This window comes from Leptosomus discolor, chromosome 8, assembly GCF_034619465.1.
Source record: "Leptosomus discolor isolate bLepDis1 chromosome 8, bLepDis1.hap2, whole genome shotgun sequence".
Lineage (NCBI taxonomy): Eukaryota > Metazoa > Chordata > Aves > Leptosomiformes > Leptosomidae > Leptosomus > Leptosomus discolor.
Window position 1 is genome coordinate 59,263,000 of NC_141398.1, and position 60,948 is coordinate 59,323,947.

At 53.3% G+C, this 60,948-nt stretch overlaps 2 protein-coding genes and 1 non-coding gene across 7 annotated transcripts; 1 reads left to right on the forward strand and 2 right to left on the reverse strand.

The window, feature by feature from the left end:
* Positions 1-12,316: 12,316 nt before the first annotated feature.
* FBXO31 (F-box protein 31) lies at positions 12,317-41,063 on the reverse strand. Of its 5 annotated transcripts, none has more exons than XM_086469613.1 (11): positions 41,055-41,063; positions 32,534-32,605; positions 30,006-30,092; positions 25,292-25,368; positions 23,800-23,967; positions 22,995-23,069; positions 21,165-21,274; positions 20,282-20,435; positions 19,325-19,689; positions 16,727-18,142; positions 12,317-16,587 (listed from the first exon to the last, which is right to left on the reverse strand). In XM_086469613.1, the coding sequence occupies exons 3-10, from the start codon at positions 30,058-30,060 to the stop codon at positions 17,920-17,922; spliced, it is 1,227 nt and encodes a 408-aa protein (XP_086325739.1). In that variant the 5' UTR covers positions 30,061-30,092; positions 32,534-32,605; positions 41,055-41,063; the 3' UTR covers positions 12,317-16,587; positions 16,727-17,919. The 5 variants fall into 5 exon arrangements, with proteins under 5 accessions (XP_086325739.1, XP_086325735.1, XP_086325738.1 ...); XM_086469609.1 differs by lacking the exon at positions 41,055-41,063 and adding an exon at positions 39,954-40,335; XM_086469612.1 differs by lacking the exon at positions 41,055-41,063 and adding an exon at positions 34,384-34,428.
* TRNAM-CAU (transfer RNA methionine (anticodon CAU)) lies at positions 40,753-40,825 on the reverse strand. The gene has a single exon. It is a non-coding gene; the product is annotated as a tRNA-Met (tRNA).
* Positions 41,064-50,436: 9,373 nt separating the features above from the next.
* Positions 50,437-58,678, forward strand: MAP1LC3B (microtubule associated protein 1 light chain 3 beta). The gene is made up of 4 exons (XM_086468989.1): positions 50,437-50,511; positions 53,369-53,424; positions 55,830-55,936; positions 57,773-58,678. The coding sequence occupies exons 1-4, from the start codon at positions 50,472-50,474 to the stop codon at positions 57,945-57,947; spliced, it is 378 nt and encodes a 125-aa protein (XP_086325115.1). The 5' UTR covers positions 50,437-50,471; the 3' UTR covers positions 57,948-58,678.
* The last annotated feature ends 2,270 nt before the right edge of the window (positions 58,679-60,948 follow it).

A 60,948-nucleotide genomic window follows, 5' to 3' on the forward strand; every position in this document is an offset into this window, starting at 1 on the left:
TGCCTCATGCGGATACCTGCAGCGCTTGCCCAGCACAGGCCCCGTGTTTCGTGTCCCCTCGCCCTTTTGCGTCTTGGTTGCTAGAAAGGGTGACAAGCCACAGCTGAGCGTCACCTCCAGCCGTGCCATCTTACCCAGGCAGAGCGTGGTCCCCCATGGCCACCCCACACACCGCCCAGAGGAGCCCATGGCAGCCCCACGGTCTCCATTTGGACATCAGCAGCTGAGGATGAGTGTGGGGGATGCTCAGGAGATGCTGGTGGCTCGTGGGAAGGTCACCGGCAAGACGGTGGAGACGACGCGAGCCCGGCAACACGGGTGCTGAGGGCACGACGTGCTGGCAGAGGACCGAGTGTTATTTTCCTGCTTTTATTTCCAAATCCTGATCAAGACATGGATTGCCAAGCAGGCCACCTCGCCCGTCCTCTCCTGAGCACCCCGCTTGGGTGTAACCTCCCTGCAGGCCTCCCCTGCCAAAGCTCTGCTGATTCAACCTCAACATCGCCGGCATCCTCTGCAATCCTCGCCGTGCCGCCCGGAGCATCGGGCACCACCGCTGACCTTCCCCACCAGCAGCACGCAGTGCCCAGCAGCGAGCAGAGAGGGACAGGGAGGACAAAAGATCCGTTGCATTGCCAGGCAGGAAATCTCTCCATCCCCAGGGAACCCCGTCCCTAATTGTTTTGCACTATGAGCTTCCAAATTCGTGAGCACGATAACCAAGGAGGAGAGAAAAGCAATTAAATTAACTCCAGGAGCCATGTAAGGCAGCTTTGCTTCACGGCCTTGCAGCTCTCTGAGATGCGGCGTGCTCCTTGGAATGGGATGGGATGGGATGGGATGGGATGGGGTGGGATGGGATGGGATGGGATGGGATGGGATGGGATGGGATGGGATGGGATGGGATGGGATGGGATGGGATGGGATGCCAGCCAGCCGGTGCCAGTTGCCCCCAGGTGACTCTTCCCTTAACACACCCCAAATCTATGCCATCCAAACTCATTTTACAGGCACCCACCAAAGCTCCTTCCCTGGCAAATCCCATCACGCTCTCTTGAAGCGCTCTGTGCAATACAATTTCCTTTCCAGTTACCCCAGCCAGCAGTGACTCCCGGCTCTCTGTTTGTGTAAAGCTCTATCACATGCCGGATAACAGCCCAACAAGGAATTTATAAATATAGTCTTTTGAGGCAGTAATTGTCACTCCAGCCATCTGTTAAAATGGAGAGCTAGGCAGCGGCGCAGCGGAGGTAAAAATACCAGGGAAAGCGTCGCAGCGGTGCCGTGGAGGAGCCTCCGAGGGGGAGCAGGGGGCACGCCGTGATCTGGGATCTCATGGGAGCTGCGCTTGGATCACGGCCATGGATCCCAGGGCTCACCCTGCTCACTGTCCAAAAAAACCGCCCCATTTCCCAACTACATCCAATTGGCCAACTTTTGCCCTTCCACACCTTCTTGTTGCCACACAGGGTGCAGGCCAGCACCCGATATTTTCTCCCAGCGGATTCCTGGCGGGATTAGCTGTGCCGCAGACGGACACTCACCCCCAGGAGCCCCGGGGGGGGGGCGCTGCTCCGGCCCCAGCACGCTCCCTCGGGGGACCCACAGCACCAGTTTGCTGTTTACCTTCAACCCATGGGCGCTGGCTCCCCGGGGCTGCTCCTTCCAGCGGGCGAGAAGCGTCTGGCAGCAGGCGATGCCCTGCGCGCCCCGTTGAGCTCGGTCCCGGGGCGGACACAGCCTGGTGTTACTGGGACGGTTTTGCAAGCGTTTACTGGTGCGCGATGGCTAATTAAAGCTACGACTGTCAAAATAAAAAAAATAAGCAAGGCGAGCTGGTGACGCACCCGGTGCTTTTCCCTCTGCCCCGGGTGCCGACGTGCCCCGAGAGCCACGACGGGAGCTCCCAAAGGGGTTACGTGCCGAAAAGTGGCCCCGGGGCAGCGCCGGGGCAGGACTGGAAAGACCTGTTGGAGCCACGAGGGCACGGGGTTGGGAGGAGAGGTGTGGCGGAGGCCAGCGAAGCGCCGGCGACACCGCCTCTCCGCGCCGTCACCGACACCCTCGCGCTCGGCAAAGGGTGGGAGCGACGCCAGCAGCCGGCGGCGGAGGCGGGCCGGAGGCATCCCGCAGCCCAAACCCGCGCGGCCGCCTGCGAGGGAAGGGAATACCCCCCCCCCCCCGGGTTCGTCCGGCCCTTGCGCAAGGTCCTGGGTCTGCAGGTCCCCAAGCGCTGTTGGAGGAACCACCTCCCCCATCCCGAACGCAGAATCGATGGGATGCCCCAAGGCAGCCGCTCCCGTGGCCCCGTCCCCACCTCCCGCTGCTCCGACTGCGGCACGAAGCGCCTACGAACCAGTCCAGCCAAGGGAAAAGAAAAAAAAAAAAAAGCCGGCTTTATTTCTCCCTGACATTTAATAACCTTTATTGTCCTCCGAGCGGCGGTTTCTCATCCCAAGAGCCAGCAGCACGGCTGAGCTTCCTCCGGGCTGGAAACGCTCTAATGCCCGGCAGCCACCCTGTGTCCCCCCACCCTCCACCAACAATGAGAAACCCCAAAAGGTTCAAAAGGCACAAAACAGAAGGAAACGCTGCGGGAAGCAGCAGCCTTGGATGCCAAGGCCAGGCTGGCTCCTTCGGAGCTCGCTCCGATCCTGCATCCCTGCCGCCTCCTGCGGCTCCCGGCTTCGCCCCCGCAGCGTTTCCCGGGCTGCTCCGGCTGTTTTTCACCGCTGAGCTCGTACAAAAGGTGCTGGGGTGGCAGCCGAGCATCCGACCCGTTGGATGTGGTAGTTACTCGGCGAGGGGGAGAGCCGCCGACAACTCGCAGGAGGCCAAACGAGAAATTAATGGTGCTGCAATTCCCACTGCCTCCGTCATTAGGAAAAGAAAATGCAGTTGAGCATCCTCACTCGAATGCACAGTGTAATTTGTTTCAAGTTTAATATCATCCTCCTTGCCGGAGATGGGCTGAAGCTGGGAAAAGTCTCTGGTTTTATCGGCCACGCTTCAGGGCAGATGCAAGGGAAAGGGCGGGGGGGGAGATTTGCAGAGACTTGTATAAAAGGGAGGAAAAAAAAATCATCTGAACCTGCACAGTGTTGGTGCTGCAGGAAGCAATCAGCCACTAAACTGTTACAGACGTTATCACCCCGAGCTGCTTGCTAATAAAATAGCTAATTAGCTCACCCTTCAACTTAAGTCCTTTACGAAGGGCAGTAAAGTCTTCTCCTACCCACCGAACGCTGCACCACTAAAACTGCCTGGCACGCTCCTGCACGAGGGCAGTGGCATCGCCTCCCCTAAAAGCACGAGTTTTAGGGCAGGAGAAAGATGGGAGAATCCCGCTTTGAGCTGGGATTTAATCCTCTCCTCGAGCCCTGGGCTTTGCACAAGGCGGGGTTGGGATTTTCCCCAGCCCGGGCTCGCAGTTTCCTCCTCGGGGCCTCTTGTTTGCGCAGGCGGCCGCAAACGTTTCCTCCTCCCGGCGCCACGAAAACGGCGGCTCCGGGTGTCGGCACCCACCCCTCCCCAACCCCCCCAAACGCCACGAATTAAAGCATCGGATCTGCTCGGCTCATCCCTCCCCCCCGAAAGCCGCAGAGCTCCCCTGCACCTTCTGCTTTTGAATCCGAAAGCCCGGCCGTGCCGTCAGCCACGTCGCGCTACGTAATTCAAGTCAGGTCTCCAGGTGCTGCCGGAATAGAGGAATAATAAAATACAGACCTGGTGGTCCCACGGCAGCAAAATCACTGGGCTTTTTCTCCAGGGCTGGAACAAGGAAGAGATAAAACACGCTTGCTCCAGAGCACAGGCAAACAACCGCTTATCACCACGCCAGCAGCCTCAAGGCTATTGCACGGCTCCAGGAAAAGTATTATTCCTCTCCCCTCGCGGTAAAGTTTCTATTTTGGGCCCCTCCGTCACACCGAGCTGCTGCCTTCACCCGCACTGGGCTGGGAAAGCAGCCAGCCCCGCAGCCCCGAGGGATCCCTGCAAAGCCCGTTTCCTCCACCGCTGCCAAATTCACCGGCAAATGGCTAAACTTTCGGTAAAACGCAGGTAGTTGTTGTTAAAGCTGCAGATTCCTCACAGTTCGTCTTGCTTTGAGATATAGAGAGATAGATATATTATATTTTTCCCCCTTGAAAAGGCTTATTTCCTGCGGAGGGAGTTAAATCGAGGTGGCTGAAATGCGTCTGCCTGCAGATGCCCCGAAGGGCATCGGCCCCGGGGGGGATGCTGTGAGCCTGGGCTGGCTGCGGTACGGAGGCTGCTGTGCCCCCGGCGTGCTGCTGGGGAGGCTGTCCCAGGGGAGCGGGCACCAGTTTGGGGATGTTTCGCTGCTGGGAAGGGTCCAGCCAGGGCTACCAGCGGGTTTGGGGTTGCCTTTGGCGTCTCAGGGGATGCTCGCCTGGCTCGGGGCGGGGGAGATACCCAAAGGGCAGCTGCGAAAGGGCAGAGCCAGGCTTTATGCTGGACTTTGCAACGACTCTTTGGAGGGGCTCAGGGTGGAAAACGGTGGATTCTCTGTCCTCGGGGGAGGACAGAAGAAGCTGCAGCTGATCAACCCGGTGCTGGCACAGCCCTGCATGGTGGGCGAGAGACCGCCAGGACCTTCTGCCAACACATCTGTGACGTTCTCCTCCCTGCACCGCGTTTTCCTTGGCCAGAGAGAACAGCCACATCCATTTCATCTCTCTGCTGGTTCCACTTTCCCCATCTCATCAGCTAGCCTTAGTCGCAGAGCCGCCACCGCGCCCCTGCAATGCCCAAATCCGAACACCAAATCCATTGAAAAAGAACATTTTTTGATAATTACGTTCTGTAGAACTGTGGGACCTGTAATTGAGGGTGAAATTATGTCCAGGGTGCATTTCGGTACTGAAAATAGCATGATAAATTAGCTCAGCTTTTTCCTGGTTGACTCAGCTAATCCTTCAGACGCCAACAGACAGATTTGATTGTATCGTCTCTCCTTGAGCTCAGTAAATACCAAGGCCAAGTCGTGGCAGCTGCAGAAGATATATACAGAGCCGCTGCCTGCAATATATAATCTGCCCTTGTTTCTGAATGCACCACGGCTCGGCAGCGGAGCTGAACAGAGGTCGCTCGCGCTCCTGTTTTGATTTATGGATATGGATTTTGTTGGTTAAGCCATTAGGAGCGGTGATGAAGCAATTCGGCGTACATCCGGAACTGCAGCTTGCCTCATTGGAAGCCCGCTCCGCAGAACGTTCTCCGTGTCTTCCCCCTGCAACGCCGCTCATGCAGGGAAGATTATATTAAGGCTCTGTCTGTAACGCTGTAATTCCACCTTGCCTCCCTGAGCCCTCTCAGATGTGACACAACCCAGCCGCAGGCGAGGAAACGGTTGCAAAAGGAGATTGCAGAGGGCTCGCGCCCACGCCCGGCGGGAGAAGCTGATATCCCGCCCAAGAGGCCGCAAGAAAAGCATCCGACCTGCCGAGACCCCAGCGGGGGACCCTGCTCTGGCTGTTTGCGGTGCTGCCCCAACGCCTCCATCCACGCCGGGGGACTCGGGGATGTCCCCGGGCTGGGGTAGCTGGGGTGAGGGTGACCCGTCCCGCTCTGCGCCGTGGGCAGCGCTCCCCTACACCCCCTCCCCAGGGCAAAGCACCCGAGGAGCGAGTCACCATCACGGCCACGGCTCGCTGAGCGGCCGAGCATCGCTCCCCGGCAAAGCCCAAACCGGTTAGATCCCTCTTCCAAGGTCATATTCCCCGTTCCCGGGTCAGCACGTCCCAGCCCCGTTCCACGGGGCTTTGTACCAGCGCCGGGGTAAGAATCAGGCCGTGCCCGGGAGGCCTCGCTGTGCAATTAGAGAAAACAAAGAGGGAGAAGGGAATTGTCCCTACGGCACGGCGTGGGCCGGGGTACAGCCTCTGCCGCTTGGCTCCCAGCTGGCTGCCGGCTCTAAGCCGTGTTTTCCCCCCATCGCTGCCGTAGCTGCTTGTTTTGGAGAGGAGAAGGCTCCCCCCCCCCGGCTGGCGGTTGCCTCCAGCTGCCCCCGTGTCAGGCGCCGCGCGCGGTAGAGGGGCCAATTTGGCACCTTCTCCCCAACGAAGCGCCACGAGCCAAGATGCGGTGGTGGATGAAACGAACGCGTTCTCCGCGTCGGAGCGTTTTGGGAAGGGTCCCAGCGAGGGCAGGTTTCCCCTTTACGTCAAGCAAGATGCTCCGAAAGGAGCACAAATCACATCCGAGATCTCTCCCTTTCCAGAGGGGCAGAAAATTAAATTTCCACGTTATTTATTTATTCGAGCAACTCGCAGAACTCCTCAAAGGAGCGGATCGGTCGCGGCCATCCAGCGCATCGCTCGCCAGCCGTCCCCTCCTCGTTTGTTTTTCATTAGCAGCAACATGCAGGGGGCCGAGCCGAGCAGCGCTCAGCGCTGCTGATACACTGGCAGATAACGGAGCCGGGATGATGGGACGTCAGGCAGCTGGCGGCAAATCAGCCCCCCTAATACGCTGGGAGCAAGGGCGGGATAAACGCACTGGAGCAGGTAACAAGGTCACTGCCAAAAGGACACTTGCTCGTGGGTATTACGGTGAGGAAGGTTGGGGGACAAATGAGGCTGCACGCACCAGGGCGAGCTGCAAGACCTGGAGGTGAGGGGAGGGATGAGAAAGGGAGAAAAAGCCCCAAGGAGAAGCCAGCCACGGGGAGAAACACTTCGAAGAGAGGCGAGCCCCAAAGGCTGAAAGGGAGAGAAGGGAGGGGGGTGAATTTACACCCAAATTTAAAGCAGTTGCACCCTCCCTGGTTCAGGGGCAGCGTAAAATGTTCGCGATGGCTGAGGAGGGTTGGGGTTGTCCCCTGGGTACCCGAGTGACAGACTGAGGCAGCTGATGGGGACCAGTGGAGACGGGAGGGTGGCGCGACGGCACGTCGGTGGGCGAGCGGCGAAGATGCTCCAGCTTGCCCTTCTCCCCGTGCGACCCCAGAGCAGCCCATGAGCCCCGACGGGAGACCCAGCCCCAGCAGGAACAGCGTCGTCGTCCCCCCCCCAAGCCTGGACCGTGTCTGCACCAGGGGGAGGGTGTGCGAGGGCCCACCAAAAGCCCGGACTGACGGACGGCGAGACAGAGCGGGAAGGAACTGTGTCGGGTCGGCTAATGAGCTGCTTATTGAATAATTCAGAGGGAACTGGTAGCTGCGGCCTCCCGTCGCCCGCTCTGCCCTTGGCAGCAGGGGTTTGTTTCACTTCGTTCCCAGCGAGGTCAGAGCTTCGTTACCCTTCTCAGCCCTTCCCGCTCATTTTTAGGGGCAGAGAGCACTGTCTCCCCAGGCCAGGCATCTTCCAGCTGTGGCTGCTGGCAAACCCACATGCCACCGGGGTCCCCGGGTCCCCCTGGTAGCCTCCCCACGCACCGTGGCGCTGCCTGGACAGAGGGTGCCCAAAGCTGCCCGTCAGCAGGCCAGGGCTGATGTGGAGGGCAGCGGTAGAGCGTCCTGGGGGTGCCTGGCTTCCAGGGGGGCTGCCACCCAGTCCCCTGGGGTGCCCAGGTCCCATGGGGTGCTCAGTCTCGTAGGGTGCCCAGATGCCGTAGGGTGCCCAGTCCTGTGGGGAGCCCAGGTCCCGTGGGGTGCTCACTCCCCTGGGACATCCAGGTGCCATAGGGTGCTCGGTCCCACGGGGTGCTTAGTCATAGAATCATAAGGTTGGAATAGACCTCTGAGATCATCAAGGCCAACTGTTGACCCAACACCACCATGCCCACTAAACCATGTCTCAAAGTGCCACATCTACAAGTTTTTTGAACACCCCCAGGGACGGTGACTCCACCACCTCCCTGGGCAGCCTGTTCCAGCGTTTGACCACTCTTTCAGTAAAGAAATTTTTCCTGATGCCCAATCTAAACCTCCCCTGGCACAACTTGAGGCCGTTTCCTCTTGTCCTATCACTTGTTACTTGGGAGAAGAGACCGACCCCACCTCATCACAACCTTTCAGGCAGCTGTAGAGAGCGATAGGGTCTCCCCTCACCCTCCTCTTCTCCAGGCTGAACAACTCCAGTTCCCTCAGCCGCTCCTCACCAGACCTGTTCTCCAGCTGCTTCACCAGCTCCGTTGCCCTTCTCTGGACACGCTCCAGCACCTCAATGTCCTTCTGGCAGTGAGGGGCCCAAAACTGCACCCACCATTCGAGGTGCAGCCTCACCAGTGCCCAGGACAGGGGCACGATCGCCTCCCTGCTCCTGCTGGCCACACCATGGCTGATACAGGCCAGGATGGTGTTGGCCTTCTTGGCCACCTGGGCACACTGCTGGCTCATGTCCAGCCGGCTGCCAACCAGCACCCCCAGGTCCTTTTCCACCAGGCACCTTTCCAGCCCCTCATCCCCAGCCTGTAGCGCTGCTGGGGTTGGTGTGACCTGAGTGCAGGACCTGGCACTTGGCCTTGTTGAACCTCATGGCCTCGGCCCATCAATCCAACCTGCCCAGGTCCCTCTGCAGAGCCTTCCTACCCTCCAGCAGATCAACATTCCCACCCAACTTGGTGTCACCTGCAAACTTACTGAGGGAGCACTCGATCCCCTCATCCAGATCATCGATAAAGATGTTAAACAAGATCCATCCAAATGCTGAGCCCTGGGGGACAGGGGTCCCTGGTCCCTTGGGATGCTCAGTCTTGTGGGGTGCCCAAGTCCCGTGGGGTGCTCATGTCCCGTGGGGTGCTCACGTCCCGTGGGGTGCTAACTCACTTGGGGTGCTCATGTCCTGTGGGGTGCTCAGTCCCGTGAGATGCTCAGGTCCCCTGGGGTGCTCAGGTCCTGCAGGGTGCTCATGCCCTGCAAGGTGCCCAGGTCCCGTGGGGTGCTCACTCCTCTGGGGTGCCCAGGTCCCATGGGGTGCTCATGTCCCGTGGGGTGCTCACTCCCCTGACATGCTCATGTCCTGTGGGGTGCTCACTCACCTGGGGTGCTCAGTCCTGCAGGGTGCTCATGTCCCGTGGGGTGCCCAGGTCCCATGGGGTGCTCATGTCCCGTGGGGTACCCAGTCCTGCAGGGTGCCCAGGTCCCATAGGGTGCTCACTCCTCTGGGGTGCCCAAGGCCCATGGGGTGCTCGTGTCCTGTGGGGTGCTCACTCACTTGAGGTGCTCATGTCCCGTGGGGTGCCCAGGTCCCGTGGGGTGCCCAGGTCCCATGGGGTGCTCATGTCCCGTGGGGTGCCCAGTCCTGCAGGGTGCTCATGTCCCGTGGGGTGCCCCTCAGTCCCATAGGTGCCCGGCCCCAGAGGTCTCAGGGTGCAGCGGTCCCACGAGTGTCCGTGTCCGCAGGGGGGTGACGGGTCCACGAGTGTCCGTGTCCGGTCTCTGGGCGCCCCCTGGCGGGCACGACGCTTCCCAGCACCGCCCCCCCCCCCGGTCCCGTGGAGACGGGGGGACCCTGGCTCCGGAGAGGGTGACTCCCAAGGCTGGGGGAGGAGGGTGCTTAAAAGGGACGTTGTGACATTAAACGTCGCATCCCAAAGGCCCCACGCACTGGGGAGCCGGGAACAGAGACGGCCACGCAGGTCCGGTACTGACCGCAGGAAGGTGTCAGGGGGGACGCCAAAGGGTGACAACTCCGTGGGACCACGGAAAGAGCCCACGCGTCTTTTAATCACCCACGTCGAGCTGGCCACTAATGAACCTTTTGGGCTGGGGAAGAAGGAGGAAGGAAACCAAAGCCCTGCTGGGAAGGAGCACGGAGCAAATCGCTCGTCCTCCTCCCAGCCCACGCGCCGGGGAGGGATGCGAAGAGGAGAGGGGCAGCCCCCAGTTTGGTCCTCCCGTGGAGGTGCCTTCAACAGCTGGGAAACTGGGAAACACCAGCCCTCGGAGCAAGGTGGGTAAGGTTCCTCCCTCTTCCCCTGGTCCCCAAACTCAACACGGGGACTCCCAGCTTCTCCCACAGCCTCTGGGAGTGAGTGGGGGGGGGTTTGGCGCCCTCCGTCCCCTCCTGCACCAGGAGGGAAGGCAGATGATGTTTCCCTCTCGCAGGAGGGGAAGAGCTCAGGGTAAAAGAGCTGGCTGATAAGCAGAAAACAGTGACAAATCGCAACCCTCCCAAGCAGCACTGAATAAAAGCCTCTATTCCCAAAGGAAGAGGGAGATCAGGACCGAGACAGAGCGCAGGATGGTGTTTCACACAGCTCAAGGGTGCTGATGCTCTGGATAAGCTTACACAAACATCTGGACCAAACTCAGTTTGCCTTGCCAGGCTGCGTAGGAGACTCCAGACTTGCCCAGCAGCACGCATTTCCCACCAGCCAAAAAAAACCAAAATAAGGCAAAAAAGGCAGAAGTGTCACGTTGAGAGGGAACGGCAAACCCTGGCGTTGCTTCCGCCGCCCATCCTTACCCCAGGGTAAGGTCTCCAGCTGCTGCCAGGAGTTGGGCTCGCCCAGGGAACTGATTTTCAGCCACCTCCTCGCAGCGTTAAGCGGGGAGATCCACCTTCCTTCCTAGCTGGAACCAACAGAGCTCCGACTCCGCGTTCAGCCACCAAAGCCTCGTGGTTTTTAGAAACAAGCCAAGCGGGAAGAAAGCAGCGTCACAGCAAACGGCAGCAGCCGCCTCTTTGGCGGAGCAGAAACGCAGCCCTGAGAGGGGACCGAGGCCCAGCTGCAAACACAGTCCCCACGCCAGCGTGGGATGTGCCTGCTCACAGCAACCGTCTTCCCAGAGAGAGAAAAATTTACCCTCGCACGGCTTCGGTTTCGAAGCTGACAACTACAGGGACAACCCTCTGCCTGTTCCACAGCCGACAGCCCGTAACTGGCCGTGATACTCGGGACTTTACCCCCAGCAGATGGAAAAAGCAGTTCACCCCTCACCCCGCCGCGAAGAGGAACATCTCAGCCAGGTCACAGGTACCTCCCCACTCCTCGGCCAGGGGGGCTGGGGTAAAGGAGACGAGCGAGGCTTAGCCCTGCGCTGCCCCGCTCCTCTCCAGGAGGTGTTAAGCTGCCCAGCACTGAACCTTCCCACCTCTGAGTTTCTTGGGAAGGAGAGGGAGGGTGGCAAGCCAGCGCTTGGGAGGTGTAACACTGCCACTTGAGAAACTACACCCGTGCTCCTTGGAGGCCAAGCACGTGTTTATTAGACAAGTTTTACTGTTTTCCCTTGCTGAGGCTCAGAGGGCTGTGTGATGGTATATAGAATATATACCACACATATAGTCCTTCACGTAAATGAGTGGGGTCAGATGTGCCTTTAGCACCAGAAACTTAATGCATGGGGTTAGGGGAAGGCATCGGTGGTAAAAAAGAAGCAAAAAGGGGGAAAAAAAGAAAGGAGGAGGAAAAAAAAGGGGGGGAGGGGGGGAATGGAAGCAGTCACAGTGCACTTGAGGAGCTGTAACTGCACTCTGGCCTCGAGTAACTACCGGGATGAAGGCAGAGCCATTTCCAGATTTAAAAGTTCATTGTGAACTTCGGTAGCTGAGTGCTCCGTGGCCAAGGTTTGTTCTCAAAAAATAATAATCTGCCAAGAAATGTACGGGCAGAACAGGGCTGCGGAACTCAAAGCACAACATCCACTCCAGTAAAGGCAGGACTGGGGCTGTTCACTCCCAACTGGGGACTCCATCGAACATCCTGGCACAAAACCAGACACAAGACCTGCGGCAGGAGGATGAGCGACTCCGTGGTGGCAGCGGAGCTCACGCTGCAAATTCTCCCATTTCCACATAACCCCTCTCTTGGAAAAGCAGTGAAAGCCGTTCAGACCTGAGGTGGGTGTGAACTGGAAGTAGGGGGGAGGAAACACGAAGAAAAGTGTAAGAAATACAGGCGACTCTCAGCCCGATTCCATAAAGAAGGGGGCTTACACGAGGGATGAGGAGCGGGAGGCGGCGCGGTGGTGCTCGTTTTGTGCCAGCTCACCTCTTTCACACCGAGTGGAAGGAAGAATAAAAAAGAAATCTCAGGATTCTCACGTTTCCTTTCAGAAAGCTGTGGCTGGGAGGGCAGAAAGGCTTCGTCAGGGCTCAGGTCGTTAGTTCTGCCGGCCCCAGTATCTGCTGCAGGAGGGAGCCGGGTATCCCGGGGTAGACACAGCGGGAAAGAACAGCAAACAAGGGACGAGTTGGGATTTTGCAGCGTGAGGTGTGGGGGTGTGTGCATCTTCAGGACACCAGTTTAACTGCTCACCGAAGGAGGGAAAAGTAATTCCTACCACGCGGTGGAAGACGGGCTGCTGCACCTCACAAGGGTTGAACTCACCCGCCGCTTTCCTTCGGAACAACAACAACAAAAAAAACCCAACAACGAACAACCAAAGAAAAAAAGAAGCAAACAGAAGTGAGTTCACAAAACTTCCTTTTTTATTATTTGAAACTGGAAAAGGCTCCTTGGGTAACAATGATCTGGTGTAAAAGTAACATAAGCGTTTCGCTCAGCTTTCCGCTACCTGGGGTGAAGTAGGCCAAGTGTTGCAAAGTCCCATCTGGCTTTTATACAGCCCGTTCCTCTCAAACCCACGACCAACAGGACAGGCAAACCCCCATCCCTCCGACAGGCCAGCAGACCGGGCGGGCGAGCTGTTTCAACTACAGTATCATGTCCCACGTGGGTGTTTGTGGCACGAAAGCGAGGCGTTCGATGTCAAATGGCGTTTTAGGAAGAAAAGCTCACCTTTTCCCCCCGGGGCTGCCCCCGGTACGAAGCAGGGATCTGGTGTTTCACCTCCATTTTCAACAAGCACCACGGGGGACTTCACAGAGGCTTATTTGCACTCAGAGCCTGCTGCAGACGCCCAGATTAATCCAGCGGTGTCACGCTGAAGCGGTGAGTGCAAAATACACACGGAAGCAGGGCACACCTGCTCAGGGGAAGCAGGAGTATTAATCAATGGAAAAAAAAAAAAAGTGCAGATTGCTTTAATTAAGCTAACGAACACAGTCAATCCGAGTGCTCTTTTCCTCAAAAATTAAAAAGACTGCAGTCCAAACAAAGCCCAGGATCGTACATTTTCATTTAGCGCACACACACACACCAAAAAAAAACCTCAGTGGCGCTCACAGTCCGGTCACTTCTCTTCCACTGCACCGCCTGACCACACCTCTCCAGCATTCCACTGCCCAACTGGGAAGTTGTGCTGGCTGGCTGGTCAGCACACAATCCTTTGGCAGCTGAACACAAGATTATTGGCCACGTGAGCAACCAGCTACAAGACAGAGTTAATATATTATCATTTCCTAAACTAGCAAGTCGAGATTATACAACCCGTTTCCACGCAACACCCGACACTCCCGTTAAGTTCCACTCGTTTTAAATTCATGAAAAGCAATGAAAAGTCATCCTTGTAAAGTAAACATCGAGCCAGCTGCATTTTGTTTTTATTTCCCTGGTAGCTTACACCTCCAAGCACGCTTGCCCACGAATTTGCTCTCTCCCCACCACAAGTTTCCCAACTAATTGCCATCCCACCTCTGCTGTCCCATTCCAGAGCGGCCGTGGCAGTACTGCAACTGGTTACTCCAGAGGGAAGCTGTTGGCCAAAGTTACAAGTCAGTCTGCCCTTTCTCCTCCTCCTCCATCAAAAAAAAGAGAAGCCTGACAAGTCCACATGGACCGTAGCATGTCTCCTACAACCGCAACGCCTGATCACAGCGTATTTATAGCTAGGAAATCAGGCCCAAGGCAAACAAACCGGCTGGATGAGGATCTTGGATGCTTCTGTTTTCCAGCTGGCCAATCCCATGTGTTTTGACAAGGCAGAAAGCAGGATCTAGGAGCACGAGACAGCCCGAGCACGTCAGCCAGCCACTTGCTTATTGCTCCTGAGCTAGAATGAAGCCCTAGGTCTTGCTGGGGCTACCGGGGCAACGCTGCTCCGCAACCTCATTGCAAGCGCTTTGTTTATTCCAAAAGGCTTCTGCCGAGAGAGTATTCCTACCCCTGACAAGTCGCTTTCCATCTTCCCCCAGTACTTTCCAACCCATCTGGGATCAAGAAATAAAGCCAGTTGTCCCCAAGATTTTCCACAGAGCGAACAGGACGAGGACACGTCAGCACCAGGAATTTATCACCATCTGCAAGGCACCACCACACGTTATCCCTGTCAACAGCTCACAGAAATATCCCTACAAGCTGGACAACGAGGGTTTGGGAAAGAAGCGGGATATGCACGGAGACACGCTGGGCAGGGGGGGTGGTTCACGTACCAAACCAAACCAGTACAGCAAAATACCGCGCTGGCGGCGCTGGTTCCCGCGGGTAGCGCAGCACCGGGGCCGCGGTCGCACCCCCCTCGGCCACGAGCGACGCTCGGATCCAAACTGCCTGTCACTACATCTGGCTGCGCCCCTCTTCGGTCCCCCTCTCCCCCAGCTTTGAGAGCTGCGGGTTGTAACCCCTCACGGTCTCATCCTGCTCTTCCCTGAAAGCACCGGTGTAGCCGCGCACAAAGGAACCAGCAAAGGCACTGGAGCACCCAGGGGATTTATGCCAGACTCTCCAAATTCACCCTCGTGACAGCTTTCTTCACCCTAAGCCAAACCAGAGCGAGTTTTCTTCCGAAATGCCGCAAAAGCCTGCCAAGCTTTGAGGAGCAGAAGGTGAGAAGAGAAGGCAGAGGAGAAGTATTAATACAAAATTTGCTATTTTCATCGCCTTTGCTCCAGACAGAATAAAGCCACGGCGTTATCAGCAGCGTTGCCTTTCATCAGGGCTAGCGCCTCCTGACATTTTGAGGCCAATCAGGTACGCTATAAATAAAACGATGCTCCTACAGGGGCAAAGCTGCGCTGTGAAAAGTTCCTGCAGGGCATCAAGCCTCTGCCAAGCCCTTCTCTCCAGCCAGCCCAGCAGGTCTCGCCTTCCGAAGGGAGATCCCTAACGCCGCCGCCGAAAAGGTTGGGAAGGGACAAGCTACGAGCAGAAGAACCGTCGCAGCCTGGGGAACGGCAGAGGGGCAGCCTGTGCCAACGGCCGGCCGGCAGGTCCTCGCCCCAGCGACAAAGCTGACGTGTCTTCAGCACCCAGCAAAGCGCTCCCGCCAGCCGCCACCAAGGGGTGTGCACTCCCCAGCAGATTCCCGATACCAGGGGGAATTTAAGCGGCAGGTAACGACGACTCAAAGCATTTCATCAACTACACAGCCTTTACACACTCGGCCAACCCAGCGCAGCGGGTTACTGGGAGGAGACCAGTTACAGCGTCTGTCCTTCGGAGACAGCAACTCGGGTCTCAGGCCAAGTGCTTGTAGCGCATTCAATACAGTCTGGCTTTTCAATCCGACTTTAAAAACAAAAAGCAAAACCTAGCAGGGCATTTAGGTAAAAACTTCAAGGTTTTTATATTTTTCCAGTGGGCGGGGATATTGAAGGAAGGAGGAATCCACAAACAGAGCTACGGATTCCTTTGCAGCCAAAGCAGAGCTGGTTTTAGGGACAAGCGATTGAAACACCCGCCCAAGGGGACACCTCTCTCATCCCTTTAGGCCGTTAGGGGGAACGCAAAGCAGCCAACACACCGGCTGCACCGGCCTAACAGCAAGCTCCAAGATCAACTGGCCACCCAGGCGCCGACCAGACTCGTAACTGCCTTTAGGCATCCCAGAAATCTGCACCGTCACGCCGAAAACCTCCGCGAGATTAAGCTGCGCCCTCCTGCCCACAGCTCGGCAGCTGCGGCAAAAGGCCCAGATCCCCAATTTTAGCTTCAGCCTCGCCTCTCTGCCCACACCCCAAGGCTCAGAGAACTGCCACCCTTCCTTCCTCCCAGCCCTGCGTGACGGGGTGAGATCCGAGCCAACTCTTCCCTCCGCTGATGCCGACAGGAACACCTCTACCAGGCTGCTCGGAAACAACCTACTTTTTTTTTTACAGCTCGCTCCCTAGAACGGTGACAGCACTTCAGATCCTCACCTCTAACACCGAGGCAGCGTCTCCACTACTGACAAAGCACTGCGAAACAAAGAAAAAACTGCCCCAAATCACCTTCGGATTCCCAGAGATCCGTAAAACTATATCCAAAGAGGCAGGAATTAATCTGTGAGCGACGTGACCTTCTGCTCAAAGCCTCTGCTGGAGACTTGGTTCTCACGCAGCTTGAGGGAACGCTCAAGAGCCAGAAATGGCAAAAAGCCCTTGTGAGAGGGAGGAAAAAAAAAAAAGCTGCTCGCAGGCAGTGAAACTAGGCAGCGACTGAAACGTCTCCCCAGAAGGGGCCCGAATCCTCTCGACACACCGCGTGCACGGACGCGTTGACCAACCAAAGCCGGCAGCAGATGGAAAGGCAGAGTTTTGTTAGATGCTGCTCCGGCTGGTAGCGGGAAGAGAAGAAACCTGGAGCTTATCATCACAGCCAGAGAGCAACTGCCACAGAGGATGCATTCTGCTTGGAACCAAGAGCTTCCTCACAAACGGCTCTTTTCTCTCCACACAAGGATCCCCATCATCTCTCCCCGTCATCTCTTCCCACACAGAGTTAATAACACGCGCTGATGCCAACGTTGATGGTTTATAGCCCAACTCTTCAGTCTGTAGATTAGGACTTTCCCACATAGGACAGTCTCTGGGGAATCTGGCTCCCTCACCTGCAGCCCACGCTTCCCAGCGGAGCTCCGATCTGCCACACAGAATGCAGAGTAACAGGGAAACAAAGGAAGCCCAGGAGCTTCCTGCGGAAAGCAGCGATCGTCTGGGACGAAACAAATGCGACCAGAAAGGGAACAGAAGGGTCCTGCGAGCGGAGCAGCAGCACCCACCTGTCAGCACCAACCGTAAAAGGCGCCAGAACAAGCCACAGCAATATTAGGAGAATCCCTCGCCGCTCCTTCAAGGCTGCGCAGGGCAACCTGATACAGGGACGATTCGTAACTGGGGTCACCTCAGTCCCAGCGACACGCGGCACCTTCTGCTGCCCATCACAGCCAGGAGTCAGCAGGCTGCAGACGGGCTGGTTCCACATTCAGTTTTCTTTTTTGTCCTTCCTTTACATTTTCAGACCCACTTTAAAAGACCTGAGGTGAACCTTTCAGGTACCAAAACCAATTTGAACGCACCGGTTTACACTCATTTCAAGTTTCATACCTGGCTCCTGTAAGAAAAAAAAAAAAAAGAATCATCTGCTCTACGCTCAGGGAGACACCCAGACCTGCAGCCCCAAGGACAGCCCATCCATCAAGCTCCAGAAACCAGGGCAACGCTACACACACTGTCATTTACGGTGGGAATCCTCCCCTGGCTGCCCAGCTGAGGGAATTTCTCAAAAGGAAAGCACCCGCTCCAGTGACTAAGCCTCTCTGGACAACGCTGCCCCCGCAGAAAGGTTTCTGGAGAGGAGGACGTGCTCTGACACTGCTGACACAATTCATCACTCAGCAGCCAGCCAGTCTGCAGTGGGGGACCATACTGGTTTTCAGGAGGGCCAAGCAAGTCTCCCAGGAGGACAGATCAGCCTGGAGCGCAGCAAAGGCTTAAACGAGTCCCTTCCCTGAAGACAGGCTCTTTCCACGGGAGACCACTAATGGTCAGAGCAGAGGGTTTGTGTCCAACCAGTCAACGAGATGTCCTTCTGATCCAGCTCTGACCTGTTTCTCAAAGAATTGTTTAGGTTGGAAAAGACCTTTAAGATCATCGAGTCCAACCGTTTCGTTCCAATACATTCTTTTTGCCATAAGAAAGGTCTGTTTCCTCCTCTGCAGGATCCCTTCAGCTCTACAAAGCTATGTTACAGACTGGGTAACAAGGACTGCTAGGGAGCAGTGTGGAGTGGCAGGGAGGAAAGGGCAGTCACGGATATTTTAACTGGGATGTGTACATTTGGGGTAAAAAGGCTTTATTAAAAGTGCATGCTTTTATTCAGAGGTACCGAGAGCAAGGCATCCCCCACCCCAGCCCTGGCTGGGGAGCGCAGCAGCCTTTGCAACCCCTAGCCCTGTCCATCACACATCACCCATCAAGTAGCCAGCGACTGAATGTTCTTCAGCATTTCATCAAAAGCCTCCCGGGAAGGCGCTTCGGCGTTCTGGAAGGAGACCTTGATCCGGCTGTAGAGGCTGAAGGACTTCAGCTCCAGCCAGATGAATCCAAAGCGATCGTCGTCAAAGAGAACAAAAACACCCGGGGTTCGCTCGGGGCTGGTGAAGCCGTGGCCAGCAATAAGCCCCGTCCCATAAAAACTGCAAGGAGAAAGCAGCAAAAGAGATGTGAGAACGGCCATAACCACCCAACACTTCATAAATAAAAATTAAAAAAAAACCCCACAAAACGATGATCAAGCCATAGTCAAACGCACTGCCAAGGTGCTACAGGACAGGGAGTTTTACCCTCAGCTCTCACAGCACAGCACAAGACACTGGTGAGACTATTTGAAGAAAAGAAACTCTCCGTTGCTATTTGGAGGTTGCTGCTTTTGGCTATTCTAATTAGCACCTGCACAGCAAGGCAGAATTCTTCTGTAGTTCAGCCCAGTAATCCATTTGAGATTTACTTCTGCAACTCAAGGATCAACTGAGGCCCAGACAATCCTCACAGAAAAAAAGGCAGGCCATGTTGAGAGGGTGACCAGAGAGAAAGAAAAGTCTTAACAGAAAAAAAAAAAAAAGGAAAAATCTAACTGGAGCTGGGGAGGACTAAAGGTCAGCCTAACCTCCAAGCAAGCAGCAGGTGGAGCTGGGTTTTATTCAAACACAACTGGGTTGTGACAGCAGGGGCCTCCTGGGATTAAGCAGCTATTGGTAGGTTTTTCCATCAGCACAGATGTTTGGCTGAAGGTCACCTGGCTAAGCCTCAGCTTTTGGGCTCTTTTTCCACACTTCGTTGAGTACGCTGCTTCACTGACTCCAGGTCCCATTCCACAAGGCTCTCTGCATACTTGCCCCTACTAATTAGGGGTGCTCAGCACCTTCCAGAGCTGGCCCTAAGGCACCACAGGCCAGGGAGGGGTGGGAGAGAGCACTGTGTTCCCACAGCCAAGGAACACAAACGACACACGCACAAAGAGGAAGCGGCTGGACCAGATCGCCGAATACATGAGCTCTGGGAAAAACAAAACACACAGGAAAAAAAAAAAGGGGGGGGGGGGCACGGAATATGGCAGAGGTGCTAGATTTGGAAGTTAACAGGATAAAATCTAGCAAGGAAGCAGGATGGCAGATGACAGCGTGGTGAGACACGAGAGGGAGCGAAGAAGAGCGTGGGAGAGAAGGCAGCAGCGGCAGAAAATCCGAGCAGGAGGGGCTGGGAGATCAGCCTGCAGGTAAAGGGCAGGCAAGTACCGACGGGGCCTCAAAGACTCCCCCCTCTTCTGTTTCAAAAAGCGACGGGCACGACCAGGCTATAAACCCACGAGCCCCCGTTACCAAATTCGGCAGGTCCGGGGATAGTCTTCGTTCCTCGATATGACCCCCATGGGCAGCACGAAGGGCTGGGAAGCTGGTGCCTTGTCCTGGGCCGTCCCCTCCGCCCCAGCCGCAGTCTCTTCCCCCTCGGCACCTTCTCCTCCCAGGGGCTTGGCAGCAGGCTGGGAGGCAGCAGGCTGGGAGCGCTCCTCTTCCTCCTGCCGGTGCTCCTGCTCCTGCTCCTCCCGACGCACCTGCTCCTGGACCTCCAGGACGATGCGAGAGAGCTCGCTGAAATCACGAAGGTTCTCGACGTCGGGTAGCTGCAGGGGATGCGCCAGGTCGATCTCCACAGTCTGCTGCCCGGCTGGGATGTTGGGATCTCCCTAGAGACGGGAAGCAACAGCATGGCTGCAGGGTGCTACAGAGTTCAGACCTGTATCCTCCCCACGTCCATCATCTGACTTCCACAGAGTTCACCCTCTTCTACAGTCACCACGTTGGCGACCAAAAAAAAAGCCACGCTCAGATCTCGTTCATTGTTCCCTGAGCTGTCTGGGCCACTTCTGCTTTCCCTCTCCCAGAAAGAGAATTTTAAATCAAAAGCTACGAGCCGGGCTGTACTCGCAAGGGCAAAAGAAAGTCAAAGCTGCAACTGCATTTTGTGAAAATCCCTTCCTGCCGAGAGGAAGGAGCTGGCTAGGCTGGCTTCAGTGACGAGCTGCCAACATTTAAGAACATTTCAGCCTGGAGGGGAGAGAAAAGGAAGGGGCATCCAGGTGGCATCACGAGAAGCTTTGCAGAGCAGGTTCTAGCTACTCTGCAGGCGTTAAGATTCACCTGATGCCACCAACCCTCACCAGGAACAGGGTTTGAGGTGGCAGCCACTGACTACCTCCCAGAGAGAGATCTCGCCTACGGATCCACGGCATCCAGAATACTTCCACAAGCATCTGAGAGAAAGGAAAACGCACTCACGGTGATTTTAGTCCCCTTCGCTTTCTTTCCATGAAAGCTCAACATGACAATCTCCAGCCCATGGCTCCCATACGTTCCTTTGAAGAGACCTGGCTTTATAAGGTCGTCAGGGCCGCTAGGAGGGAGGTAGATGCGTCGGTATGTCAAGCAGTTGCTGTGCAAAAACCAAAAGGTTAGAGAGGTTATGAGAGAGTCCTCCACCACGAAGAATGGGTTCGCAGGCTGCTCCTCCAGACAGCTCTGGGATATTGTCGAGAGAGGGGTGGGATTTTCAGCAATACCAAGCTTAACAGATTTCCCTTCAGACCTATGCAAGCAGTCCCTCCCTTCGCTTCTCTCTACCAGTCCCCCTTAGCACGCCAGAAGGCTCCTGCAGCGAGGTCACAGCAAACCTCCTCGCTCCTTGGGATTTCCACAGAACCCAAGAGTGAAGCAAGTTTAAACACCTGCTACAGCGAGGTGGCTGCTATTAGAAATTTGGAGCGACAGCTAAGAAAAACTCAAGTTCTCAGGGACTGTCTGATTTCTGCCTCACATACTACAACACATATTGCTCACTAAGACGGATAATAAGTAGATAGTTCCTTGGGATCAGGGGTATTTGCCCCGTTTTCAAATTAAACACAGATAAACTACTCAAATTCACCTTACAGTACATAGCCACTCTCAAAAAAAAACCCTTGGAACCTTATTAGGACTGCTATCATCACATCTCATTTCCTTGTGCAAATGGAAAACACCGTGCTTCACCCTATCTTGCAGAGACAGAACATTCCCCTGGCTGTTAAAGCCCCCTGCGAGCCCCCCATCTTGGGGCCAAACGATCCAACGCGCTCGTGAAGTTGCAGCAGCCTCGACGCCCGGAGCGAGCTGGGGCCCTTACTCGTATTGGCTGGTGTAGATGAACTTCATCAAGATGAGCTCTTGCATGTGCTCGTGGAAGATGTCTTCCAGAGTCCGACCCCACTCTTCCCTCAGCCACGTCCGGAATTCCTGCAGTACAAGAAAAGGGGGGGCGGGGGGGAGAGAAAGGCATTTCATTGGCGACAGCGACGTACCCCAACGCGGCTCTGCCTCGCCAGCACGACTCCCTGGTGGAGACGCAGAGAGGGTACGTGCTCTGCCAAAGACAGGATCCTGGCTGGATTTGGGAACAAGCATGTGTTGCTACAGAGCTGGCTTGGAAATATGCTTGACAAGTAGTGTCAATGGTAACTGCCCTATACCTGCCAGACGCCACACAACAAACATGCTCCTCTTCAAACAAATTACAAGTAGATCCAACAGAATAAAAGCACAAGAATCACTTGTTACTGCAAAGCAGCTGACCTGCTACGTCTTTACGTCCTGACTTACCTCGCAGCACCTCGTTTGTGTGCCCATAAGCCGACTCCTGTGCCCTACCCTGGCACGCTAAACGCAAAAGGGGAAGCTTTTGAAAGGCGCCGAAGATTTAGGAGGTTAAATCCTGCTGATTTAACACTGATGCATCTAAATCCAAAGGGTGCTTCGAAAACATCTCCTGAAGTACCTCTACACCAGCGCTGACAAGTTAATACCCTGCACCATGAGTTAGTGTGATAATAGCTTACACTAAGATAGCAGCCTACCAAGTGATGTTCCGAACCTGCTTGCTTTATCTTCTAAAGCCAGATCCCCCAATTACCATAATGCCACACGCACTTAACGCAGTGCTTTGAAAGTATTAAAGCATTTCTCATCTGCTCCAGAACCAGAAACCACTTAACTAAACCTTTCACCCAGCTGTCTCCCATTAGTAGACAGGCATTTTAAAGCATTTGTTAGAAGCAACTGAAGTATCAGATCTGTCACGTTTAACTAGCTGGCAGCAAACATCACTACCTGGAACAGGTATTAGCTGGAGGGTTTTCATCCTGTCATTTATACCTGCACCTTAAAACATGTAGTTTGAGTCAGGAATCTGTCTTGCTGGGTGTAGCTGACACACACACACAGAGGATAAACAACCACATGAAGCTTTTAATCCCTCGACCAAGACGACAAGCAGTAGAAAGACGCCCCACTGCCAAGCAGGTACTCGAATGCAGCTGGTACTCCACATTAGGCCTGTGTCTGAAAGGTCTTAATTATACAGACGGCAGCAGCTCAGAGATCAGCGTCTGGAGAGGGCTGCATGGCATACAAGGCGTGCTGCTGGCTTGCTCTGGACAGGCCTGCTATCAAACAGGAATGGTGTCCCAGCACGGGAAGAAAAAGGGTGCTGGGGCTCAAAGAGCACCTTGCCCCAGAGAACTGCCGAAACCAGCCATTTGCTCAACACCATGGATGCTAACAGCTTGCTCCAACACTCTGCTACGTACTGAGGGAAGGCATGGAGTCTCCACCCCCATTCTGCAGGGATTGCACTGAATTGATCCAGCCTACTGGATCCTTAAATCGCACCTTGGCAAGTACAGAAGAGGCTGCCCAAGATCCTGCGGTTATTCAAACGTGGCCACAGTTTTGATTTAAGTCACAGCTCAATTCTACTCAAAAAGGATTGTCGTCAAGCAGGCAGAAGCTGCCAGCCTGGGTTTTCACGTTACGTTCGGATACACAGAAATCAAGAGGCAGAAGACCACCTCCCAGACCCCAACATTAGCTAAGAGCTTAGGTAAGACAGCAACGCTTCATCTTCAGAAAGGGGACGGACAAAGAGCCTCAACGCAGACTCTTGGCAAAGCACTCTTACCTCCTGCCTTCCCCCTGACATCCGATGGTGATCCGTCTGGTTGCACTTCGTGGAGAACTCATCCTTCTTTACAATCTGTAGGTACCGTGGAGGAGAATTTGACAGGTTACAGACCTGTTTAGAGATGCCTAGGGCGATGCAACTAAGACTGCTTAGAGTAAACGCTTCACACCACAACCAGTACCGAACTTGCTACAACAGAGAAATCACCAAGCGATACAGAGCGCATCAGCTACAGAATAGGGAAACAAAAGCAGTAAAACCCCCTTAGCATTCTAATGAAAGATGCTAGTTTTAAGTTGCTTCTCTATTCGAGCTTCCTTCTTCAAAGAAAAGGAAATGACCTCTCAGAAAGCTTTTCAAAGCATCGAACGTACTGAATGGATGCTACGTCACCTTCTCAAGGTCTCAGAGCGCCGTAGAACAGAACAGGTCCGTGTGTCTGCTTGGACACGTTCACCAGCTGCACAAGGCCATTTTACATATCCTTTCCCCCAGCCTGGACACATACTGGTGCTCCCAACCCTCCCCACTGTGCTCCAACCCAACAGAAGACAGCGTAACAGCCTTGCTGTACTACTGCCAGTGAACAAATCCAGAGCGGGGAACAGCCCACACGACTTGTCAGGCACGTAACGATTGTAAAGCTGGCATCCACGCACACAATGAGGTGGTGAAAGCCACATCCCTTAAATAAAATCCTCATACAGGTTTTTGGTGAGCCCATTTCCAGAGCTGATGGGCACGCACGCGCGCACACGCAGCCCCTAGGGCAGACGATGCTGAAAGCGCTGGAGGAGCTCACCTGGATGTGGCCATTATGGGGTCCTTTATGACCATACATACACTCAACCGTTGCACACCTCCTCTCCATGAGATGAATCCTGAAGAGAGGTTTGAATCTCATCGGATCATCAACGTGAGGGTCGTGAGGTGGCAGGTACATCCACCCGATGATGAACAAACCGTCGACCTGCAGAGAGGCGGGAGGCAAAGCGTAGGGGGATCAGCCTCGCGCGCTTCCCGTTGAGTTTGCAGCAGTTTGGGGCCTATTCTGCAGCAGAGCAGGAGCTGTAGAACAGCTTGCTGCGTTTCCAAACTGCTTTCCGGCAATTAAACCATCTGCACTCACAGCACACCCTGGGTGAAGAGGGAGAGGGTTTCTCTACAAGGCTTCCTGCACCACTAGAAAACGAACGGGCCTTTATTACTGCAAACGACTTTGTGACGGATGCTTGGTGCGCAGGCTCCGGAGGGAGAGACTGCACTGAAGAGACCACACAGCTAGTCAAACTGTTAATTGGTTTGAGAGCTCACGCTGGCAGACGCTTGAACAGACGAATTCTGCTTCTCGTGATTATCCACGCCTTTTGGACAAGGAATTATTTGGCTCTATTACTCACAGACAGCACAGGAAGCAACCATCTCCTCTGAGAGGTACAAGTGCCAGCCCTCTTCCCGCACGCCTAACAGAACCCTTCCCCTCAAGCCCTGCAATCCCAGAGAAAGCATATTTTCTAGAGACGCCCGAGACAAAAGCAGAGCAGCGCCACGAAGGCACGCTCGTCTCCACAAGGTCACGATATCATGTAAGCATCGGTGCGCTTGGATGCACTCTTGTACCAGCTGGTGGAACAGAATCTTGCAAAACCCAAAGGCCTCGTGATTTCTTACACATCAACCCGTCAGCTGTCGAACCCCGGTGCAAAGAACAAGGCTCCAGGCAAACTTCTGGCCCAGCTCTCGCCAACACAGGGTCAAGCGTCGCTCATGAACTGCTCTCCCCAGCAGCACAAGAGCTGCCAGGCTCCACAGGTCTTGCACCAGTATCGCTACGTCTGAGGCATCAGTCTCAAGGCCCAGCTGGTGAAAAGGATGGCAAACTGCAGGAAACAGAGGTGCACGAACACAAGTGCAAACCCCTTCGCAAAACGTCGAGCTGCAGGCAAAGATCATGCAGCAAGCAACGGGCCAGTGCTAAAACCTCTGCTGTACTCGGTGCCCTCCTGTGCCAGCCACTGGAATATCAGCCTTAAACTCTAAACCAAGCCTTCCCCTGAAACATTGCTCATGTTTTCCGTGTGCTCCTGTAGCCGAAAAACGAAAGGACTGTCTGGAGCAAGGTGGTGATGATGAAAAGAGCCAAGAAGCAACCTCTGGGTCCCCATCGCTGGCTTGAGGGTTGACTGTTCGGACTCCTCAACAGCACGGAGATAGCCACCAGGTCTGGATAAGCGGTACACGAAAGAACTCTCGGTCCTCGCCACCACAGCCCCCAGGAGGAGGTACTCACTCACCACCACGTTCAGCAGTCCCCCGTAGGGCCCGATGTCCGGCTGCCACAATCCCAGGATGTGTCGGTATCGGTGCAGCACTAGGGAACAGCGAGACACTGAAGTGAGCACATCAAGCTAAGGAATTGGGATTTGGGGAAAAGAAAGAAAAAAAAAAGGAAGACTGCTACCAGACTGCACACAACACTGACCAATACCACCCACAACTGCCTTTACTAAAGGGAGAGAAAACTCGTTACGCCCAACCACAGCCAGGCAGTTCTGAGCTGAGGCCTCCCACGAGCTCACACAGATTGATGTCGTCCTCTGCAGCCCTGCTCCTGGCCCAGTGCAGGGGCAGGAGTTAGTTTCCAGGACTTGACAAAACCAGATCTCTCACCAGGAATTCCCAGAAAACTTTTGCCACGTGGTCCCGTTAATGCAAATCACGTGATATACCCAGAGCTAAAAACAAACACAGTATCTGCCATCTCCGGTTACCAAAAACGTACTCGATGCCTCAGACTGCAAAGCAACAGAAAATAAGGAAGGGCAGAAAGGCAGGAAGCAGCAGGGAAATTCGAATATTTTGGAAGAATTTCCCTGCCTTGTCTAGACAAACCGGTCTCCAGAGTTAAGCGTCCTTAAAAACAGCCATCGAGAGAGCACGGGCAAAGCGCACAGACCATGCCAGCTCAGGAGATCTGGTGGTGCTACTAGGTTCAGTAACAGCCTTAAAAAACTTAAAAAGTAAGCAGCTACATTTCAGCAGTGCCCAAAAGCTGCTTCAAAGCCCCCCTCAAAGCCTACTGCAGCAGGTGAGGCTTCTCCGTTTCTCCTCTCAGAGCTAGGTGCGCTTTCAATCCCCCTGAAATGGAAAGACAAGCAGGAACGTTTTCAGCCAGCAGGAGAAAATGCCTATCACAGAACGATCTTAACAAACCTCCTCTCTCAAGGAAAGCTCACAGATGCTGCTGGCCTCCAGCCCTTACACAGTCAGCCGTTAATTTTGTCCATACAACTCCCCGACACGGCCAGTAACCTTCACGTGAAGACATGACACGGAATCTGGCATTCTGGGCAGGAACAGCAGGATGCAGATTATTTCCGTGAAGATGGCAAGAGGACACCACACTTGCCTTACAATGATGTTCATGGCCAACTCGGAAGGCCACCATAACTCATTTTAACCTACAGGACCGGCTTGAATAATCGTTTTTGCCTCGCGTGGATTTATAGGAAGAACTGTGTTTCAGTGCAGCTGTTACAACAGCTTTGTTCCATTAACAACTGAAGACAGCAAGAACTACAGGAGGGTTTTTATTACACCGAAGCAGAGAACTTCCACAGAGGTTTAAGACAGCAGGGAGGGTTGTCCAGAGCTGCTGCCAACTGGCCTGGAGGAGCCTTTTTCCTGTGCAGTAAAGAATTTAAGATTGATCGCCCGGTTTCACCCAGTGAACCGACTGCAGCACAAACAGCACTCAGGCAAGCAAGCAAACCACGTTCCCAGTCTTTTCATCCCAGTGCAGTAATTACATATTAATAAATGGTATGTGCACAAGCTGCTCCACCCACCACGCTCTGCCTTCTACCCTGCCTGGCACTGAGCTGACAAAACCCAGCTTTATTTTTTAATTATTATTTTTAGGATAGAAAAGTTGATGCAAAGCTATCCAAGAGCGATAAGGGGGCAATCCATGAAGACCAGAGTCAGCGTTCCTCTACTGTGAGCAGAGACCCTCCTTTTTGTGCCCAGTCAGGACAATTTTCTAACTCAAACCACTTCAAAAACGAGGCCAACGTACCTCCTTCTCGCCCAGCTCCTGTCTGCAGCGCTCTCAGAGCTGTAGCTACAATGGATGGACTGTTCAACAGCACGGAGAAGCGTCTGCCTGACCAGGCAAGCCCTTCCACTGCAAGACACTTGCCTGTCGAGGGCAGTTTGTGGGCTCACTCGGAGCGAACAGCCAGCTCCTAGTGCAGCTCGGATGGCCAGGAGCCACGGCGGTTCAGGAAACACAGCTAAGCCACAAACACAGCCTGCTTCACCGTCCGGCCAGAAACCTGGGGCTGCAAAGGAGGGAGGAGGCCCCCCAAAAAATAATCCCATTCACCTCCAGAAGAATCTTACCCACCGGATAGCAGCTTAGCTTGCACCTCTGCTGAGGGCAGCTCTTTTTTTTAATTTTTTTAAAACCGAAGCCGGAGACAGAGCTGATGGGAAACAGGCGGCAACGCGAGCAGCGCTTCACCCAGCCTCACCCTCCCTACGCAACAACACCCACGGCAGGGACACCTTAAGGCACACGTCCTCTCCCTCACTTGCTCAGCGGGCTGGGGACTGCCCTTCCTCCTGGTCTTTCAGGAAAAGAAGTTACTGGGGAAAATGCTGGTCCTTGGCCAAAGGCCTAAACAAGTCTCAAAGCAAAAGCACGGCTCCGTTTTCAAGCCTGGGGTGTCTCTGGGCTCCAGTGAGCCAGCAGCTATGGTCATGGCAGGGAAAACCTGATGAATTCCAGCTCTGGCTCTCCCTAGTGGGAGAGAGGATGGATCTGACAGTTGTTTCCTTCCCAGCTCCTCGAAAGAAAGCAGCACTGGGGTCTTTCTTCAAGGTTTTCTATGCACATTGCCTATTTTTCTCAATCCTGAAGAAGCCTCGTGCCTAGCCGAATTTCTGAGGCCACATCCTGCCAAATGGAGCAAAAATACATCCACGGGATGCTTCACTACGACCCTCCCCCAGCCTGGATATTACCCACACGGCCACAAGCAGCCCTGCACGCTCTTCAGATGGGAAGGTGGCTTGAATCCAGCTGCGGATGGGCTAGGAAAAGCAGTGACTGCCCGAGCTGCTGGCAACAGAAGGCTGCCCTGGGAAAGGTCTGCCGCCTGTGCTCTTTGTCAGAGTCAGACACGGCACAAGGAGGTGACACCGAGCAAATGGCACAGCGATTCAAGCAAGCATCGCAGCGCTGGCACACCACGGACGCCACAGGTCTGAACAGAGAAGTTACAACCCCAGAATGGGTTATTAAAACAGGAGGAGAGCAGATGCTTTCAGCTGCTACTGACTAAATCTCATTTTATTACCTGTGTCCAGCCTGGAGAGCACAGGCAGAGAAACGCAAAAACCTAACAGGGGAGTTTTCAGTGAAATCCGCAGCCTTTAAAGCAGAGGGAGCTCTTTGAGAGGAAAAGACCTGATCCACTCCAACTCTCGGACTCTCCAGATGCAGCAAGCTATCTATAAGCGAAACGAGCTGGAACAATGTAAGCAGTTGCTGCCCCCCAGCTGGTGATAACCAACCTGCTAGTGGAAAGAGCGAAGTGTCAGCCAGGCTAGTTTAAAACCCTGGGGAAAGTGATCTGAGCTGACCTGGCTAATCCTGCATGAGTGTGAATTAGGGAGCACTCGGATGGTAAATCCTGACAACACGGTCTTAACACACAGGAGGGGAAAAAGGGGGAAAACGGGCAATCACATCTTCAACCACACCGGCTGCTCCCCAAGAAATACAAGGTGCTCCTAGAGAAAAGGGGCACAAGACATCAGAAGTTTGGGGCTGCAGCTAAAGAAAGAACAACCGAGGGAACAGCACAAAATGCCACTTGAGAGCCACCACAAACGGCACGTTTGGAGCAAAGACCCAGGCAGCGATCTACCAAGGAATCCCTCGTTCTGCGGGGCAGCTTGGAAGTGTCTCTCCTTCCCATTCAGCTCCAGCACAAGGCTGGTGTTGACAGGCAGGGCTGCCCAACCTCAAACTGTCTACCAATTCCTGCTGTAGCACTGCTGCTGCTTGTCTGTCACGACTCACGTTAAAGACACCATCTTCCCTGCGCGGCCAACGCTCAGCTGCTTCCTTCAGCACAGGTAAGCCTGCAGCATCCACTCTGCTCATCAGCACGTGCAAAAAACGACATTCCCAAACACCAGTGAGCTAATAACTTGAGCCTGCAAAACTCTGCAGACCCAAAGGAGCATTACAGACAGCTCAACACCCCCTCCAAATACCAAGCAGCCCTGGCTTCCTTAATTGATGTAAACTAATCAGTCCTTCCCCCCCAACTCCTGCCGAACAGCGAGCGTTGAACTCCAACGTTTTACTGTTCTTCCCTCAGCCCAACATCAGGAGGGAATGAACAGTTCACCCAGAGCAGCCTCTTGACTACGGAAGGCAAATCACAATCTCTGAAACACCAGCAGAATGTTTCCTAGAGACGGAGATGGTGGTTAAAAGGATTCACTGTGCAAGGAGGGAAGTAGTATGGGAACTCTTGGCATTTTTCACTGGGAAGGGCTGCGGATCTGAACGCAGCTCATCTGGATCAAGACAAAGCTTTTTGCCAGTCCACGGCTTGTTTGAACTTGCTTTTGGGAGCCCTGACCAGTGTATCTGAATACTTCCTTCTAAGAAAGGGACAATCCATGAAGACCAGAGTGGGCGTTCCTCTACTGTGAACAGAGACCCTCCTTTTTGTGCCCAGCCAGGACAATTTTCTAACTCAAACCACCTCAAAAAGGAGGCCAACGTACCTCACTGCCTGCCCTACTCCCATTGTCACTCTGAAGGGTCAGCATACTCCACTAACGCACAACAGAAAGAACCAGCTGGCACCCTCCATGCTGTCCCAAGGTCCACCCCAAAATAAATTGCTTAAAGCCACGTCACACTCCATGCAGCATCTTGTGTGTGCTTAGTGCAGGAAGCATCAACCAGCAGGAGGTACGTACGGCAGGTGTAAACATCTCTGTACTCCATGTGCTCGTAGTCGGGAAGGATTTTCATAAAACGCCCCGACTTCACTCGTGGGTTTATACCTGAACAGACACAGCAGGGTAAGTACCAGCGAACTCTGCTCCACTGTAACCAGCACGTAACAGTACGATGAATCCAGACCGACCACGCAGGAAAGTCAAAACCCTTTTTTGACTTTACTTCCAGTTGGGGTGCCCTATTTGTCAGCCCCAGTCTCAGGTACACCCTGTTAGCAGGGTGACTCACACAGAACTTGGCACGTTCAAGATTCCCACGGACAATATTTACAAACGGCATCCAACGAATTCAAAGTGGAATCAGAGTCCTCCTCAAACTCCGTAGGGCGACTGGAACGAGCATTGCTGTCGCAAGAAGCCCACTTAGGCCAAGTAACTACGTGGACAGTAGCCCAGGCCTTGGATTAGTCATGCTTTCTAGCACTTAAGCTCAGTTTCCCCATTTCCCACACTACTTCTTAGAGAAGCACATTCAGTGGACAGAAAAGTGCATGCGAGTCTTGCCAGCAGCCCCGAATTAACTCTTCTGCAATTACAGGGGTTTAGGGGACAGTAGAGAAAATGGGGTCACACCACCAGGAAACTGTTCCACTAAGTGTCTGCAACTGGGCAAACTGGGGAATCTGAGCAGGAGAGCCGAGATGGTGCATCCCTGAAAGCCAGAAACAGTTGCCAAGCATTCTGACTTTAGAGTCACCATTGCTAGTTAGGATTGCTGAATGGATACGGACACAGCCCTTACTCAGAAGTGCCATCAAGTCTATCACAGAGGTGGTGGCTGTCACACATCAAGCGTGACCCTGTGCCAATGGGCACTATGGATTCAGAAACTACTTTGGTACAAAGGATGACTGGAAATACATCTGTAAGACAGACCTATCAAGGGCTATTAAATCAACAAACTGCATTAGACTCTGGAAATCCCCCTGAAAACAGTCAGAAGCTGGGAGAGGACTTAAGAAGGTATCGCACAGGTTTGCCCTCTTCTTGGTCTTCCCTGGGTGACTGCTCACAGCCACGGTTGGGAGATAAGGGGCTAGAGGGAGACCATTGCTCTGAGCCAGTAAGGCCATTTTGACATATAATTTGTGTATAAAAAAAAGCACTAAATATCACTTTCATATATCCGGACCATGGAACTGTTGTAGTGAAAAAGACTACAGGCCATGAGGAGATGTTCTGCCATTTAAGACTGGCAATGCAGAATTAAGATCTGATACGATCATGTGCTGTACGGCTGTTACTGCATCACTGTCATACAGAGATATGGGACTGAACGGGAAGCAAGGGAGGCCTCGAGTGCCCATGAGACTTCTCTGTGCTCATCTAAGTGCTGGCTCAGCATCACCCAGCCCTCCCACCCAGGAAAATTAGACAGTTCCAATCCTAGTGCACAAACAGGTAAAAGAGGGACACCAGGTGATGAAATAATTTTCCTGTGGATGCTCAGCAAGTTCTACTACAGATGGGACTAAAACCCTTCTACCTGTTCTTCTTTCCAGCCTTAAGAACAACACTTGAGGTCATCACTGCTTCAAGGTTCAGCAGATACAGGACATATAGAAGCTGAGCCAGATTTTGGATCTGCAAAGCCTACAGAGACCTCTCACGACTGCGACTTGGGGCGATTACAGCTTTTGTTTCATAAAGCGGGACCTTATTTGAACAGCCAGAAGCCATAGTTCATGTGCTGCAGGTTAAATCTTGCTCTTCACCCTAAGGACCACAGGTAACTCCCTTACAAAAGGTGTGGTGGGGAACCAAGACAACACAGCCTGGCAGCTCTCGGGGGCTTCGTGAGGCTCTCTGAGCAACCAGCACCGCTTCTGACTGCAGAGGGCAAGAGTTGGTGACGGGGAAGACAGCCTCACCGTGGATCCAGGCAGTCCTTAGCCTACCTTGGTTTCTCTCATCCGATGATGCCCTCCACCCCCTTCACTTGAAGACAGAAGATGTGCATCTACCTCGCAGAAGGCACAGTGGGTCTAAGGAGCTGGGGTCCCACCTCCACAGATATTCCCAAAATGCACTGACACCACCCTGCCAGGCTCCCCTCCTTCAGGAGCAGCCCAGAGGAACGCTGGGCCCTTTACCTACAGCACCTTCCCACTCTCAGCGATAACAGCGTCCTTTCGCTGAGGTCAAGGCTTAGCTACATCAGGGCTACGAAAAAATAGCCGTTAATTCCTCAGCAAGATCTGAAAATGGCAAAACAGGAAAGGGTGAAAACCCTTCAATACACTTTATTATAAAGTTAAATTACACGTTCTTTTCCCACCAAAGGACTGGGGGGCACGGACATCCCAATTCTGGGCATCTGCTTTGTATTAAATAAAACTCCAAACATGTCAGCTTCACAGATTAAACCCCTGCCATGAGCAAGTATGACTTACGCAGTCAAAATTTAATAAACATCCAACGTGCATATGCGTTCGAAATCGGTACTAAGCAAGGCCGTACAGATCTGTATCGGCTTTATCACTTACGTTTGGCATAAACGTCTCGACAGGACACTCCCGTGATCTCCAATTTCCGCAAGTTTTCGCAGACGCCGTATTCTGCAATGACACAGATAATAACGTCACCTCTGGCACCAAGGTGATTCTACCCAGAATCTTGGTATCTCCTGTTGGAGCAAAAATGAGATCTTATTAGGCGCATTCTTGCGAGCTGCCACGTTAGTGCAGGAATCTTATTTCTGCTTTGAAAACAGGAAACTAGATGCAATTTCATGGCAGTTTGGGAATCTAACACGTTTTACAAGCAATGCCTGCAACCAACACACCATAAGGAACAGGCAAACACAGCCGAGTTACAGATGCTTACACCTAGACCAGAAAGAGTGTGAAATGTGGAAGACTTACTCATTCCAGCTGGGACTGTAAGCCCGTTTAGATCAAATCATGATTGTGTGTAGTAATTATCTACTCCCACTGAGGTATCCAACAGGGAAAACTGCTTATTAGGATCCTCAAGAAAAGGTCACAGACTTTAAAAAGAATGAAAGGGAGACATAAAACAGGCACCAGCCTGTACAAATACGGTTACACTTGAAAGCAGATCAGATTGAGATGGGGCTGTTGTACACTCAAATGCCTTTGATTGCTCACAGAACACCCTGAAAACAAAGCAATCCAGAGATCTTAAAGGCAGCTTTGAAGCACAAAATGAGATTCTCTCCTTTCATTTTCAGGAAGTCAATGCCAAACTTCTAAGAAACTTCAAAAAAACAAAAGCAAGTACTAACATCACAACGCAAGAAATCCTTAGAAGACCAGAGGGAGGAAATGAGAGGTGGGAGATCCCAAAAAAAAAAAAATGAGCAGCAACAAAAAAAAACAAACCCACACACCCTGCCGCAGTGACCCCAATAGATCTCAGTATGGAAAACTACCCTCCTTGACATCAAAGACATCTACACCACAGATCAAACACCAGCTCTCCTTAGCAATACCAAACATCTGCCAGTCATTTGACGCAAAAGTGTTTCTGTGAAGACCCTCATCAAATCATTAAATACAAAACTTATCCTCCGTTGAGCTGCCTTGAATTAACAATCCACCGTGTCTGCCAAATACCACTACCTAATGCGGGCAACCTGCTGCAAACCGAGAAGTCATTTTTCATGTACGAGAAAAGCAGAAGTTTCCCTGAATGAATTCAGCCTCCCCCTGCCTATAAATACACTTGTGGTACATGTGCACGATGATAAAGCACACGCAAAGCTTCCTGTCAGCCCGCTTCTGGGGAATCCACGTTCTGCCTAACATCATTCTGGGTAAAAGCAGCGAGTTCAATCAAGGGAAGAGCGGGAAGAAGGTACAACAAACCCGTTGCCCTTCAGTAAAAGGTGCAGAGGTCAGCGGCAAAGTTCCTGCTGACTTCTACACCAAAAGCCACAGGAAGCTCTGAGCGTTAGCAAACGCAAGGGGGGATAAGGAAGCACGATTAGTCAGAGAGCAGACAGACGAGCTTGCAGGGAAGGACATCCTGCCCCACACAAACAAGCCACTAAGTGCTGGGCTGCAGCCAGCTGACCCCACACAGCCGGTCTGCAGATTCGTGAAACCAGAGCTCTGTCAGAGGCTGGAAATTCAGACCCACCTCGCAGGTCACCCCGTGTTTACCCCTCCTGCCGGAGCTATCAAGGCTTCCAACCGCTGGTCTGCGTACGTACACACCTGGGGATGTGTTTGGTAGTTACAGCAAAGGGATGGAGGCAACAATATGTTTCCTTGGCTGACCAGAAAGTTAGAGACCTTTATAAGGTGACAGAAACAGTGTGGTTAAAGCCTGCTGTTTGGAAACAGCCAGCTCTTCCCATGTAAACACTCACCTGGCCACCGAATCAGCCAGAGGCACACTTTGTGCAGCAGGCATTGCAGCGAGACTCAATTCAGTGTCACTGAAGCTATCTGTACTGCATCAGAAAGGGAGGAGACAGGCAGAGGATCCTGCCCAAACGGCATTTCTCCGTGTCGCTCTCCAACAGCGGTACCAGCACAGGGACGTTCTCTCTTCCTCCAGAAGGTGCGGATTTTTTTTGCAAAGCGTTTTCCCTAGTAGGTCTGTAAATCACCTTGAGGGCAGTGCCACGGTAGATCCACTACCGGGAGGTATCTTGAAACAACAAGGTGTGTGGTGGTGGGGGGGGGAAGTGATTTCATGTTAAAGCTCTATCCCAGTTTCACGCGAGTGCCCTTGATAACCTGCAGTGAAATTTTATGGAAGCCCAACCACTACTAAAGGTGCATTTCTCAAGTGCTGAAGTTCAAATCTTTCCTGGAAAGATTTAAAGTTCTCCCAAGTAAGAGCAAGCTCCCTTAAAAACAAAAGACAAAAATTTAGAATTTTGATACCGCTACACATTTGACATTAGACATCCAAGGCTTAGAAGGAAGTACTACCAAGAAAAAATAAAATCTCATTTTACTGTGCTTTAACACTCATCTCGTTCACGATAACTAGTCCTTATCCTGTTTTGTTCAGCAAACAACTACAAAGAGTCAAAATCCCAGAGTGATGGCTTAGCTCCAGGAAGTGCATCACTTAAGCTCTTCTGACCATGAGCTGTTAACACCGTGATGGCTGCTTGATGGGAAACATCAGTCTCTTGGCTCACAGTGTCGACAAAAACTCCAAATATCACAAGAAAGCTGGCCATCTCTTTTTAATCCAGAAGACAAGAGGGACATAAAATTAGCAGTAAGTAGAGCTTCAAAATAGTTACAGGAAAATAAAACTGATAAGGTTTTCTTTACAGAGAACAGAAAGCCTTTTCCGAGAAAGCTTTGAAGGGCTGAAGCTTCCTGGGAAATTCCACTTCAGTGCAATTAAGTCTATTTTAAGGAAACGTATCTCAGAGCAACAGCTCACTGAGTGAAGTATTTTAAGGAGTTAATAGTCACAGAAATTCACACACGAAATTTATCCCGTTAGAAAATGGCTACTTAATCCGGCTTCAAAAGCAAGGATGGAAATGGGTTTTGAAGTTCTTACTTGACCAGCTGGGAAGCCCGTTTTATGAGATTTATAAGGAGTGCTTGAAAGATTTACCAAACACACAGTGCTGGGAGTTTAAAGGGCCTGGAAAGGCAGTTTCCATTTATTCTGAACTGCACTAACACTTTTGCAAGTGGAATTCACTCCCTGGCCTGCTCCCACCACATGCACTTCTTCCAAGCCTCACGTTCCCTTCTCCTTTCCCCAAGAAGCCGTGTCACTCACCCCCTTCTGCGTGGCCCACCCCAACGTTTAAAAAACAAACCAGGCTCCTCCAACCCAGGCAGGGAGGAAGCCCTGCACTTAGAGCAAACACCAGATGACGGCTTTTTCTTTCCCTCTTTCTCAGCTGGGCAATACCAGGAAGCAGCTGCAAGCTGCAGACATCCGCGATTCCGAGGAAATCAGGATGTCTGGTAGAGCCTGACATGCTTACCACTGCTAAGTTTCCACTGTGCCCGGACTAATCATGTTCTTCCAATTATTCCTGGATAAATGCATGTTTACAAGGCTGTATATGGAACAGGAAGCACAGGAACTTACTGGATTGTTTCAGAGACCACAAAACCGGGAGATTCTCACGTTAGTGCCCCTGAAATACCAAGTGGGCAAGTCTGGAACCAGCTTCTCGTTTCCAAAGGCTGAACTATCAGATCAAAATACACCAAACGCTTTCCCAAACGCTTCTCCCAGGGGAAGGCTGAGATATTTTGCAGCTGCAAATAAGGAGCTGAGCAAAAAAAAAAAAAAAAGATATTTAATCTGCAATAAATGAAAGCTTTTGCGGAAACCCTAAAGCAAAAGATGGGTAGCTTCAGATCTACCGCTTACAAACAGATCTAAGGAGGACCCTCTGAAGGATGGCTATGGCTAGTGAGCACCTGCCATTAGCAGTGAGAAAGAGCCACTGGCTTTTAGGCGGCATCTTGACAAAGCACACGGCCAGAGACGGAGAAAAGCTGGCTGTGGTTCACCAAAGAAACGCACTCTACAACGGTTTAACCTCACACAAAGGGAGATTAGAGCCTTGTGACTGATTAAAAGCACCTTCACATTTACGAGGGTGCAGCACTACAAGCAATGGTTCCTGTTGTGGGAGCAGTTGTACGGCAACCTCCCGCGCGGATTCTCCGGAGCCTTGTAAGAGCTGAACTCCATGCGACAGTCCCCTCGCTGAGTGTATAAACCCAGTTTCCCCTCCACAGGCACCTCCTTCCAAAACACTTGCTGAAGGTTAACATCTTTTAACGCCTCGGTTGACATTTCTGAGCAGGTCCAAAAGCCGCTGGAGGTTGTTTTCACAGACAAAAGCCTTTTCATCCAAGTTCTAGATCTGGTTATTCTGAATTACCGGTCTGTTTTCACATGTTCTGCTGCACTTACGCTGGTTTCTTTTAAGATGATACTGGGTTCCTTTTAAAATGGACTATCAGGTGTTACTCAAGGTAGGTCAGGCCACCAGCCAGGGTGAAACACACTTTAATTCTGCTCCCACTGCAGAGATCAGCAATCTTCTATTTATAGAAAACATGAAAGTGACTGCAATCATCTTCTTGCCAAAGAAGCAATTCAGGGATATTGTTTACCCCAAACAGTTGCAATGATAAAAGGACAACAGCCCTAACAGCCATGCCCGTGTTACACAACTACTTCTGGTTAATCCCAACACTCTCCCGTTTCAAAATCCTCAGCAAAAGCCACTTCACTTTTCGGAAGACAAGTCCCGTGGATGCTTGCACCGCTCACAACGTATTCTCAAGACTAATCTACAACTGAGCCAGCCCACAGCAGCGCAAGAGCAAGATAGCAACGCTCAATGGATTGAGTGTCCCCACTCACACAAAGCTGAAGTTTACCAGGTACTTCCTCAAAGAGCTCCGCTCCGGAACATCATCAGTAGGCTTCAGAGTGAATAAACCATCAATACTAGGAGTATGCTGGGAGAGGCACACATGCTCTCGCTCTGTTTCTGGGACACGCAGCTTCACAAGACCCGGGCAGACAGAAGCACACACTTAAGAACTGTCCTCAGCTGGGAAGTGGCTTGTTTTTGGAAAAGAGGACAAAAAGTAATTACATTTTAGGTTTGACTGTCCCACGGGCACCAACGTACGGCTCTACAGAAACACACTACAGGACGTTCTAAACCTTATATGTGTATTTAGACCCTAATACCTGATGTCCTCAAGCAGCTGCCCTCACCGCACAGCGGCATGCTCACATCTGAACGCACCCAGCAGCTGAGCACGTGCAACCCATCACTGAAATATAGGCAGAGACATTAACCACAAAGTAGCTCCCTAAAACGGTGGCCAATTTTATACTCCCGTGTAGAAACACTCAAAGTTGCAGCACTACCACCATTACTTAATGGCTTACACCGCTGTGCAGAGCAAGGCAAAGCACTAGGAGCAGTGCAAGAAGCCCTGATCAGGAGCCGCCTGGAAAACCACGACCGGTTAAACGATTGCAGGAACAGTCTCACGGACGTAGTAAGTTTTTCAGGCAATAACGTGACCCTGATTTGTTCAGCACAGCTTGCACGCCGTGCCTGCAGTACGAGATCTGCCTCGATCACACCAGCACTCCACCGACACGCTCTCTGTCAGCGGCTGGAACAGATGCATTGGGGGAACACGACAAACAACGTGCACAAAGAGAATGAAGATTTGGTTATACGCACCTCTCACCTTGTAGCTCGCCAAGGGCCTTGAGAGAGGACTCCAGGCTTAATACTTTCCCTTTCTGTCCAGTTTGGCTTTAGCCATACTGTTCCTTTAAATTTCAGCTAAGCCTTTCAACTCTGCTTTATCCACTGGCAAGAGAATCCAAGGAGCAGTGACAAACCGAATAAATAAATTTATTTCCCCATCAGGCCTAATGTAGTGCTTCCTTTACAAGACAATCCAGCCTACGTTTAAAAATTATATACATTTCTAGAGGAACATTTTGCCAGGATCACAACCTATCAAAATAATTAACCAGTGAAGTTTTGTGAACCATTTGTGAAGTACACAAACGTCCACGAGGACTCTGTGTCAATAGAGGAGCATAAGGAAAGCACAAATACCATTTTATCAGCCTGTCTCCCAAAAAACAACGTTAAGTTACTGGGACAATGGGATCACTTCATGCTGAACTAAGAAATAGGAATGCTTTGGTACACATTTTCTAGGGACTGCCTTTGTACTGTCCAAGGGTTCTTGGCTAGCGCTGATAAGGCACAAATCCATTCCTGCAAGGTTTAATGCGTCTGAACACATCCCACTGCCTACGGCAGGCAGCCACTCTGACATACCCAAATTCTTCATCCCGATGTCCTCCCTGGTATTAAAACCAGAAAGCAAACAACAACAACAACGACGACAAAATATACATGACTTCATGTGTTGGCAGCAGATGCACCTGGCAGGGTCACAGTACGAAGAGAGACGATGAGCACAGCAAGACAGCCCTTGGAGGGTGGGACAGCCGCTGGATTAACAGACGGGGGACAGAGTCACACTGAGGTGAGAAAAAGGAGCGAAGAGTAAGAATCATGGCCCAGCAGAACAGGGCCACAGCAACACAGAACTGAGGCGTTACTGAACAAAAATGCCCGCGAGACTTTGGGGTAACGCAGTACAGCATCCTTGCAACAGACGCTCCCCGGGAAATGCACATGGAAACCAGGAACCCCTCCGAACCTGGCACCACACTTCCCGAGACGGGGACAGGAATGGATGACCTTACCCCAGGCCTGCCCTCCTCCACCCGCTCCCTAGACCCCAGCAGGCTCCCTGCTCCTGCTTTACCTGCTGCGCCTCCACGGCTCCAAGACCCCCAGCTGCACACCCAAGGATTCCGTTCTTCCCCAGCACAGCCCCACTCCACAGGGACTGAGTATTCCCTGTCCTCACTGCCTGAAATACCCCAGCCTCGAGATTCACCCAAGGACACCCTACACAGAAGCATCATCTGCCAGAGCCTGGGGCTGCTCCCATCCCCATTTCTTCCCTCCAGCTGCCACCCCAGGGGAACAACCCCAACTTCATGCCCTTTGCTAGAACTCCTCACACATCACCCCTTTTCCAGCAAGTGCCACCAAGAAGGGACCGTGCCCCAGAGGACCCCACATCTGCCCTCTTCTCCACCCTCCACGCATGGAGCCCCGCATGCACCCCTCACGGCCCCACACCCCCCCAGACCCCAGCTCCTTCCTGCACCCCCCAGACCCCACACATCGTCTCCCTTCCGCACCCCTTTAGGACCCCCACTCCACACCCCAATGCCTCCCCCACACCCTCCGGGTCCTCCTGCGTCCTCCGGGCCCCTGACCTCGCACACCCCCCCCCCCCCCCCCCGGGGCCATCTCCTCCGGCCGTCCCCTACACCACCACCCCCCCACCCCGGGGCGGGCGGTACCTTCGCGGCAGCGCCGCCGCCAGATCGTGTCGGTACGGAGGATGCGACGGAAGGTGGTGCAGACGCGGGCCAGGCTGGGCAGGTCGGTACCGGGCAGCGAGCCGAAGATCTGTACCAGGAGCTCGGGGGGCAGCTCTAAGAGGGACAGCGGAGCCCGCCCGGCCGGGCCGGCCTCGGCGGGGTGCGGCGTGGGCCGCCCGCCCTCGATGCGCTCCGCCGCCTCCTCGTCTTCCGCGGCGCCGCCGCCTCCCGCCTCTTCGGGGTCAGTGTCGGTGTCAGGCTCGCTGTCTCCGGCGCCACCGTGCCGCTGCTCCCGCGCCGCCCCCCGCCGGCGGCACCCGCGGGCCGGGCCCACCCCGCACAACCGGGCGCACACCGCCATGGCCGCCACCGCTCTGACCGACGGACGCGGTGCGCGGCGGTGCCGATGCGCCGCCGGCCCCGCCCACCGCGCGCCGCCGCCAATCAGCGCCGCCCCGGCGGGCCTCGCCACGCCCCCCCCCCCCGGCTGACAACAGACGTTCCGCAGCCGTTCTCCCCGCCCCGGGCACAACCCACAGCGGGAAGCAGGGCGCGCCCCCTAGCGCGCGGGGGGACCGAGCGCCCGGCGGCGGGGGCACCGTTCCCGGTAACGGCCTGCGCCGCAGCGCGCTGCCAGGCCCGTGGGGTTGGGCCCCTCGCCGCCCCGGTCCCGCCCCCTGCTGCAATTGGATTAGAAAAACAAAAAAAAAAATTGACTTTCCCTTCCCGTGGAATCCTCTGTCTTCTCGCGGGAGGAAGAAAAGGAGGAAACCACTGCTGCCCCGTGTGAGGATCGAACTCACGACCTTCAGATTATGAGACTGACGCGCTACCTACTGCGCTAACGAGGCTCCTCGAGTAGCAGGGCCCCGCGTAGCGCTCTTCTGCCCACCCGGCCGGTCGACCACCCCCATCACCCCGCGACTATGCTTTGGGGTGCTGCTTGAGAAACCTCGTTTCTCTGCAAATGGCTCCTTTTCTGCCAGACAGACCTGTTTTGGTTTGGGTTTTTTTTTGTTTGTTTGGTTGGTTGGTTTTTTGCAAAAGCCTTCATTTCCCACGCTTTTCTGCACGACAGACCTGAGATTTTTTGCAAATGGCTCCTCTTCCCCATGCTGTTCTGCAAAACGGCTGCATTCGTGAGAGTCCTTCGGTGTTCCTCAACGTCCTCATCCAGCTCTGCCGGCCAGGAACGGACTGTGAGGGCTGCACTGGCAACGCGCTCACAAGGAAACCAAGTTCTTCCCACATAATTACAAAAATTAAAGCCAACCTCATTTGCCTCTCTGCCGAGTCGCTGTTTGACTGCGATACCTGCAGTGAAATGAACTCTGTGCGTCCGCTGAAGTGCTCAGCAGAAGAGGGTCCCCTGCGATGCCGGCAGAAGTGCTGCCCCGAATCCTAATCGACAGGCCTCACCTTCAGCGAGGGGCTCAAGGCAGCGGTCACCATGACAAGCAAGTGACAAATACCTAAACTGGAAGAAAACAGGAAAACAGATATTTCATTGATGCAGAAAGTCTCCAAACCTCATCGACAAGAATCACTGCAGGGAAGCTGTTCGCCTGGCAGGAGAGGAAGGAGGAACAGACCTTTGGACATCAGTCCCACCAGACGAGAGGAGACGTTTGGGTCGCGTTGGACAGACCCAGGATTTTGACGAGGGTCTAGCAGGCAGCTCATGTTGTCAGGGGGACAATATCCTGATTTCCAAGGATCTGGATGGCCATGCGTATGGGACGATCAGACGATGAGTCCAGGCTGCAAGGCTTGTGGTATGAACAAAATCGCGTACAAGATGAGTAAACGGATGGCTTCTTACAGCACGAACTGCTGCATTCCTCCATTCTGCCTGCGTGCAGAACGAGGATGTCATTTTTATAGCGTGCTAATCCCTCGGGGCTTCAAGTTTAGTGCCCACAACTCTGATTAAATTAAGAAAAGCTGCTCCGAGCATCTTAAACGAGGCACATGGACAATGAGTCACTTAAACCAAATGTCAGCTGTTTGGAAATATGTTTGTAGCTGTTTTCCACCTGTATGGAGTCACACGTTTTTTTCCCTGCACATTACATTACACTCAACTGGTCCTCAAAGTTTCTGACACAGCTCTAGAAGGCCTTGTCATGTCTCTTTGTTTAGGAACTGATGGATTCATGGAGAGGACAGGAAAAGTACTGATGGCAAGGATTTTCACGTGAATGAAACAAAAGATGTCCTTGGTGACATTGCCTCGAGCAGAAACTCAGCGGTCTACAGCACACACATGCTTTTCCCTCTTTTGCATTTTCTATTTTTATCTGGACTCTCTTCTTTCTCCTTTTCCTCTGAACGCTCCTGCTGTGCTGAACCACCCTGCAACCTTCTCTCCCTTTTCCTCACCCACCTGACCCCTCTAACCTTATCCCACCGCCTTGGCTCCGTGGATGCTGAGCCACTGCGTCCTGCTCCATCCCTCAGCGACCAGACTTTCCCCCTGGCCCACTGACCCCCTTTCCAGTCCAACCCAGCAGAAGGCAGGACAGCCCATCGTAAATCCATGCCAATTCCCATGGAGCTCCATCGCCCCGCGCCCGTTTCCTCCAGATTACTAGGAAGAAAGGGAAAAGCCTGCCTGGCTGAAAGGCAGCACCCACCTCCACGATGCGCCACTGTCACCTGGCAGGGAGCGAAGCCCAGCAAAGTCAGAGGCAATGCGACGAGCCCCGTGGGCTCTCGGTGCTTGGAGTGACCGCATTTCCCCTTCCCACGGAGCAGAGTGGGAGAATCCCAGCCTCTCATCACATGAGAGAGGAGAAACAATCATTGTCACCGCTCCAAGTTCCAAGACCCAGACAGGAAAGGTTTCCAGCGCTGTTCTTGCAGAGCACCGCACAATGGTTACAAGCGGAGAGTTTGGAGGCTGGGCACAGCAAAGCTCCTCGGGGTGCAGAAGGCGGAAAGCGGGTGCAGAACGGAATGCTTGTAACTGAATACGACTTACAACCTCAGTGTTTACCACCCTGTCATCAGACTATAAAATTGGCACTTGCTCCTCTTTATGTTACTGAAACCATTATCTGAATCTACCAGTTGATTGGTGACGGAAGCGAAAAGAGTGAAAGTGCGTTATCATCATCTCCCATCCTCTGTGGCGCTACCGAGTGTCTGAGCACCTTTCTTTGTAAACATTACCAGAGTAATAGCCCAGAGCTTTCCAGTCCTGCTCTTTCAGGCAGGCAGCTTGTAGCAATTACCACAGGGCTCTGGAAAAAGGATGTACCAAAAGGGGAAGTTTTATTGTTTCATTTTCCTTCAGCAATTAAGGAGCCGATGCAGCTCTCGCTCTAGTCAATTAGGCTTCGCGCTCACTCTAAAGGGCTTTGGATTGGTCCCAAAGTTAGTGTCCTCATTTTCTGTAATCCTGGAAGTGTTTACGCCTTCCCAGCCTCTGAGCGGGGATGAGCCAGCTGATGGCATATCCAGCCAATTATAACCTGAACAGCTAGGAGAGATTTATTTATTTTCCATTTGGCAAGAGGGACAGAAAAGTATGGCAAGGCAGGCCGAGACAGATGAACAAACCCGCTTTGCAAGCCCTGTTTGCCACATAAAGTATTTGCAGCATGTTTTTTTGGCATAAGCCTGCAGTGCGATTTCTGCTTTGTAATAAGCATCCTTGGAGGCAGGACCCTTTGAAGAGAGACCGTTTCAATAGCAAGGCCAAAGAATTTTGCTTTGGTTTTTGTGAAGTACATATTTCCTTCTCAAATCTCCTTTCCTTGCTATTTGAAGCTGAAAAAAAAAAAAAAAAAAGCTCTTCTCATCCTGATTTTAGTATTTCCCACCTTCTTCCTGTCTGTCTGGACATTGATCTCACCAGATTTTGCAGGATGAACTGACCAGTGGACAAACCGGGCCCTTGGGGGAAAATCCAGAGCACTGCAGAAAACGCTGCTGATGACTCAGGAAGCGTTTTGCATCTTTCTGCTTCAGAGCTGAGCTCGGTGCCCTCTCTTCACGAAAAAGGGTATGGTCTTTCTTCAACCTACTGACCTCGCAATGAGGTATTCATCGATCTGATGATCAGCTGTGGTCACGAGCACGTAGGGTCACCAAAGACTTCACAGCACTTCTACTAGAAGCAGTTGTTGTTGTTGTTTCAGCTTTGGCCACGGTCCAGCCTGAATAATTCCGTTCTGCCCAACACCTCTGGCAGCTCAGTTCGCAGAGGCATTATCCCGTCCGGGACAGATCACGGGACAGGCAGTCAGGTGTTGGGAGATGCTATTACTGGGTCGGCTGGTGAGCAATGGTTGTGCAATCACAGGCAGCTCGCTGGACCTCTGCATGCCTCAGTTTCTCACGATGTAAATAAGGGGGGTGTTTACTGAAGCCACAGGCTACGTAGTACTCGGTTAATGTTTGAGTATGTGTGGAATTGCTTCAGCGCTAGGAGTACGAAAAATCAGTGGAAGACTTTGTTGCAGGCTGTATTGCTCCACAACTTCCCTGCTGTGCCTCCCGCACTCACGCCGTCGTTTCTGCTTGCCAAGAGGTTATGGATCTTTTTGAGCGAAAGGAGTACACAAACATAAGTCATCGTCGCTTACCCCAACTGATTTACTGTGTTTCCTTGTGAAACCGATAGTTCCCGTTTAAAACTTGGTCCTGAAGCCAAGAAATGTTTGCTGGAACAGCAGCAGCAGCAGTAACTGATGTCAGGGTTACGGTACATAGCAGTGATGTCTTGGGCAATACTTCTTGCCGGGGGAGTGCCGTGAGTTTTTAGCCAGAAATTCTAAGAAAATGATGGGTTTGTGCCAACATTGCATACGTCTGTGTGTTAGTTTGGATTTACCATCCAGAAAAGCACCTGTCTAACAAAAGTGTACTATTCCAAAAGTCTTGAGGCCAGAAAGAGGAGAGAGACAGTGTTAGTGTTCCCACTGAGGGACATGCTCATCTGTTGTTAGACCTCAGAGAAAACCCACACAGGGAAAATGTTCTGCGAGTGGTTTCTTTAGCTTCATGTTTCTCAAATTACACCTTTATACCCCCACAAGAGAGAGATGTTTTGTCATTCCCATCACTTCGTGCTAGAGTTCTCCTAACTCAGAAGGTGACTTCCGCAGAGAAATTTGAAGTTTGGGAATTTGTTCCTAGGGTAGTCACCAACTTAAAACAGATTTAAGATTAAAACTTCTCAGAAGAGTTGTTTTAAGGCATTGCTAACACTTCAGTACAATCTGATTCTGTCTGAAAATCTCCAATAGTAGCTGGGTAACGGCTCCACAGCGCGTTAACAAAATCAAGGATGAGCTGATCGATAAGAACAATTCATGCGAAAATAACTGAGAGAAGGTATTTCGATTCAGGTTTAAATGCAAGTCACTCTCGGCACAGTGCCCTTCCTTTTATTTTAGGGGGGCTTTCTCTTCATGTTTCTGGTGAATTTAATACTGCTGACAGCTGCTGAGCTAATAGCCCTAGACCCGAAAGTGCTGTCTTCCAGCAAGCGTGCAGAACTGCAGAGGAAGAGCTTTGTCTATTCACTGTAAAAAAGCCTTTTCGGTGCTGTTGTACCCGAGAAATGAGGGGACGGTTTATAATTCTGATTGTGAAATACACTCGCTTCGTTGTGAGGCAGGTCATATGGAAAAAAATAGGAAAAAGTGGGAGTTTTTCCCCAGGGAAATGCTGTAAATATCAGCTAGGGTTTGGAGTCACCATTCATACTGGCTTTTTAACAAAATAAAAAACCCAACCTTGTGGAAGATAGAACAGTTGGGAAAAGCGGGCTTTTGTTTTGTTTTGTTTTACTTCAGGCTTAACATTTAGTATAGCCTGCTGTACAGGGTGCAGACAGGAGGATGTGAGCTGGAATCCAAACCCAGCTTGTGCTCTAACCTGCTTTGTAAGTTTGAGCAAATCCATCTCTTTCGCTTTATGAAACACTAGGGCTGACAGGTATTGTAAGAGATTATTTACCCCATCCTTCTCCCTGAGATAACAGCAATTCTCCCTAAACTCTTCAGAACATTTTACTAATTTCTTGTTAAATAAAAATATCCGATGGTGACTATTCCACAGCTTTCCTAGGCAACTTGTTCCGGTGCTCGACAGTTCTTACCCTTAACCCATCGTCTAATTTCTATCGCCTTTTCCAAGATGTAAGCTCATTATTTCTTGTCCTAGACTCACTGCGTGCAGAGAAGAGCTAATTCCCTCCTGCTCTGCAGCAACCTTTTGCATATTTGAAGGCGATAAAATGTCTCCTTTCTGCTAAGTCTCCTCTTCTCCAGGCGAAATGCTTTGTGAAGTGTTCTAAGACTAGCATAAAAATGCTCTGCGGGTTAGATTTTTCAAGGGATCTCTTCCAGCGTAGTCACCAAGTTTGGAGCAAAAGCGTTTTCGAAAGCAGCATTTTCTCACTAGGGGTGGAGAATTGTGCCTAGGCAGAGCCGGTCCCAAAGGCTATGTCCATGCTGTCATTCCAACTGCGCCTAACACCTCTCTCAAATCCAGACTCACCAACTGTCTGTGCTGTCGACACGCAGACATCGGCGAAGGCTGAGATGAGGAAGGAAAGGTCAAGCGAGTCTCGGTGTGGATCGAAGTTTTCCTTCTCACAGTCTCTGCAGATTATTCATGAGCGGAACATGTGATAGCCCAGCCTGTCAGCAGATACTCTGATTGTGGCTCTTCCTAAGCACCATATGGATGCTTTCAGCCCGAGCTGCAGCCCTGCTAACAGTTGGTAGCGTGGATGAAAGCGCTCGGTACGGTCGGCCCTGCCACCGGGACTCACCTGTACACCCCAAAACCAACGCTATGTGGTTTCACCAGGGCTCGTCCTCCCGCCCGCAGCCACACAGCCCGCGGCAGCCCCTGAGGCACAATAATTCTGAAAGCGTGGCGGGATTTCCTCAGCCCAGAAAACGTTTTTTTAAAAGGCAGTCATTTAAATAAGAAAGAATCCAGTCGAAACAGAAATTTGGGATTGCCAGTTTAAGTTTCAGATGTATCCACCTTCTGATGATCACCCACTATGTCTCACCTGCTGATCCTGGACAGTGATGTGGCGGACGGGGCATTCATAGACCTTAGGGCTGTTTTTCTTTCCTTGGTTAGTCACACGTTTAATGGTCTCATCTCATAATTATACAGCCACCAGAACTGTATGACCCTGAATCACAAAATTAGGCAACAAACCCTCATTCCAGTGTGTGAGTGCAGCATCGCTCTAACTTCAATGCACCGTTCCACCTCAAAAAATGCAAATCCCCTCATAATCTCAAAGCTGGTTAGAAAACGGTTCTTCTTCCTATACTGCCGGCTGCAACTCTCTGTCCCTTCAGCCGCAGAAGTTGGATTGTACATTGAGATTGTGTAGCCCTATTGCTGCAAAATCGTTCTTATATTTCAAAACACGGTGCCGGGAACATATGTGAGAGAAAGAGAAAGAAAGGCAGCTGAAAGTCTACAGCCAACAGCTTGTGTCAGAAAGCTGCGAAAGGAGGAAACAGTTGGGCATTTTTAATCGCGACGCGGTATCTGCAGGATGAACGCGGGCAAACTTGGCTTGCGACTGAAATTTTTTGCGATCTAATCAATTCCTGACAAACCGCATGAGAGCGGGTGGTGGGCTTCGAAGGGAATGGGAACACCTGCTCCGAAAATTTGGTTCCCTGAACGTCAGCTTCACCGCAGCCTCCTCGTACTCACGTCTATGTGTGCTGAAGGCAAATGACTAAACTTGCACCTCTGCGCGGAGGCAAAGTCACTTAAGAGCACATGTTGTTAAGGGGGGACGTGGTGGGGCACTCCGAGGTGGCCCTGGCTGTGTGTGGCTGAGGGGGAACATGGTAGGGGACTCTGAGGCGGCCACGGCAGTGTGTTGCTGAGAGGGGGACATGTGAGGGTGTCCCAAGGTGGCCATGGCTGTGTGTCGCTGAGGGGGTGACACTGGCAGGGCACTGTGAGGTGGCCATGGCCGCGTATTGCAAGGGAGGACACAGTGGGGTGCTCTGAGGCGGCTATGGCTGTCTTTCACTGAGGAAGGACACTGGCGGGGCACACTGAGGCGGCCGTCACCATGTATCGCTAAGTGGGTACACTGGCAGGGAACTCTGAGGTGGCCATGGCTGCGTGTCGCTGGGGGGGTGACACTGGCAGGGCACACTGAGGCGGCCATGACTGTGTATCGCTAAGTGGGTACATTGGCAGGGCACACTGAGGCGGCCATGGCCGTGTGTCTTTGAGGGGGGACACTGGCAGGGCACTCTGAGGCGGCCATGGCTGTATATTGCAAGGGAGGACACAGTGGGGTGCTCTAAGGCAGCCATGGCTGTCTTTCACTGAGGGAGGACACTGGCAGGGCACTCTGAGGTGGCCATGGCTGTGTGTCGCTGAGGGGGGACACTGGCAGGGCACTGTGAGGTGGCCATGGCCGCGTATTGCAAGGGAGGACACAGTGGGGTGCTCTGAGGCGGCCATGGCCGTCTTTCACTGAGGGAGGACACTGGCAGGGCACTCTGAGGTGGCCATGGCTGTGTGTCGCTGAGGGGGTGACACTGGCAGGGCACTGTGAGGCGGCCATGGCCGTGTGTCTTTGAGGGGGGACACTGGCAGGGCACTCTGAGGTGGCCATGGCTGTATATTGCAAGGGAGGACACAGTGGGGTGCTCTAAGGCAGCCATGGCTGTCTTTCACTGAGGGAGGACACTGGCAGGGCACTCTGAGGTGGCCATGGCCGTATATTGCAAGGGAGGACACAGTGGGGTGCTCTGAGGTGGCCATGGCTGTCTTTCACTGAGGAAGGACACTGGCGGGGCACACTGAGGCGGCCGTCACCATGTATCGCTAAGTGGGTACACTGGCAGGGAACTCTGAGGTGGCCATGGCTGCGTGTCGCTGAGGGGGTGACACTGGCAGGGCACACTGAGGCGGCCATGACTGTGTATCGCTAAGTGGGTACATTGGCAGGGCACACTGAGGCGGCCATGGCCGTGTGTCTTTGAGGGGGGACACTGGCAGGGCACTCTGAGGCGGCCATGGCTGTATATTGCAAGGGAGGACACAGTGGGGTGCTCTAAGGCAGCCATGGCTGTCTTTCACTGAGGGAGGACACTGGCAGGGCACTCTGAGGTGGCCATGGCTGTGTGTCGCTGAGGGGGGACACTGGCAGGGCACTGTGAGGTGGCCATGGCCGCGTATTGCAAGGGAGGACACAGTGGGGTGCTCTGAGGCGGCCATGGCCGTCTTTCACTGAGGGAGGACACTGGCAGGGCACTCTGAGGTGGCCATGGCTGTGTGTCGCTGAGGGGGTGACACTGGCAGGGCACTGTGAGGCGGCCATGGCCGTGTGTCTTTGAGGGGGGACACTGGCAGGGCACTCTGAGGTGGCCATGGCTGTATATTGCAAGGGAGGACACAGTGGGGTGCTCTAAGGCAGCCATGGCTGTCTTTCACTGAGGGAGGACACTGGCAGGGCACTCTGAGGTGGCCATGGCCGTATATTGCAAGGGAGGACACAGTGGGGTGCTCTGAGGTGGCCATGGCTGTCTTTCACTGAGGGAGGACACTGGCGGGGCACACTGAGGCGGCCGTCACCATGTATCGCTAAGTGGGTACACTGGCAGGGAACTCTGAGGTGGCCATGGCTGCGTGTCGCTGAGGGGGTGACACTGGCAGGGCACACTGAGGCGGCCATGGCCGTGTGTCTTTGAGGGGGGACACTGGCAGGACACTCTGAGGCGGCCATGGCTGTATATTGCAAGGGAGGTCACAGTGGGGTGCTCTAAGGCAGCCATGGCTGTCTTTCACTGAGGGAGGACACTGGCAGGGCACTCTGAGGCAGCCATCACCATGTATCGCTAAGTGGGTACACTGGCAGGGCACTCTGAGGTGGCCATGGCCGTGTGTCACCGAGGTACAAGGCAGGGCACTGAGGCGGCCATGGCCGTGTGTCGCTAAGGGGGTACACTGGAACAGGACTCTGAGGCGGCCATGGCTGTGTGTCACTGAGGAGGAGCAAGGCAGGGCACTGAGGCGGCCATGGCCGTGTGCCTTTGTGGCAGGACACTAGCAGGGCACTGAGGCGGCCATGGCTGTGTGTCACTGAGGAGGAGCAAGGCAGGGCACTGAGGTGGCCATGGCCGTGTGTTGCCGAAGAGGAACAAGGCGGGGCACTGAGGCAGCCATGGCCGTGTGTCTTTGTGGGCGTACACTGGCAGGGCAGCGAGGCGGCCACGGCCTTGTGTGGCTGCAGGGGGACACAGTGCCAGGGCACAGAGGCCGCCATAGCTGCGCACCCCACGGGCGCAGCCACCGCCCGCCCCGCCACACTCAAGATGTCGCCACCGCCGCGGCCGTGCCCGCCCCGCCGTGACGCGCGGCGTCAGCTGACGACGGAGTCGCCGGTGGTGGCGGCGGGGGGGCGGGCGCCGGCACTCGGAGTTGGCCGCCGCCGCCGCGCAGAGCCGCCGCCGGGCCTGAGGCCGAGCCGCCGCCGCCATGCCCTCGGAGAAGAGCTTCAAGCAGCGCCGCACCTTCGGTGAGCTCCCCGGGGAGCGACGCGGCGGGGCAGGGTCGCTGACAGCGCCCTCCCGGTTGCCCCGGCCCCCTCCGGGCCTCGTCGCTCGGCGGCCGGGCTGCGGGGGCGGCCGGCGGGGCAGGCCGGCGGCGGCTGCCCTTGCCGGGAGGGCGGCCGGGGAGGGGGGGGGGGGGGGGGATCGGCGAGGCGGGGAAGGGGGACAGATGTCGTTAGGAGCCGCGGAGATGCCGGGGCGGGCTCCTGCTGACAGCGGGGATCCGCGGCCGGAGAGGGCCCGGCCGCCCTCCCCCGGTCACCGGCTCCGCCGAGGGCTGTCCCCCCGCTGCTGGTGGTGGTGGTGGGGGGAGTCGCCGCCTACTCGGGGCTGAAATGGAAACAAACCTCGGTCCGGCCTCTGCTCCCCTGCGCCGCCGTGGGGCTTGTTCCGCCCCGGCCAGGCGGGCCCAACCTCCTCGCTGTGGGGGGAGAGGCTGGAAGTTTGGGCCAAGCGTCTTTTTTGGGGTGTTTTTTTGGGGGGGGGGGAAGGGGGGCGGTGAGCGAGGTGTGGAGGTGCTGCGCCAGGGTGAGGTCTGAGCTGCGTCGGGATGAGGGGCTTGGGGTGGGGAGATCATCTTTCCACAGCATCCATTATCGACGGCAAAATTCCCAGGAGCCTGGAAACATCACCGGGCGTCGTGTGCCAGGAGCTGGGCCTGCCCTGCCCTGCCCATGGGGGTGCTCAGTGTCCAGCTTCGCCTGCGCTATTGACAGGAGCGTTTAAGCTCCGCTTGCAGTTTGGTGCTTGGCACGGTGCGGGGAATTCTCTACCCTGGGGAGCTGCGAGTGGACTGGGATGTGTGCCTCCTGCCTTCGTTTGGTTGCTGAAAACTAGCAAGGCATCGAAAAGAGCTGTGTAATGATGGCTGGGGGAATGAGATTAGTCTCTTTTCTAGAAGGAACAGCCTTGATAGAGCGGTGCCAGCGCTTCTTTCTGTGCCTAGGCTGGGACCAAAGCAATCAAAGAGCTCAGTATCTGCTCACGTCTGTCGGTGAGGGAGGCTGAAACGCTCCGAGGGTAACAGGAACTGGCAGCGTAACCTATTTTTGCGTGAACGACAAAACCCTGTACGTAAAATGGAATTGGTGGAAGTAATTGATCCAGCTTTTCTTTTCCTTCTGCCTTTGGGTTCAAGTCAAGCTGCTTAAGAGAGCTTTCTGGCGTGCCCACCCTTCCCCGTGCTGCTCTGTTAAACGTAAGCTGTTCTCCGCATTGAAGTGGAGAGAATTTTGCTCTAACAAAGCCTGCGCTTGAGCTGCCCCTTTTCCTGGAGTCTTCCAAAACTGTTGTTGACCCCATCGCCTGTCAGCAGCCTCTGTTGCAGGTATTAAGTTCAGCTAGGATGGCAGCCAAGCAGTTGCCACTGCGACTAATGTCGTCAGAGAGCAGTGTTTATCTGTGGCTGACTGAAGGCTGATTTTGAACACGCCGTGTACAATAATCTCAATGATTTGTCCTGTTTATGTTCCTTCTACTCGGGGAGTTCTGCTGAATAACGTCGCCGCGAACAAACAGAAGTTGGTCAAACCTCGCTGGGCTTGCGAGGTGGGCGGCTGGGTCTCATTCCCTCCCCGTCTCTCTTGTGTTTCTGGTTAATCTTAAAAAGTATTTTAATTCGCCGGTATCTCTGCCCTTGAAGTGTTAATGCTGGCGTGCGAGAGCGCGGCTGGGGCTGTGGGATGTGAGGCAGGAGGGCGTTCAGGTTCTCGCTCTGGCAGTCGGGCGAAGGCTTTGCATACTCCTTGCCTTAGTTCTGCTTGATTCACCTCCAGCTTCAAACCGTGATTCACGTGAGGTGCATTTCCCTGCTGGGCTCGGGTGTATTTCGTGCACACAAACTTCATGTGGACTAATGGCGAGCTGGGTGACGTTACTGCTGAGTGACGGGACGTGTCCCCTGTGCATCAGCATACCAGCAACGAGCTGGGCTGGCGGGGGCTGATGTAAGCTCTCCCGTGAGCAGCACCTCTCCCGAGGTAGGTGTCTCTTAAAGCCGTGATGCAACGCTAAATCTTCTCTCTGGGAGGTGTTTATAAGATGAAGACGGCCTGGAAAGCCCCGGCCCCCTGAGCAGAGCTGGAGAGGTTAAAATTGAGTTCACCGCATCCGAAAGGAGGCAGGGTATAAGCAGATGCAACTGCCTCTAAAAGCAACTGCGCCTGTTTACTTTGGCTTGGACGTGTGCTTTAGCCTGGTTTATAATATCTGAGCTATTAATATTTGTGTCTGAGGGGAGGTGAACTTTATCCTGTGAGAGGGGCGAGATGTCGAGGTGCGCAAGGACCTGCCGACGGTTTCTGCAACGACGGGTGTGGCGTAATCAAAACAGAAAGCTGTCGTTCGGGAACAGGAGAGCGCGCTGCGTAAGCTGATGCTGCCGGGCTTCGGCTTGTCTTCGGTCTCCAGTCGTGGTTGGCAGCTTCCTCTTGTGGGATCGCGCAGAAATAGTACAGGACGTGGAGTCGTTAACTTGGGCGGTGTGAGCTGATGCCATGAATTTATGAGGTTAAATATCTCTTTTCGCAGAAAACCAGGGGTGCGCGGCGGGGAGGAAGCGATCTCCTCCGGCGCTTTCTAGGAGTCGCGGGCAGCGTGCAGGCAGCGCTTGTCACCTCGGGTTAAAGAGCAAAGTGTCACCTGTCAGAGGAGAGGTTTCACTTGTGACAGGGCCGTCCCTTTTGAAAACTGCTTTGCCTGGATTTGCCTTTGTGGCTTTTACTAACGTGCAGCCCCTCTCTTCAGTGGCGGAGAAATAAGGTAGTAGCAGCGTTAAGTGTGGCTGTTTGAACAGACTTTTTTTTGGTTTTTAATCTCTTGCAGAGCAAAGAGTGGAAGATGTGCGACTGATTCGGGATCAGCATCCAACTAAAATACCAGTAAGTCCGGCTCTTTTCACTTTTCACTGCAATTTCCAGTCTTATGTTCTTTTTAGTAGGGAGAAACCCGTAAAAGGAACGTCCCGACGAGACCAAATTAAAATGTGGCCGTTCAGGGTCGTTGAGCCTGGATTTTAGAAACATTCTCAAGCTGGTCACGGGCAGGCAGCTTGGCAGAGCAAGGTGCTAGCTGGGGACCGGAGGAAACGGGGTTTCCTGCGTACAGAAGTTGCGTGTTGTAACTTCAAAGAGAACCGTACCCCAGGTGAGCTCTCAGAGTCTCCTGAGCGTTCAGCAATTCTCATCTGGGTGTTTTTCTTCTCCGAAAGAAGAGTCTGCAGCGGCTAACCGAGAAGAATACGCAGTAATGTAGGGACAGAGGTGGCCTTCATCACCAAGCTGTGCTGAGAAAGGCAGACCCGCTTGCCTGCTGGGAAACGGACCTTGGCTTGAGATCTCCAGAAATGCTGCTTGGCTGTCAGGCCACCTCAAATCGGGGCTCAGCCCTCACCTGGGCACTCCCCTTCAGCTGGTCAGCTCCAAATGCTGCCTGAGTTTTTCGTTTCTGTTATTTATGGCATCCTCGAGGTGACAAATGCAAAGCAAAGCACGCGAGGAAGGAAAAGGCACGGACCGTGTGGTGTGGCTGGTGAGATCTTCGCAGCTGGTGGGCTTGGTGTGAGGCTGCCGCCGCAGTGAGCGATAAAGGCAACCGACCTTACGGCCGTTCGGGGGAACAGGGAAGGGCTTAGGAGATCCTAGGGGGTGGAAGAGAGGACTGAGCTGGATGCCTCAACCTTTGAGGTTGAGGTGATGGTCCCTGAGAGTGGAAATTCTTCTGTGAACAAACCTCTTGCAAACCTTTGTCTGCAGTTCCAGTGCGAGTTCATGAACGGAGGCAGTTGTTGCCTCCCTGTCAAACAGAAACCGAAAGGTTTTCAGCTTTCTGTGAGCTTTAAACTGCTTCATCTCGAAGCTGCTGCTGCTGTTTTGCAGTGCCGTTGGGCGTGGGAACAACTAATATTATATAGCAGCGATTTTCTGACTGTTCTGCAATGTGCAGTTTTCCCAAAAGGCCCTTTCCTACCAAATCTGTTCCCTGACAGAAGACTGCCTTTTCACCCACCTTTCACACGGCACTTAGCCATCATCCCCAAGCTCTGTGACCACAGATTGAAAGCCCCTGATTTATAGCAAAGCTCTCGTTTTGAGCCAGCCATGGATGTACTTCCTACTAGCAAAAATCCAGGGGTACCTGAGCAACTTGCTGAAGAGGCAGTGATGCAAACTCCCAGCTATGGCAGAGGCCTGCTGGGATCCCTGGAGGCTTGCTGTGGTTGCCTGGCCGAGCCGGAGCTTGAGTCACTGCCTCATTAGTGTCATTAGCAGTTCGGGATGAGATAAGATGGCGCTGTCAGGGTACGTGGTAAATCCCTCCTGTGCTGTCAACATCTTTCATTTTGGGAAATACTATCTGTGGGTTATGGCCTGCCTTTTTAAAAATAGGGGTGGTGTTTTTCCAGAATGAGCCAGCGTTTATTTAACCTGCTGCAAGGAAGCCTTTCGCTGATAGAATTAAATTGGCTCAGTATCTCCTCACCTGCGCAGCTTCTGCAGGTCAACACAGCCAGACCCCGTGAGCGTGGAAACGATCCAAGTGAATGGTGTCACGTAGCTACCGTTGATTTAAAACCAACAAACCCCACGTGGCTGTGGAAAAGGGAGCGCCCGAATTCTGAGATCACGTCTTAAAAGCAGGAACTATGTACCGTGGCTGGGCAGGGTGCTCCTGCCATCGGCAAAGCGGCCTTTTCCTCGTGAATTGAGTCGTTACTGCATCATGACGGTGACAGAATCACCGAGTCTTAAGCAGGCTGTCTCGAGATGAAGGAGGAGGAAATTCTCTCCGTGGAGGCTGTGGAGCCTTCAAAAGTAGCTTTCTCGCATGCATTAGGGTAATCACAGGAGGTGAACTAATCTGGAGGTGTAGCCCTTAGGAAGAGATGGCCTGAAACTGGAGAAATTCTAGTGAAAGCTGCTTGAGTTTGCAGCCCGAGCCCCTAGTCAGCCACTGGAGTGTGTCAGAGGGAAGCGTGCTTTATCTGTTCTGGGGTTGCCTTGTTGCAGGGTAAATCAGTGCCAGATTAAACGATCCCAGCAAACGGACTGGTCTAAACCCGCAGCTGAGGCTGTGGGTTACCCCTTCGCAAACGGACCACGAGGAGCCCCTGAAGATCAGTCCGGTTCTTCCTTTGCAGGAGATGCCGCGTTCGCACCCGAAGGGAAGTGGGGCTGAGCGTCGGTGCTCGCCCTTTGCTGGGTTTAAAAGGGAGGGGGGAGGCGAGGGCGCCGGGCACCGTTTCTGCCTTTCACATCTCCTCCTTTCTTGTTGTGTTTCTCCGTAGGTGATCATCGAAAGGTACAAGGGAGAGAAGCAGCTTCCAGTTTTGGATAAGACCAAGTTCCTGGTGCCAGATCATGTCAACATGAGCGAGCTAATCAAGATTATCAGGTAGTATGCTGTGGCTGCAGTGCTAAGCTGCATCAGCCTAAGGCTCTGCTTGTTTAATTCCCCACCTGGTGAATGCGTTTGGGAACTCTTTAAATGGAAAATTCATCTGAACGAGCTCTTGGTGTCATCACTGGGACAAATTCATCAGAAGGTGCTTTTCCTTGGGCTTTGCTCTGAAGAGAGCCGAGCTGTTAGTCTGCTTTCCAGAGAACTAACTGGTTCCCAGCGATGTAGGAGGGAGTCTGGGGCCGGGAATCTCTCTCTAACATGGGTGCTTCTGGCCGCGGGCTCCAGCGCTTCCTGCTTGGCTATTTTAGGGTGTTCTGCCTGGGAGTCCCTCTCCGGCGTGCCTGCCTCTTCCCACCCGCTGCAGGGGGAGGTTGGGCTCATAGCCAGAGCTCTGAGCTGTTGCTTAGGCTTGATGTTGGCATCCTTCAATCGTGAAGTGAGGTTTCCCTCAACGACAGCGTCGAGGCCTGAAAAACACTCGTTCAGGCCGGTGTTGTCTTGTCCCAGCTGTTTGCACAGACGGTGGCTTGAGTTCCGCCCTCTGCGCTGCTGCAGCTTTGCTTACAAAAGGCAAAGGGGAAATAGCCATGGAGGGGAAGTCGTGTGGTCTAAAATCGTGGCCAGAGATTCTACTAGAAGTGCAATTCTCCTGCCTTAGAAGGAAGATCTGATTAGTAAAGAGTTCTCTAGTGGTAAACTTGGAAGTTAGCAGCAAAGCAGCGTTTGCTTTTCGTTGGTCACGGTGTAGCGGGGAGCTGGTTCGTGGAGGTCACAAGCTGTAAAAACTTGAGAGTTGCCCCAACAATTCCCTGCCTCCAAGGCTTGGAGAAAACCTGTCGCAAGCAAATCCCAGCTCTTAGATGAGTAAGAAAGCGCGACAGGGGTTTGGGAGCAGGAACCAGATATCTCAAGTCTTCCAGAATTTCTCATGAACGCTAAAGGCCGTGGGCAAAAAGGTTAGCAGCAAGTTGAAGGGTTTTCCCCACCTTTTATTTCCTTTGGCTTCATTGTTAATAGATGACTTTTGGTACCAGCTGGACTTGGTCCTCAGCCAGCTCCTCTTGTGCACAGCAAGGCCTGTCCCTCCCAGCCCTCAGATAGCTCCTGCCTTCTCTCAGCCTGCTGTCTCTGGAGTGATTTGGGCTTGGTTTTGGAAAGCTCTCTTTCCAGGGCTGGGGCCAGCAGGCTAAAGAAATCCTTGTTTCCAGCTGCTGCTCCTCTGCTCTGTTGTTCTCTCCTTCTCCCTTGGGTTGCACCTCCACGTCTCTGAGTGCTCCTGGGAGGGAGGAGAAGAGCGGGGTGAGATGCTCCAAAGGTTAAACGCAGGCTGTCACAGAGCAGGTGACAAAAGTGAGGAGTTTTCAGAGGTCCAGGGTCTTCTCCTGGAAGCTCTGCCCGTCCTCCCTCCGCGTATCTCTCCAGGTCAGCCTGGATTTCTGTTCCCAGCGAGATGCTCTTGAGCTCAGCTGCCAGCCAGAGGTCCCGCAGGCCTCATGTGCCTGCTGGTGGCACAGGGATCCTCCTGGCAAGGAGTGCCTCTTCCTTTTCACTTCAGCTTAGCGCCCTTCTGGAGCGTAGCTTGTCCGGGGAAAGAAGGATTCGGGCTGTGGATGGGTCCGACTGGGCTTAGAAGGTGAATTTTTGACACCATCGAGGTGGGCAGCCAGTGCCTTGTCCGGCGGCAGGGCTGCTTCGGGTGGGGGGCGTCTGGCTGCTGGCGGCGGCGGAGGCCTTTGTTTTGCCGTCTGTCCTAAAGCCTTTGTTGACTGAGCGGAACCGCGTAGTCATCCCTGTCAAACTCCTTCCCCCCCAACCTCCCCCCAACAGGCGACGCCTGCAGCTGAACTCCAACCAGGCCTTCTTCCTCCTGGTGAACGGACACAGCATGGTGAGCGTCTCCACGCCCATCTCCGAGGTGTACGAGAGCGAGAAGGACGAGGACGGGTTCCTGTACATGGTCTACGCCTCTCAGGAGACTTTCGGAGCGCAATCTTCTGTCTAAGACCCGCGAGCGGCTTCTAGCCTAGGATTTCGGTTTGCCCTTGGCCATCACCCCCACTCTTCCCCACACACCCCCCCAGGGAAAGAAACGGATGTCACCTCCGCTCTCAGTACCTTAGCATAGTCTTGCTTTAGCAGGTGTCTCATCCTACCTTGCCTTGTTTGTGACTATTCAACAGTGCAGACGAGCACCTCCAGCTTCGAAACCTGCTGTTCATAATTCCACACGGGCACATTGACATTTCTGGACGTGATGAATGGAACCCAACTGTGCATGTGACAACTGCAAAGAAAGGGACACTCGATTGACTTTTAACAAGCAAACAGGCACCAGGGAGGAGCTAAAGTGTTTCGTGTGACAGTTTTCTGGAAAATCTCCCTATAAAGTTTTTTGTTTGTTTGTCGTTTTTTTTGTTTTAAAAATGGGAAGGCTTCTCGTGAGAGCAAATATGGTTTAATGTTCCAAAGCTTTTGTCTCCTGCAGCTCCATCAGCCTCGTGTCAGTGCTGCAGGGAGTTCAGGCAAGCGCTTGGGGTGAGCTGGGGGAGTACCACTCTTGTTGTCTCTCGTTGTTTTTTTGTACGGCACCGCAAACTTCGGAACGGTGCCAGTTTCTGACCTACTCGTACCAAACACCACAGCTTTATTGTAGTTTTAGGAAGTGTTTAACTGTAAAATACACCCCTGGACAGGTAACACTGAAATAAACTCCAGTCTGTTATGAATTTCCAATCCCTGTGCGTTCAGTGCAACCCTGTTGTTCATATGAGCTCGCTTCCCAAAAGATCACCCCCTTCCTGGCCCGGAGCTTTGCCATTCCCGTGCCCAGCAGAGCCTGCTGGGAGCCAGGAGCCGGGGGCCCCGGGGCAGCACGCAGCCGGCGGGGCGGGCGGGCGAACGGCTTCGGGGTCCACACCTCCGTACCCGACGCTGGGCTCGGGCGTGCCGCTGGGATGACCGCCCCGCCCCGCCGAACCGGGCCGTCACTCCTTCTGCACGTCACCACCGCGGGCAGGGGCGGGCAGGGAGAACCGCTTTGCCGGAGCGGCTCACGGCCGGGAGTCGCTGTCGGGAGCTGACGAACAAATGATTTCGGTTTATTTTTTAATTATTTTTGGGTTTTCCATCGCTGAAATCTCCTGCCACTTGCACGGGGTTTGGAGGAGCTTGGTGTTACTACTGTCCTGAGCAGGGAGGCAGCCTGTGCAGAGGAGCGGTATCTCGTAGGACCTGTGTTTTTCCTCTAGAGTCGTTGTCAAGTGAAGCGTAGCGGGATGAGATTACTCTTGTGTAGGATGTGTCTGTGACCTAACTGCGGCTGTTACTGGAAGCTAACTTACTGTCACGGGGGAAAAAGAAGCAATACTACTGCGTCTTGGCACTCTAGCTCAATCAGGTGTACCAGTTGTACCTAGCTACACCTCTTTGCATGCATCTCGTTCACAACGCTTACTTCGGGTTTTTTTTATTGTTCTTTGTGTTTTTACTCCGACGTAAACTTTTAAATGCAGCTTGTTCCCTGTTTAGTTCGTGTAAGACATTGTTTAACTCATCACTGACAACCATACTTGTAATTACGACGTGATCGACTGATATTCCTGTACAAATGTTGCTTTTTTTAAAATTAATACAGTGCTGATATGGATGGATTACATCCCAACTTCATTACGGCTTGCGTGGTTATTTCTAGACAGCTTCCCTCGGTGGGATCTCCGTAGGGAAGGGCACAGGGGTCTGTCCCACCTGCTTCAGGAGGGACAAGGCGGTCAACTAGGTCCTGCCTCAACTTGGTACCGAACCCTCCGAGACTGACCGTCATGAACGACTCGTTGAGGGAGCTACCGCCCTCCAGCAGGAGGAATTTCGGGTATAACTGCCCCGCAGAACAGTCCCGCTCTCCAGATGGGTACGGACTGGGGCGCGCCTGCGCCACGGACGCGTTTCCAGATCCCCCTTTTGTTTCTGCTCCTGCTCCTCCAGCCTCTCCCTCGCGCCTCCACGCCCCCCATGCTCTCTTGACGTCAGGAACGACCCCAGGCACCGGCCACAAAAGCTTCACGGACGCAGGGAGCCGGTGATTCCATCTGCGTACCCCGAGCCGTGGCTTCCTCTGCGGCCAGCACAGATGTACCCTGGGTGAGGGGCGAGCCGGGGCGGCGGAGGGTGCAAAGCCCCCCCCTTTCCCTGGGGAATCGGGTACGGGCTGGGGGAGGCAGCTGGAGTCAGGCCCCGGGCAGCGAGTGCAGCCCCTGGCAGAGCAGCTCGGCTTCCTCGGCTGAGGCGGGAGCTGCCTGTGGGCGGAGAGGCGGCAAAAGTCATAAAAGGAATTAAAATGCAAAAGTCCCTGGTAACTGTCAAGCTGGACAAGCCCCCCCCTTCCACGGGCAAAGCCCCTTTAAATTAAAAAAATACAAAGGGATTCTGTTTAACTCTTTATTTTTCCATACATTAAATTTACTCAGATAAAAACATTCTAAAAATGTACAATTTTACTTTTAACAAAGTATAATAAAACATAAAAATCCCAATACCAGAATACTTGACATTTACAATTCAAAATCAAATTAGCTGAATATTAAATATTTACAAAACTATTTAAAATATTTATAAAGTTACATGCACAATTTGTAATACTAGAATTGACCGAAGTAAAAGAAATGGCTCAAATGGGAGCAGGAGTTTCCTTCATTCCTAGTGGAAAGTTATGTCCAAGAGAAGCTGTTAATCTGCACTTGAAAACACACAGGATTTGCTTTCTGCCTCAGTACCAACACGTTTCTTGCTGACGTAAGAAAAATTTAAGAGAGCAAACGGGAGGTTCCAAGGGTTTATTACAAGAGGTGGGGGTGGGCTGGGTTACCGGGGCCTCGACCAGCAGCGGTGTCTTCCAGCCTCCTGCAAGCGCTGGGTTCCCTGGATTTCCATCCGGATTTGCCCACGTCCATCTCATTTCACCGGCGTTCCAGACCACCCCGAATCCACAGCTCCGAGTGTCCGTGACC

Excerpts from the sequence above, each read along its gene's own strand:
- FBXO31 (XM_086469609.1), bottom strand. The coding sequence starts at position 40,335 with ATGGCGGTGTGCGCCCGGTTGTGCGGGGTGGGCCCGGCCCGCGGGTGC. Across the intron at positions 25,369-30,005 it reads CAGAGATGTTTACACCTGCC|TGCTGCACCGATACCGACAC; the intron begins GTACGTACCTCC and ends GCTGTTCCCTAG. Across the intron at positions 21,275-22,994 it reads TGTCAGGGGGAAGGCAGGAG|GAATTCCGGACGTGGCTGAG; the intron begins GTAAGAGTGCTT and ends CTTGTACTGCAG.
- MAP1LC3B (XM_086468989.1), top strand. The coding sequence starts at position 50,472 with ATGCCCTCGGAGAAGAGCTTCAAGCAGCGCCGCACCTTCG. Across the intron at positions 50,512-53,368 it reads CAAGCAGCGCCGCACCTTCG|AGCAAAGAGTGGAAGATGTG; the intron begins GTGAGCTCCCCG and ends AATCTCTTGCAG. Across the intron at positions 53,425-55,829 it reads AGCATCCAACTAAAATACCA|GTGATCATCGAAAGGTACAA; the intron begins GTAAGTCCGGCT and ends GTTTCTCCGTAG.